The 62,394-nt window shown below is 24.1% G+C and overlaps 10 protein-coding genes and 1 non-coding gene across 11 annotated transcripts in view; 5 read left to right on the top strand and 6 right to left on the bottom strand.

Annotated features, from left to right (window-relative positions):
- The first annotated feature begins 12,171 nt into the window (after positions 1–12,171).
- On the top strand, positions 12,172–12,253 carry Trnal-aag (transfer RNA leucine (anticodon AAG)). Its single transcript has one exon. It is a non-coding gene; the product is annotated as a tRNA-Leu (tRNA).
- Positions 12,254–19,186: 6,933 nt separating this feature from the next.
- LOC128959327 (tenascin-like) lies at positions 19,187–20,408 on the bottom strand. The gene is made up of 6 exons (XM_054305303.1): positions 20,297–20,408; positions 20,106–20,210; positions 19,916–20,005; positions 19,691–19,786; positions 19,501–19,590; positions 19,187–19,406 (listed from the first exon to the last, which is right to left on the bottom strand). Exons 1-6 carry the CDS (start codon positions 20,352–20,354, stop codon positions 19,288–19,290), a joined length of 558 nt encoding a protein of 185 aa, XP_054161278.1. The 5' UTR covers positions 20,355–20,408; the 3' UTR covers positions 19,187–19,287.
- Positions 20,409–20,769: 361 nt separating this feature from the next.
- On the bottom strand, positions 20,770–21,291 carry LOC128959775 (putative potassium channel toxin Ts21). The gene is made up of 2 exons (XM_054305823.1): positions 21,152–21,291; positions 20,770–21,048 (listed from the first exon to the last, which is right to left on the bottom strand). Exons 1-2 carry the CDS (start codon positions 21,207–21,209, stop codon positions 20,876–20,878), a joined length of 231 nt encoding a protein of 76 aa, XP_054161798.1. The 5' UTR covers positions 21,210–21,291; the 3' UTR covers positions 20,770–20,875.
- Positions 21,292–24,592: 3,301 nt separating this feature from the next.
- LOC128965601 (glycerophosphocholine phosphodiesterase GPCPD1-like) lies at positions 24,593–27,528 on the bottom strand. The gene is made up of 11 exons (XM_054312326.1): positions 27,471–27,528; positions 26,894–27,168; positions 26,656–26,806; positions 26,457–26,577; positions 26,290–26,344; positions 26,126–26,218; positions 25,971–26,039; positions 25,672–25,803; positions 25,214–25,344; positions 24,828–25,136; positions 24,593–24,751 (listed from the first exon to the last, which is right to left on the bottom strand). Exons 1-11 carry the CDS (start codon positions 27,526–27,528, stop codon positions 24,709–24,711), a joined length of 1,437 nt encoding a protein of 478 aa, XP_054168301.1. The 3' UTR covers positions 24,593–24,708.
- Positions 27,529–30,055: 2,527 nt separating this feature from the next.
- Positions 30,056–32,082, top strand: LOC128965595 (cholinesterase-like; the record flags this gene model as incomplete). The annotated part of the gene is made up of 5 exons (XM_054312312.1): positions 30,056–30,235; positions 30,326–30,691; positions 30,777–31,179; positions 31,290–31,794; positions 31,926–32,082. Coding segments are annotated over 5 exons (1,611 nt in total), but the record flags the coding sequence as incomplete, so codon positions are not given.
- A 773-nt stretch (positions 32,083–32,855) lies between these two features.
- Positions 32,856–34,587, top strand: LOC128965585 (cholinesterase-like). Its single transcript, XM_054312300.1, has 7 exons — positions 32,856–32,859; positions 32,918–33,042; positions 33,144–33,317; positions 33,349–33,504; positions 33,573–33,975; positions 34,079–34,173; positions 34,291–34,587. Exons 1-7 carry the CDS (start codon positions 32,856–32,858, stop codon positions 34,585–34,587), a joined length of 1,254 nt encoding a protein of 417 aa, XP_054168275.1.
- Positions 34,588–36,917: 2,330 nt separating this feature from the next.
- Positions 36,918–37,489, bottom strand: LOC128965576 (protein cornichon-like). Its single transcript, XM_054312289.1, has 2 exons — positions 37,225–37,489; positions 36,918–37,143 (listed from the first exon to the last, which is right to left on the bottom strand). Exons 1-2 carry the CDS (start codon positions 37,446–37,448, stop codon positions 36,918–36,920), a joined length of 450 nt encoding a protein of 149 aa, XP_054168264.1. The 5' UTR covers positions 37,449–37,489.
- Positions 37,490–37,664: 175 nt separating this feature from the next.
- Positions 37,665–40,679, top strand: LOC128964591 (uncharacterized). Its single transcript, XM_054311562.1, has 3 exons — positions 37,665–39,341; positions 39,428–40,131; positions 40,214–40,679. The coding sequence occupies exons 1-3, from the start codon at positions 37,790–37,792 to the stop codon at positions 40,529–40,531; spliced, it is 2,574 nt and encodes an 857-aa protein (XP_054167537.1). The 5' UTR covers positions 37,665–37,789; the 3' UTR covers positions 40,532–40,679.
- Positions 40,680–44,585: 3,906 nt separating this feature from the next.
- Positions 44,586–50,636, bottom strand: LOC128965568 (ATP-binding cassette sub-family C member 4-like). The gene is made up of 17 exons (XM_054312276.1): positions 50,529–50,636; positions 49,900–50,016; positions 49,707–49,812; positions 49,335–49,574; positions 49,116–49,205; positions 48,872–49,035; positions 48,617–48,742; positions 48,016–48,505; positions 47,656–47,948; positions 47,490–47,576; positions 46,886–47,395; positions 46,559–46,785; positions 46,385–46,464; positions 46,084–46,234; positions 45,792–46,022; positions 44,881–45,725; positions 44,586–44,789 (listed from the first exon to the last, which is right to left on the bottom strand). The coding sequence occupies exons 1-17, from the start codon at positions 50,600–50,602 to the stop codon at positions 44,586–44,588; spliced, it is 4,035 nt and encodes a 1,344-aa protein (XP_054168251.1). The 5' UTR covers positions 50,603–50,636.
- A 7,505-nt stretch (positions 50,637–58,141) lies between these two features.
- On the bottom strand, positions 58,142–60,308 carry LOC128965089 (cytochrome P450 2C31-like). Its single transcript, XM_054311778.1, has 7 exons — positions 60,063–60,308; positions 59,879–60,003; positions 59,351–59,768; positions 59,114–59,229; positions 58,758–59,013; positions 58,463–58,650; positions 58,142–58,352 (listed from the first exon to the last, which is right to left on the bottom strand). The coding sequence occupies exons 1-7, from the start codon at positions 60,287–60,289 to the stop codon at positions 58,171–58,173; spliced, it is 1,512 nt and encodes a 503-aa protein (XP_054167753.1). The 5' UTR covers positions 60,290–60,308; the 3' UTR covers positions 58,142–58,170.
- Positions 60,309–62,186: 1,878 nt separating this feature from the next.
- LOC128965544 (3-oxoacyl-[acyl-carrier-protein] reductase FabG-like) overlaps positions 62,187–62,394 on the top strand; it is a 1,162-nt gene continuing 954 nt past the window's right edge. The window contains exon 1 of the mRNA XM_054312254.1: positions 62,187–62,372. Coding sequence (XP_054168229.1) covers positions 62,187–62,372 — 186 coding nt within the window. The remainder of the gene's footprint in view (positions 62,373–62,394) is intronic.

Below are 62,394 nucleotides of genomic sequence, written 5' to 3'. Positions count from 1 at the left end.
AAATAAATTAAAATATAATCTATAGTATAGAATACATAAAATATTTTCTATGATATTAAATTTTTAGTTTTAATCATAAATTTATTTAAAAACCATACAGTATTTTTTTTTGTTGTTGCTTATAGCTAATTAGTTTAATTGCATGATTAAATTTAACTACATTTGAATAATCTAAACTAGAAATTATTTGTTTATTGCAAATATTTTAAATAATAATAAAATATTATGCTACCATAAAAATATTGTCAATTATAATAACACAAATGATTCAATAATACATTAATATAATAATTATTTGAATTATATATATATAATAATTAAGAATTTATTTGTTATTAATAACACAAAATAATAAATAAATGTTTAAATAATTTATTTGTTTTTATTATATTATATAAATTCATTTGATGTGTATTTTTTTGTCTAATGTTTGTAATTAGCAAATAATAGTACAGTATCTACAATATTATTATTATTAACAACTATTATAGAGAAAACCATAATAAAAAATTAATAATAAATAAACTATTATAATGATTAATATAAATAAACTTCTTTTTTATTTATAATAAAAATATCCCAAAGCTATTACTAATAATAATAATAAAATAACTAAAATTTAGCTAAAAATGGAAACTTTACAAAACAAACAAATACTTAATTCAATATTTTTAAAAATCAAAATAAATTTTAAATCAACAATGTTACTAATATTTATATCAATATTTTATCATGCTAATATTTTAATATTATTTGTTGAATTTTTGGGTCAAAATACTGTAAATGTACATTTAAAAAAAAAAATTTGTTGTTGTTTTAAAAGTATTTGTTCAAAAAATAAAAATGTTTAAAATTGTACATTATTTATAAAATATACAATATATTATCAAAAAAAATAATAAATTTATATAAGTGAATGAATTTATTATTGATAAAATATGATATGAGATTGCAATCAAGAGATAAATAGATAGACAGATAGATAGATAGATAGATAGATAGATAGATAGATAGATAGATAGATAGAGAAAGAGAGAGAGAGAGAGAGATGAAAAATAAAATATATAAAAAGTAATTTGCTTTTTGATTCAAAATAAAAATAAAATTATTATTTTATTTTTTAAAAAGAAATCTATATTGATTATTAATTTCAAATCATATTTTATTTGAGTACATATTAAATATAGCAAATAATGTAGATATGATTTTTCAAAAAAAAATAATATAGCATATGGTTTATACTTTATAAAAAAATAATGATTTTCTTAATTTATATATTTACTGTACATTATTGTATTACATCATTATATGATGAAATACTATGAAATAATATATAAATATATATATATATTTATAAACTGTATTATATTACTGTACACTGTATAATACTATACTTTAATAATTGAATTATGAGAACCGGTAGTTTATTATAAGTATGGCTTTTTAGAAATTATTTGTTTAATAATTTTTATTTGGGTTATACTTATATTATTTATTATATTGGTATAAACAGTATTAAATAAAATAATATTATTATATTACTGTATATAAAATTTACTTTATATATATACATATATATATAATATTGAATCTTTTACTAATAGATTATTGTATAATATTAATGTAACGTTAATTAGTGTAAACTAAAAAACATTAAAACAATAAAAGTGTTTACAAATAATTTGTTTAACATAATTGAATTATTATCACTATTTTGTATTACAAAATAGATATTTATTAATCAATATTATATTTTGTTATATCTTACAAATAATTCTTATTTTAATAATAAAAAGTTTTATATCAATTATAGTTTAAAATTTTGTCTTTGAAAATAAATTATTTTCCCTAAGTTTTTAATTGATAATCTAATTTCTATAAAATTATGTATACTTTTTTTAAAAAAAATATAGTTAAAATATAAATATTCCTAAATATAAGTAATTTTATTTTTTAAATATAAAGTAATACATAAATATTAATCTGTAAATAACAAAAATATATGTTAAAACTAATAAAACTAAAATTAAATAAAAAATGATATTTTATAATGATATTAAATATTACATATACAGTACAATATACTGTATGTGACAATCGTAATATAGTAAGTCATGTAAAAAACATTTTTAAAAATTATTAATGTTTTATTAAATACAGTATATATTTGTATAGGTATTATCGTTTTAAGTCAATAATATTAATATATTGTCATATTATTTACTACTGTAAGATATACATATAATTTTATATTACGTGACACACTATCTATTGATTTTTCATTATAATATATATTATTTACAGTACATTTTTTTGTCTAATTTTCTAATACACGATATACAGTACTGTATAATGAAACACATAAAATATAGAAATTAAAAACTATTTTTAATATTATTACACACACACACACACACACACACACACACATATATATATATATATATATATATATATATATATATATATATATATACATACACACATATATATACACACATACATACATATATATACACACAGATCTTAAAATAAAATTTAATACAATATAATACAAAAATAAAAACAAAACATAAATATTTAAACTAATAAATTTTCTAACATATTTTTGAAGTAGAATTAATTTCACTTATTTGAATATATTTGAATTGTTTTGTTTTTTATCAAAGTTGAATTCAGCTAATATTATTTTTATTTTAAAGATATAATTATAAATTTATTCAATAAGTTATATATTTGGTTTTTATTCAACAAAAAAAATTGTTTCCATTTTAATTTGTTGTAATATATATTTGACTGTACTATTAAAATATATACTTAATTTTCAATATAACTGTAAACTATTTTTGGTTTAAAACTAAAATGATAACAAAATCGGTATCTCCATCACCGTTGTCGTCGTCCTCATCGGTCACTGATCTAGTGTTTGAGGCTAACGGTGCGGCCATACGAGCACTGGACTACTATTCTGTTCACTACGAAATGATACTGATCTTTGCCATCTGTCATGTAATGTACTGCGAGTACAACAATAGCCGCAATAGTGGCCATTGGTTTTGGCAATGGTGTCGACTATTATCTGTTTACTCTGTATTTCTTGAGTGTCAACTACTACTGGGCCTAACATTCAAAGGATTGCGTACTGAACTCATTGATATTGTCATCAATAAAAGCGCACGTATTTAATATATTTAATACATTTATTATTTGCTATTATTATAATTATATTATTATTATTATATTTGCAGTTTAGTATATTTGTATCCAATTATAAATAATAGGTTTTTGTTTTGTTTTAATTTTGTTTTTTTATTACTAAAGCATCAAAAAATTATTATTATTATCTATTATTTTTTTGTTGCAAAATATTTATGTAAATAATTAAATTATAATATTACAGATATACAGTATAAATACAGTATATACTGTATACAGTACTGTATAACAAAAGCTGACAAATCATTATACACTGTTAACATTGTTTGAAAATAATTTTTTATTGCATATTAATTTAGTCTAAAAATATTAAAAACATATTTTTCCTGTATTTAAATTATTATTAGAGTTTATAAATATTTTTATTTATACTGAATTAACTTTTTTTTAAATATAATAATAACAGTTTATGTTTTGTATTGAATGTTCACATTTGCATAATAATAATAATAAAGATATGAATAAAATTTGAATTAATATACCATGTTTATTTTATGCAGCAATAGATAAAAAATAAAATTATAATAAAAAAACAATATTCTAGTATTTGTTTAGCTATTCATAAAATTAAAAAAAAATAAAACAAAATCATTATTTATTTATTAAAAATATTCTACATTAGGTATACAATTATTATCCAGTCAACTCATATATATACATATAAGTTATATATATATATTAATTTTTTTTATTTAATTTATACAAATATTCATTTTTTCAAAGAATAATATATAATGAACTTAAATATATTCCAAATATATTTTTTTTAAATAATTATATTTTTCTGAATTTAAAAAAAAAATTATATTAGTGTATAATAAAATATATAATAGTACAGTATAGTTATCACGTCAATAGGCAGATCTAATAAATAACAAATTTATGTTTTTTTATCAAAAAAATATAAATTATTAAACAAAAATAAAAAAAATTGTTGATTAAAAGTCAATGTTAATATAAATGCTTTTTAAATCTCATAACTGTTTATGTCATTAATACCCAAATTAAACCTTATAAAGTATATCCTGAATTGAAAGTTTGTTATATATTTTGCAATTATATTTGTATTAAATTTAATATTAAATTATAACATAAAATATATAGAAAAATTATATATAAATATATATTTATAGAAACATATTTTTATACTAAAATTTTATTAAATAATATGATCTACAAAAAATATATCTGTTTTTCAATTTAAATTTAATATTCTTACTGTTAATGTTATTATAAATAAACCAAATATAGTTTAATATTTTTAAAAAAGTAAACCATATAAAATCACATATTATAAATGTATAACTGTTAGGAAATTTTATACATCAATTTATACGTTAGAAATATTTATGATTAAATAATAATTATACAGTAATTAATGTAATATATTATTAATTTATAAGATTATTATATACAGTAATTAGATAATTTTTTTAAAAATTAAATGATAAAATTACTAAAAAATTTAATGATTAATGAGAATTATAGAAATAAAAATTGTTTTTCATTAATTTAATTAAGATTTTCCAGGAAACTTTATTTCTAATCCATAATAAATTATTTTAGTCATTTAATTATTTTAGTATAAAGCGTTTATGTTTTATAAATACGGTTTACAACTAATAGTAATTTTAAATTAATTATTATCTATTTGTATATTACATTCAATATAATAAGTATTATTATTATTATGTAAACAAAATAAATATTTTTATTTATTAAATTTTTAATTATAAAAATTAATTAAACTAATGCTAAACAGTATAGTTTTAAAATAGGAATCTGTAATAAAAGTTTGCTATGTTATGCTATGGATATATTATTGCAAATTATTTAATTAAATATTTAATTAATTGCTAATTTGTAATTATTAAGTTATTTTATGCTGTTTTTAATTTATTTACAATAAAAAACAACAATTATTTGATGGCAGTAGTGAAAAAGCCAGTCCTTTATTGGATGCGATACATACAGGCATTCATCTATACGACTGTCATGTTTGGAAAGTTTGGTATTGGGTTTGTATATTTTTTTTTTATTTAGTTAATATAATTATTATGACAAAACATTTATACAGAAAAAAACATATAGAATTTAAATTAATTTTTTTTTTGGTATCATACATAAATGTTATTTAATATATTATATAACATTACATTTATAATAAAATAAATTAAAGTATTAACTTGAGGCAATATACTTTATTACCATGGTAGCTAATATTAATACATAATATTTTAATAGAAATAAAAAATTTGTTTTTTTATATTATGTGAAATCAAGGTTAGAGGCTAAATATCTAGATTCATATATTATTATTATACAGTAAATTAAATGGGTATTTAAGTTATTTCTAACATAAATTTTTATCATAATATTAGTGTTTTAATATATATATATATAACAATATTGTTATTTTTATTATATATAACTATTTTGTAAAATTCAATATATTATAGATATATTTTTAGAAAATAATATTTTAATAAATTTATATTGAATTTAATATTTTAATAACTAAAAGTTATACTATATGTTAATAATTTGTTATATAATATAATGGATATATTTTTTTAATCTACAACTAAATTCATTATTAATGTAAAATTATATAAAATATTTAATTTACTGTGAAATACATTTCCTAGAATACACATTATTGTTATTTTTTTTAATTAACATAAAATAGAAATGTTATATTATATATATATATATGATACTTGATAAATTAAAAAAAAATTCAAATTAATTTATTATATTGAATAGTTTTTTTAATTCTATGTAAATATATTTTTATTTATATTATTTTTTTCTGAGAAATCAAGTGATTTGATCTATTTTTTTAGTATTATTTTTAGTATTATTATTATTACAGTATTATTTTTGGTAACTCATCTAAACATTATCGTATTAGTTATTCATTATATATGCATCACTAAATTGATTTTTGATCACTTTAGATAAGTGGCTTTATATAAATACATTGGTTATATAACTTTATATATAAATTTTATATATATATATATATATATATATATATATATATATAATTTCACACACACTATAAACTAGCACATAATACACAGGATTACTATGTATTGTGTATATTACAAAAAATTATCTAAAAATATGTATAAAAAGTTATACAACTGATGTTTATATAAAAAATAAAACATTTTATTGACTAACCTGGTTAAGGAAGTAAACATTTATTGAATACTAAAGTGAAAAAATTAAATGTCAAAACTTTTTTTTTAAATCATTCTTTAGATATATAAATATATTAAAATACAAATAAAGCATAAAAAACTGATATTTTATTTTATATTTATTATAAATATATTTAGCTAAACAAACAGTTAGATATTAATTTCCGATTGAAATCATGATATATTTTATAACATATACTGTATATAAACCACTTATTTATTTTTGTAAACTCATTTGAATGTACTTTTTTGAGTAAAAAACATATAAATAAAACACTGATTTTAATTTTAAATTACTTATACAATTGTATTAGTTACTAATATATATATATCAAATTAAACAAAAATATTTTCAACAAGTATACACATTAAAAAAATTTATAATGACATTTTTTTTATAAATATAACAAGGTATTTTTTCTACTAAAATTTATTAATATTCAAATATAATTTAGGTCAATTATTTTAAATATTTAAGTGTTTTTATAATTAATTATTTTTTGAGTAAACACATTTTTATTTTTATATTAAAAACAGATTCTCAAATATAATTATAATATACAGTATATGTTATATAAATAATTAAACTTATATTTTACTTTACACTAATGTTATTCATTATTTATATATTTATAATTATAGTATTTAAATTATCTTAAACGTGTAATAAAAATATATTTTTTATTATAGTTTTAAATATTTAAAAGGAAATCATAAATAAAATTTTAATATAAACCATTTGATAATGCTAGAAATTAGTTTCATAGACTCCAACTACCGATAATTGTTTTATTAAATAATCTATAAAAATATTAATTAATTGYTTWATATTTTTTTAATTTTAAAAACATTAAMATTTCATAAAATTAAAAAATCATATCAATTGTCATAAAAGATAYAATAATTGGGTGGTATTGGAAAAAACTTTAATAATAACATTCAGTTTGTAAAATAACATAAATATTAAAACATAAAAATATTTAGTATTTTACAAAAGATTTTTGTRAACAGATTACACGATAAAATAATAGTATATTTAGTATATATATTATATAAAATTTTAACCTTTTGTAAAATGTAATTTTCTTTTAACATATATATATGTATGTATATTAGTATACAAACTTTACATAAGCTTTTAAGTTGTTTTAAAAAAAAAAATAAATTGCATATTACATTTTGACGTTAACTTATTTTTGATGCTTTATTTAAATCTAAAATCAAAATTCCAAATAAATCTGTACGAAATTGACGGACATAAAGAATTCAGTTATATATTTRYTTCAGGAGTTCGTAATATATTTATATAATAATAATAATAATAATAAATTATTATCAAATAGCTTTTATCAATATATTTGTATATATAWAKATATATATAAACTGACATATTTGACAATTTTTTTTCAAGATTTATATAAAAAATGTCTTAAAGTAAATCCATTTACAAACAGAATTTTATTTTGCAAATTCAATATTTGGCTATAAAATAATGTCAACATTACTTTTGAATTATCCAAATCATATAACAATTTTTTTAGATCAAATTGTATTGATAACTATTACAGTATAAATAAAATAAATAYCTCTAATATATCTACATATATATATATATGAAKWTATATATATATATATATATAAAAGCATTATATATACTGTATATATATATTTTATAAAATTTTTATATCCTTATCATTTTACTTTATATTTTACTCAKGATTTCTTAAAAATATTTCAATAAATATTATCAATATATTATGAAAATATATATAGATAGTAGAAAATTGACTTGAATTTTTTTATCATATTATTTTATTTATTTACACTTTTGTTGTTGTTGTTATGATTATTATAATATTATATACTGTATATTTGATATTTATTGAAAAAAAATCATGGAAGATTACATATAAAGTATATTTTGTCACAATTATTCATTTATTTAGGAAAAATACTGAATTTTTATTTGTTTAAAAAAAACTACACATTTTAAAAAATTTAAATTGATGCTAATATATTTTGTATTAYTATCTGCTATAATAAGATAATAATGATATTTGCTGTATATAATGAGTTTTTTAAAAACTTCTAGTCTATTGTATAACATATATGGTTTAACATTACATTATAATCATTGATTTTTTTTTCATAATGCATATTTGCATATTGCATTAAAATTGCATTAAWTWTTTRTCATATATTAACACATAAACAGGAATTATATTTATTATATGACATTGTAAACAAAATTTAATTTATTAATGGTTTTTAATGATAATTACTATACAAAAAAAATATTTAACAAAATGTTTTCATTTGACTTAATACACACACATAAATAATAATTATATTAATATAAATTTATATTTATCTCTGTTTATTATTATTATTATTATTACTAATAATATTATTTATTTTATAGTAAAGTAATTTCCGATTTTATACTATTTGTCGGAATGGAAGTTAGTCTCGAAGTTAGTTTAGAAACAATTAAATTATTAATGAATTATTTCAACTATTATTATATTTTGGAGTCGTATTGGACACACCTAATGGACATTATTCGCYTAATTATACCGATTCCAGTAATTAAATGATAMAAATATGTAATATTAATATAAATAATAATGTTAATTGACTCAAATATGTTATAGTATTTAAATTATTGTTAATACTGTTTTTTTAAACTATATTATGATGTTTAACATTTATTAGAGCTAAAATAATTTTGTTGTCAATTTTTAATTAAAAGTATTTAATTAAAAAATAAAATGATTTGTTTTTTTTAAAAAAAGTTCAATTTTTAATTAAATATATTTTTTTTTACTTTATTTCCACAAAATTTACTTTTTAAAGTACAGTAYTACAAACAGTATGCATGTTAAATATTTTATATATAAATATTTTATTTGATAAAATATTTATGTAAACTAATTTGAATGACAGTAATTGACATTTACAGTAGTTTTTTTTAAAAAAATATTGTTAGCTTATTTGATAAAATTACAAAACAAACAAAAACCAGTTAAGAATGCTAGAAAGCTTTTTCAGAAATAAAACTTGAATAGCATTGAAAACCATTAGTTAGTATAATTATAGCGGCTAAATAATAACATATAAAAATTTAAAAACTGGTCAAATATACATAATATAAATATTGTCATGTATGGTATCAAATGATTAAGTATGACAAAATAAACTTAAATTTAGTCATGTAGGGTATCAAATGACTCAGTATGACTAAATAAACAACTATAGTCATGTGTGGTATCAAATGATTTAGTATAACAAAATAATAATCTATAATTATACTTTTGCCGCTTATACTTATTCTTTTTGTTTCCGTAGATATCAAAATTTTAATGCATATTTTTTATCCTTGTTTTTGATGCTTTATTCAAATCTATACTTAAAAAAATTTCTTAAAATTTTTTATACTTTTGCTGCCATTTTTAAAAAAATTATACTGATATATTATATCATATTTTTGATGCTCTTTACAATTCTAAACGTTAAAATTTTTTTTACTTTGGCCGCCATTTTCTTTATGTTCCCGAAAAGATATCAAAATTTTAATATATATTTTTTTATCCTTGTTTTTGATGCTTTATTCAAATCTATACTTAAAAAAATTTTACTTAATTTTAATTACTTTGGCCGCCATTTTGTCTATGTTCCCGAAGAGATATCAAAATTTTGATGCAACTTTTCAATACATTATTAGTAGTCCTCTAACCGAATCTGAAGTCAGAATTTCAAAATTCGCAAAATGAAATGCTACAGACACACACAGACACACAGACTATATATATATATATAAAACATATACACACATACAGTATATATATATACAGTGATACACTAATTTTTGTATATATACTTAACCTAGATTATATCGTATTAGTTACCAAAAAAAATAGTTGGGATATCATTACTAAGCAATTGATTTTTATTGTTGTTGAGTATTTAAATGTATGAGACAACTCCTAAGTTATAATACATGAAATAAATCAAAAAAAATATTAATTATAATTTTATTAGTCCAGGTATTCCAGGAATTGTTTGATTTATATTTTATGAATTTTTTTATTGTGTCGGAAAAAATAAAAATCAATAATTTCTACCATTTGTTGATAGAAATTGTTGATCAYTATAAAGCATATAACATATAAACTTTTTTTTTGCAAAATCATAACAGTTTAAATATTTTTTTTTTAATAAAATAGTTTACATAAAATATTAAATTAGTAAAAAAATGTAGATTTTTTTWTATATTATAATTTATTTTTTGTTGATTAGAAATCATGTTATTTAATATATATTAAGTGGTTGAGCAGCCTACATTAATTTTAAAAATTAAAATTTTATATAATATTTTATGTTAAAATGAAATGGTATGTTGGGAATTGAGAGACAGTATGTTAGCTGTGTTTTAGATATTAAATTAAAAATTGTTGAATAATTTATTTGCTTTACATATTTTTTTTTTTTAGATTTAATATTAACTTTATTTTTAATTTGATATATAAATTATAAGTTTATTTTATTTTAGCTAAAAATAAGTTTTTTTTTTTAAATCTAAGTTATTAATCTAAAATAATAATTTTCAATAAAAAGTTTAAATAAAATAGAATTTTTTTTAATATATAGAAATAGTAAATATTTAAAAATGTTATCAAATATGAATATTAAAGTATTTTGTTTTAAAAATTGCAAAATCAATTTTATGTGACATTTATTTTAGCAAATATTTAATAACAATATACTAACAGTTTTTAAACTATACAAACAGTTCATAAATTTTTATACAATGTAATTGAGAAAAAAATAAATGACACAAAATATTTAATTAAAAATAAGTTTAATTTTATTTAAATATATTTTATGTACAGTATATATATATATATATATATATATATATATATATAATAGATGTCAACACTTTTATTATTTTCAACATAAAACCCGAAACCGCTACTATAAAGTTAAGATAATAATTTATTTATTTTTAAAAATTTTATACTAACTTAAATATTAKTTAATTACTAAAATTGTGAAATTTAAATTTCATTATTATTGAAATTAATTTAATAAAAAAAAAATTCTATTCATTAACGTTGATATGTATTTTTTAAATAAAAATTTGTATAAATAAATTATTATAGATTAAGATCCAAACCGTATTTTTTAACAATTTGTTTTTTAAAAAATATTATAATACAATACAATTTTGAATAACAAAGTTATTTTAGACTAGTTTGCAGTCAAAACTCCTTAAGGGGTATTTTTAAAAGCTAAACATAAAATAGTTTTATGAAAAATTTTATTATATAAAACATCTGTTATATTAATAATTGAAAAATTGTTGAGAAACTGTTTATAATATATAATATCTATTTTGTTTGCATTAAATTCATTTCTATTTTTTTWTATTCAGCATATATTGAAAATTAATTAATTAAATTGTTAATTAAATATTTTAGACAAAATATTAATACTAATAATTCAGTATAAAGTGTATACAATAAAATACATTATAATGAAGTTAACTTTGATTGACATTTACTGTATATATTAAGTGATTTTTAATTTACTTTATGAAATTGGTTGCAATAAAATTATATATATATTTGCAATAAAATAAAATACAGTAATAATTTTGTTTTAGTCAAATCATAGACAGCATCATAAAACAAAATACAGTTTATCTGATTTAATGACTACTAAGCACTAGGTTTTTAACATTGGTTGGATGGCCGAGCGGTCTAAGGCGCTGGTTTAAGGCACCAGTCTCTTCGGGGGCGTGGGTTCGAATCCCACTCCAGCCACATTTTTTTTTTGATATTTTTTTTAATAAAATATATATTATTATTATTATTATATTATTTAGTACAGTATCTCTATTATATTATTATTATTGAATTATTAATAATAATGCATAACAGTATTACAAATTGATATCATATTATTTTCACTTTTACAATGTAATTATATTTACTAAAACACTATTTAAATATTAATAAATAATCAACAATATTATTATTGTATTATATATATTTTTTTTAAATTATAGTCTATGAAATTTGAAATAATATTAATACCGTATTTTAGTTTAATAGAGATATACAGTAATTATTAGTTTTAATTAGTAATTAGTATTATTAGTAAAAATATTAATTAGTTTATAGTATACTAACTTTAAATAATATATATATATTAAATTATATACTGTTATATAATWCAGTTATACTAACAACTTGTAAGTTATTATGAAAATATTATTAAAAATTTTATGTTGAATATAGAAAAATAAACTACAATTAATTAAACTTAATTAAAACTAAACTATTATCCAATACAATGACATGTTGTACGAGTCAATCCCTCACATATGCCTTTTTTGAAGCCATTTTTACGGCAATTTTTGTCACAATCACTAGTTAAGGGACAGCCAAATGTGGACTTATAGTCTATTAGTGCCGGTGCAGCGCTTACTGTATAATGATTATACAAAAATAAATTATTAAACGCTATAAACTATATAATAGATACAAATTAAATAAATTATTATATTTATGTTATATATATATGTAAAACTAATACCYTATGTGTCACTTACCATTGTTATCCATTATAACTATTATTATTATTATTATTAGCAAATTAATTGCACATAAAATATTTTTCAACTTATTATTCATTATTTAACTTATTTTCCAGTAATAAAAAAATAATACAACAATTATTTGTCAAAATTTATATACCCGTAGATTTAATTTGTCGGATTTTAATTAGATTTTTATAACTAATTATTAATAGATATTAAATAAAAATTAATTTATGTTTATCAGATTAGATTTTTATTATAAAAATACAGTATTTTCTATATCAAACATTACTATTATTATTATTTGATTGATAGATAATAATTTATAACTGTTTATATATATMTGATATCATTTAATAATATATTTTTATTACAAATAGGTTTTGAAATAATAATACTACTATATGTTTAATATATGGTAAAAATCTTATACATATATAATATAATGTATATATTTCAATGCTATATAGTATTGACACAATTTTATCATTACGTAGTCTACAAACGTAAAACAGTATATAATATTTCATTTGATATTTGTAATGAAATCTATTATATGAGTATAATATTATTAAAATATGTATAATGCATAATAATAAAAATGCTTATAATTATGTGATATCTATTACAATACACACAATACTTTCCGAAAAAAAAACTAAAATAAATATATTTATGTAAATCTTATTGATGAAACATGAAAATAAATTTTATAATAGATTTATAATAAGTGTTTTATTGTATATTATTGCTAACTAGAGTTGATTGTCAATTGGTATATCAAACTTAATATAATAGACAATTTTTAAATGTTTTTTTTGTTGATAAATATTTGACTTTCATTTAAAAATAAAACCAAAAAAATAAGTTATAAAATAGATATAAAATTTATGTAATATAAATGTCAAAACTAAATAATATTTATTAGATGACTAATGTATTTTTTTAGTGTAATTGAAATTATTTAGAAAAAAAGGTTTATATACACATATGTATGTAAGTTATTGCTTAATAGTTTATGAAATATTTAATGTATATTTCATGACTATTACTATTTTTATTTATTTATTTTATTTTATACTTTAGAATCGTATAAATATTTCTTTATTTGCTGTTTAATCTTAATTCAAAATATTGTTACTAAATTATTTATTAAATAAATGTTTTWAAAATAAAAATKTTACTYAAAAAAATATTATACTATCTTCATAGATATTTTGAAATTGCTAAATAAATTTTTAGTATAAATATATTTATATAATCATCTTTTATTTATATTAAGAAAATATTTAAAATAAATAGCAAAAAAAATTATTTAGAAAATATACATATTTATTATAGATTTTATAAACTGTATATGACTTATATTGATATTTAAATTTTTATTACTTTTTAAAAAAAATAAATTTATTAATTATATCAATATTTTTTTTATTAGAATTTTAATAATCATAAAAACTAATACACTTTGAACAACATTTTATAATAGTTTACAGTTCAATATATTATACAATAATAATATTAATATTATWTTTTAAATCGACAATCTTGTGTAACACAGCACCTRCAGGTAAAACCGGTAAACCCAAAACAAACACCWGTTTTATAAYCTTTTTGTTTACARTCTTCAACACATTTCTTTGGATTTTTAAGACAATTGGTGCTGTCATYAGAYATGACATTGTCTAYAAAAGAGAGAGAGAGAGAGAGAGAATTTAAAGTTAGAATTTTATTCAACAAAAAWAAAACATATTTTATATACAWTATTAAAAAATATTTAAWATATATCATAAATAATAATAATAATATAATACCCAAAGTCATAGCAATGACAAACAGTACAGACATGAAAACGAAAACAATTTTTACTAATTGTTTATTCATTTTATTTAATTTTGTTTTAATTTAATTGTATTTAATTATATTGCCTTGTTAATAGTTTCTAATCTAAATGAAAAATCAACTAGCAAAAAAAGTTTACATTATTTTTATACTAATATTAAGTATTGTTAATATTGTGAAATAGCAATTAGATGACTCTAGTTTATTATCATAGTATACAGAAACATGTATATGCAAAAAAAATAATAAATTATATTTCCTAATTTGTTTTAATTGTTTAAAATAAATTAAATGTACAAAATATTTTTTTTTAGATTTTTTTATTAATATCATATAACAAATTAAACAATAYCATAACAATGTTGGCTACTATTTTGCATKTTAGGACAACAAACTTTTTTATATTGATTTATTATATTGTAATTTATAATATCTATAATAAAGAAAATAATCTATAATAAGATCACACTATTACTACTGTAGTAAAGTTTATAATAATAATAATTATTATTAATATTATAATAATTAGATTTATTTTTACTAATATTTATATATACTTATTTTTTTGCAATTTTCAACTTTATAATAAAYTATTTATTTTGGTTGTTTAGTTATAATGAATTAATAAACTTATTATCTATAGACTAAAATGTTAATTAACTTAAATTTTAGTATAAATAATAAACATGTAATTTACAAATATAATATTGCATTTTCATATTCAACAGTAATAATTAATAATTGATTGTCATTTAATGTTTATTGTAATATGAGATATTTTGCAACAACAAAAAAATATATTTAGTAAAAAACAATACAAATATTGTTTATAAATGACATTTCAACCGTCAATCAATATGATAWTTGATAGATTATTTTACATATAAAAACAAATTATTTTTTAAAAAAATTATAKTAATTAAAAMATATAWAAGTAATTAAATTAATAATTTTCTATAACAATAATACATGTATACAAATATGATCATCAAATAGATTAACAGCAATTGATTTTTTTAGAAACTAAATTAATATTATTTATTTTAACCAATAGATGCTAACAATCAATAATTATTATTTACTGATATATACTTATTGTAATTAAAATGTCATAAATATTAGTAAATAAATAAAAATAAATAATGTAAACTATACAATTAATTCAAACTAAAAATTATAATGCATTTTTTAAATTACAAAAATAACAAGTTTTAGATATTCTTATATTAAATGCTTAAATCTATAAAACAATTAGAAAAAAAAATAATATTTAATAGTTAAATAAATAAATAAATATCATATAAATTAAGTTTAATATTTTTTTCATTTACGATTAAATTGAATTAATATAAAGTATTGATAAACTGATTTAGTAAATTTAAATGTTTAAGTTTTTTATATTAAAAAATACAAAAAACAAATATCACTTAAATAAAAATATTGTTATTTTTTAATAAATTAATTAAATATAAAACATTGGTTTTTATACTTAAATAGTTATCTTGTAATCTATTTTAACGTGTTATTGAAAATTGGCTTAATTTTTATTTATAAAAATAATCAAAATAAGTTAATTATACTAAAAACAAATAAATAAATTAATTTTTTTAGGTATATTTTATCCGATACAATGACAGGTAGTATGTGTTGGGCCCTCACACTTGCCATCCTTACAGCCTATACTCTTACAATGAGTCTTACATTTGCTAGTTATAGGACAACCCCATGTTGCCAGTGGCTCCGGGTGGTCATCAACGGGTGCCGATTCACATTTATCTATATTATTTCAAAAAATTATTGTTAAACTTTTATTATACTGTAAAATCTAAAATAAAACTTTTGATAATAAATATATTACCTGTATTAAAAAGCACAATTGTCAATACTAGTGCAGTTAGACAAACAATTTTAAGCAAATTTTTATACATTGTTGTGTGTTTTTTGTGTAAATTATATAAATAAATATAATATTATAAAATATTTATTTAATTATTTATATTGTTTTATTTTTTTAAAAAATAATATAACTTTTATTTAATCTGTTACCTGAAACTCTGACATATGTTAAAATATTTTATCATGTTTAATATTATGATAAAAAATTGCATATATATTATGTAATTAATAAAAAAATATCAGTGTATTTTCATGGTTAAAAAAAGTTTCATCAGTTATATTAGTAATTATATTTTACATTTATAAAAACATGTATATGAATTAAATTAAATATTAATCTTGACTATAATAATAATATAGATTAACTTAGTGTGGTGTCTAATAATTTAGTTTATTTCAATAATAATTAGTAATAAAATTTATCTTATATTTTTAATAACTGTTGTATGTTTATAGTTATCTTATTTTTTAAATGTTTAAAATGTTAAAAATAAAATAAATTAAATAATTAATATGCAATAAAACTCAGATAAAAATAATTGGTTTTAAAAATTTTAATTTCAAATAGTATAATAATTATATATAGAATAGTAATTGATAAATAAATAATAATTTATAATACTAATAAGTTACTTATATATTAAAATAAACATTTATGTTTTAGGAAAATTGTTTTTTTGTAAAAAAACAAAAATATATTATCAAAAATAAATTATTATTTTATTGAGTAACAAAAAACAAACAAACTCATAGAAACTTTTTTTTAGGTTTTAGTTGTTTTTATTTATTTATCGTTATTTATTCAATAGGTTGAAGACATTGACACTCGCCATCTATACACCCGGGGTTAGCACATCTCATCGTTAGACATAACTTTATTTTTTCATTGGTACAAACACCAGCATAAATATAACCTACAAATAATATAACAATTATTTTATATAATAAAATTGAGAATTATCATTAATAACATTTTTAAAATTTCAATTTTTAGATATATAATTATGTATTTATATTAGTTAGTACTATACCCATATTCAATGATACAACTATTAACAGGACAACAATTTTTAGCATCATTGTATTAATCATATTTATTTTTTATTAATTATAAAACTTTTACTATTTAATATTTTTATACAAAATATATGTATTTACTAATAAAATCTACTAAATAATAAAATAAATTAATAATCACATTTTATTATTTATTATATATCATTTATTTTAGGTAAAAATGCAATATTAATTACAATAAATTGTTTAGTCAATTGCTTAACACTTGTTTTTTATATAATGTATAAATATTTTTTTCGTAATTACTAAGCAATGAGTTTATAATAATACAATTTTTTTAGTATTATATTTAGTAAAGTTAATAACATCATAATCATTAATAATTTATAAAATATTAAAAAAAATATTTATTTAAAAAAAATAAACTCAAAATATTATGTTAAATAAAATCAATAGACAAAAAATGAACAAATTAATTTTTTATTATTAAATTACGTTTTTTTTAAAAAAATATATATTAAATTTTCTGTTTATTTAAAACAATTTTTACATTAATATTATAGTAAAAACATAATTAAAATTTATTAACAATAAATTAACAATAAATTAACATATTGTTGATTATTTTGGTGGATCGATACTTATAAAACCACAACGACAGTGACCATCGACACAATGGGGATTAAGACATAGTTCCAGTTGACAACGTTTTTCAATTTCAGGGGTACAAACACCAGCGTATAGATGTCCTATAAATACATAATTAAAATAATATATATATAATATATATGTATAAAACTTAATTATATTAAGGAATTTTATATAACAATATAATTTATATATAAATAACATTATATATACCTATATTCATAAATACGACAATTAGGAGGACAACAATTTTTAACAATGAATGAAACATTTTTTTAAAAAATAAAAATTATTATTTTTAATAAAACTTGTTTTTTCTCTTTTTCTTACTAACTAAACATAAAGTGTTAATTTTTCAATATATATATATATATACTAACAATATGTGCCAACTAATCAATTTACTTATAAATTATAATTAAAATATTTGTTATTTAATAATGTGTTAAATCATTTGTTTTGTGTAGAAGAAACTAATTGGAATAATAATAATAATATTGTGTAAAATTAATATTATTATATGAAATAATTTAACATTTAAACTAATATTAACTACTACAGTATTAGTTATCAATGATAATAATATTTATATTAATTAAATATAAAATAAAATAATTATTTGTACTTTAATAATGTATTTTCTCTAAAAACAGTGTAAAAACTAAAATATTATATAAGAAAATGTATCAATTAAAATAATACAAATTAATCTATAAATGCATTCTTAAATTTTATTTTATTTTTAATATAATAAAATTTCTGTTAAAATAATCATTACATTAATATTATAACAAAAAAAAACACATTAAAATTTATCATAAATTATTTTAAAAAATTACAATAATATGTTGCTTATTGTGTTGCTGTGAGATCTACACCACACCTACACTGACCATTGACACACCCGGGGTTAATACATTTCATTAGTTTACATTGAGCTATAAGATCAGCTGTACAAAAACCTAGAGATCCTAAAAATAAAAATATCATTATTATTTTTTTAATAACTATTGTAGAAATTGTTTTTAATAGGATGATTGTTAGCACACACACACACACACACACCTACACCACATCGACATTGGCCATTGACACACCCGGGTCTAAAACAGCGCTGCATTTGACATTTTTTATCCAATTCAAGGGTACAAATACCTAAAATGACAATTTATAAATTATTATATTAGTTATTAATATACAGTATATGTATCTGTACTGTATATAAATAATATGAAATTTTTATGTTTATACAAACCTACACCACAGCGACACTGGCCATCAACACATCCCGGGTTAAAACATTTTAGATGTTGACATTTTGCTTCTATATCAGGGGTACAAACATTATTGCCTACAAATAAAAATATAATTTTATTTAATACTTTATTATTAAATTATTGTTATTAGTTAGTATATAAAATTGTATGAAATAATATAATTTTTTTTTATTTAAAAAAATCAGTAATTGTTATTAACAAACCTACACCACAACGACACTGTCCATTAACACAACCCGGGTTAACACATCTTAAAGTTTTACATTGTTTTTCAAGTTCAGGGGTACAAATACCTACCAAATATTAGATATTTGCATACATTTAAACAGTATATAAATAATTTTGTCATAAAAATTGTTTAATTTATTTTTATAAATTATTGTTAATACAGACCTACACCACAACGACACTTGCCATCAACACATCCCGGGTTAACACAGTATAGACGTTGACATTTTGCTTCAATATCAGGGGTACAAACATCTGCATCTAAATGGCCTACAAATAATATAATGTTTAATTTAATTGACTATATTATAAAAACTATATGTTCCTATATTACTGTATATCAATATATACTATACCCATATTCATTGATACTATAATAAGAAGTAAACTGATATTTAACAATAATTTAATCATTTTATTTTTAATTACAATATTTAATTTAATTATTTTTTAAATGTATTTTTTGAAAGTATCAATACACATAAGCGATTTCTAGGAATATATAGACAAAACAATATATGCCAACTAATCAATATATTTTTTAATTATTATTATTATTATTATTAAAAATATTATTGCTTAAAATAATGTGTTAAATCATTAGTGTTGTGTAAATTACTAAGAAACTAATTGCAATAGTATAAAGTATAAGTATTAATTATGTTAAAAATTAATAATAATAATATTATTATTATTATACATTATAAAATAATTTAACATTTAAACTAATATTTATTTACCTGCTAGATAATAATAATTATTTTTAATAGGAATAATAATAAATTTCAAAAACATATTACACAAAACATTATTTAAGATTTTTATAGAATTATTTATTTTATTTATAAAAAAATAAATAAATACAATTTACAAATTTATATATATATATATATTATTTATGAATAATAATTAAAATTATTGTTGAATTGATTAGTTTATCCAATACAGTGACAGGTTGTATGTGTGGCGCCTTCACACTTGCCATCCTTAAAGCCCAGACTCTGACAGTGAGACTTACATTTGCTGGTTATAGGACAGCCCCACGTGTCCAGTGGCTCCGGGTGGTGGTGGTGGTCATCATCGACGGGTGCCGATTCACATTTATCTACTGTAATATTAAAAAAAATTAATTAGTTTAATATTTTGTCTAATAAATATTAACTAAATCTAATTGCAAAAAATACAATAAATAATAATTTTTAAAAAATTACCTGTATTTACAAGAATAACAGTCACTACAATAGCACTTAAAAATAACAATTTAAACATATTTTTTAAATAGTTTTAGTTAATTTTTTTAGCAATTTATTTATTTTTAAAAGTGAAATGATTGAATTATTTTTTAAAAATTTTAAACAATATTATTCACTTAAACTATGGTTTTTATATGTACTGTATGTGTGTGTTATAAATTTGAGACATTTGTTACTACAGTAGCCAGTGATAAATTATTACAATTAATAAATGTAATTAATTAATTATATATTTTTTGATTATATTTTATTATTTTATTATCTATATTTTTTGTATAATGTTTTCAACAAATAGACTATATATCTTGCAGAACACATGTTTTAAAACACATATTTAAATATAATAAATATATGCCAACCTTGGTGTGTTATAGTGATTAGTTAACATTTAGATATCTATTTTAAAAAAATTAGAAAATAATATTTAATGTTTTATTTATAAAAACTAAGTTTTTATCTCAATGTTATTTTTAAGAACTAATTATATTTAATTCAATTATAATAATATTATAAAAAAATATAAACATTTTTTTTAAAAATAAAATATATACTAAGTTATTAACTTACTTAAAATGTTAAGCAATTTTGAATAATAATAATAATATATCCATAAAATTAATCTAACACTAATGATTAAACATATAATATTATTTTTGTTTCTTACTATTGATTAATTATTTAATGATTATTTAGCACATTTTTTGAAGTATATATATATATATATTACTTCATTAAGATAACTTCAATATACCTGTATGTTTTGTTTATTTGAAAATATAAAAAAATTAAGTTTTAATCAACAAAATATAAAAGAAAATGATTAACTCGTTGTTGAAAATTATTTTTATTTTAACTTTTATTGCATTGATGATGAATATAGGTATTATAAATATTTTTTTTAAAATACTTAAATATATTATAAAAATCAACAGTATTAAATATATTTTTTAAAAATTGACGTTATTAATATTAATTTCCAATTTAATAATCAATGTATAAAAAATAAATTGATTTCTATTGTATAGGAAACATAGATGCAAATGGTTGTACACCTGAAAAAATAAAACAATGTCAAATGTTACGGTGTGCTAGTCCTGGATGTATAAATGGCTACTGTAGTTGTGGTTTATAATATATAATTAATTAATATTTCTAAGCAATTTCCTATAAAAATAAAACTAAATAGGAATCTGTTATATACTGATTTTTTTTATATTAAAAGATTAACTTATTTTAAAACATTTTTTTAAAAAATAAAATAGTAGTTAATTATCTTACTTGTACTTATTAATTAATAAAAATAAAATATTTATTTAATGTAATTGCTATTTTTTGTTACTAAAAATAATATTGTATTTTTATGTTAATATTTTTTTAATGAATAAATTATACTTAGCTATTATTATATTTTTTACTTCAATTGATAACTAAAATTTGTTTTGATAATAAAATTTATTGTTTTATTTATAAAAACTAAGTTTTATCTCAATGTTATTTTTAATAACTAATTGTATTTTATTCAATTATAATAATATTATAAAAAATATAAACATTTTTTAAACATAAAATATATACTTAGTTATTAACTCACTTAAAATGTTAAGCAATTTTTGAATAATAATAATATATGCATAAAATTAATCTAACACTAATGATTAAACATATAATATTATTTAGTTTCTTACTATTGATTAATTATTTAACAATTATTTAGCACATTTTTTCAGTATATATATAACTTCATTAAGATTTCAATATATGTTTTGTTTATTTAGAAATTAAAAAAAATAAAGTTTTAATCAACAAAATATTATAAAAGAAAATGATTAACTCGTTATTGAAAATTATTATCCTTTTAACTATCATCGTATTGATGATGAATATAGGTATTATAAATATTATAAATCTTAAATATATATATCAACAGTATTCAAAAATAGAAAGAAAAATTGTTGATTAATATTAATTTATAATTTAATATTCAATGTATTAATATAACAAATAATTGATTTCTATTGTGTAGAAAACATAGATGCAAGTGGTTGTACACCTGAAAAAATAAAACAATGTCAAATGTTAAGGTGTACTAGTCCTAGATGTATAGATGGTTACTGTACTTGTAGTTTATTTAATTATTTAATTATTTAATTAATATTATTAATCAATATCTGTTATATATTAATTTAATATTTTATAATTAACTTATAAACTTAAAAACATTAATTTTTTTTGTTTATTAATATTTTTTTTATGAATATATTATTGTATTTTTATGTTGATATTCTTTTAAATAAATTATATTTAACTATTATTATATTTTTTACTTTAATTGATACCTAAAATTTGTTTTGATAATGATAATTTTTTCAAGTTTATATTTTTAATACATTTGAGTTTTAAATATTTTAATTTGCATAGATTTAGTAAAAATATTATAGTTATTATTCTTTTTTAAAATATTGATATATAAAATCTAAAAAACAATAAAAACATTAATAATACAATTTAGAAAAAATGATTTAATAATAGCTGTAAAGTATGGTAAAATAAATTTAATAACAAATATAATTTTTTAATATTAATTAATAATTTAAATAAAATAAATACATGACAGTTAACTTAAATGTTTTAGCATTTATTGTATATTATATTTTTAAAAGATTTTAACTAACAAATGTTAATAATTTATTATTATATAAAAATGTGTTTTAATTGAGTAACAAGAAAATTAATTATTTTTAAAAATTTCTAAAATTAGCTTTTTAATAAAAATTAATATATTTAACTATTGATCAATATTATGAATAATCATGTTATTTATATTAATAAAACAGTGTATTTTAAAGTTTAAGTATAAAAAACTATATTTAAGTATTTCTATCATATTAAAATATACAGTTAATTTCAATTCAATGAAAACAAATTATTTAATATTTTACAATTTAAATTATTAGTATGTAATTATTATATTATCGATATGTTAATTATAGTTTAACTAATATTTTAACTACAAAAGTAATTTAAATTTATACTACCTTATAATTAGCAATATAATATATTAATTTTTAAAAAAAAATATTTTATAACTGTATTAATTAATTTATAATTAACTTTTGATAAATAAAATTTAAAAATTTCTAAACTCACAAAATAAAACAAATTAATTATTATTACTTAAGTAATCTAATATATGTTAGTTAACACATATTGTCCAATATTTTTTATAAATTATAATATTAAAGTTTGTTTGGTATTATTTTGCCCGCACGAAAATTTTTGTCAAATATTTCATAAAATAAACATAAAAATAAAATTTAATATTAAATATTAATAATAAAACAAATAATCAATTTATTAAATTTATTATAAACTTAAACTTATTATACATTGTTTTTGTGTGTGTTTTTTTCTTTATCATTACAGAAGCTCTAAATATTAGTAGAAATTTTGTTTCATAATTTTGTTTTTTAATTTATAAACTAATGGTAAATAAAAATTTTTAAACAAACAATTTATTAATCAGAATCGTCAAGAATTTGTGCCAGAATTTTGTCAATTCTATCAAAAAAAACAACAAATTTATTTCAAAAAAATTATTATTATATAAATTTTTGTATTTTGTTATTAATATTACTTATCAAATATGAGTCCATCAGCGCCTTGAGCTTTCAATTTGTTGATGACATCCAAATTGTTTAGCTGACCGCCCCATATATACACTTTTCGTTTGTGTGACTTAACAAACGGTATGAGCGTCGGATCGGCTAATAGATCTTTAGCCTGAATGGACAGACCGCTTAGATTCATGCCTTCGGCAAAATACGTGCCCAACGGTATTGTCGTAGCTCTCGGGTCCCAATAGGGTATGTCTTTTGGGTCCCAGTGCTCTACGTCGCCCGATGTCAATAGTGATACATCCAATAGGTTTTGTTTCAGATGAATCCTATAGATTAGGTTAGAATTAGTTATCATTTTTTTTAAGTTAACTGAGCGCTCAATTACGTCAACATTATTACATACATTGCACACAAATCGGGATGAAATGATGTAATAATACCGGTTCTGTTACCCAAATGTTTGTATAATGTTTTAACAATAATATCAATGTATTCATTCAATTCAATGCCTTTAATTCCATCCCATTTGCCTTTCTATTCAGTCAATCAATTGAATTAATTACACAAAAAAAATTATGAATATTTATTTAAATTATTAAAAATAAAAATAATTTTTTTTTTAAATTAAATATAATTCAGTATTAAATATTAAATATTAAATTTATTATATATAATAATTATTTATAATAATATTTATATATAATATAAAATTAAATATAAATATAAATCAGTAAAACAGAAAATATATATATAATGATACAATATTATTATATTAAATTAATATGCTGTAGACTTTTATGTTTATTTTTTTTAAATAATTACTAAAATATTAATAATGAATAAATATATTTGATTACATACTGTATTAATCTGTGGATATTTAATCTCAAAATTGATACCACAGTTGGGCTCCATATTGTTTAAGACTTTCTCCAGTGTCTCGAAGGGCTGATTGTCGGCATAATCATAGACTTTGCTCTCAACAGTACTTATCTATTAATAAAATGGAAAAAACAAACAGTTAATTCAATTACTAACTTAGATATGATTTTGTTTTTAATCATAAATAATCAAAAATAATAATAATTCAGGTGTTATTAATTAAATAATTTTTCCACTACTAGTCTCCAGTATAACACAAACATATATACTATACATACCTTTGTTGTATCATTTAATTTGAGATCTTTGACGGCAATATGTTGTCTCACTAGATCTGTGCCACGATTCTTGATAGTTGATATTAATTAATTAATTTTATATTAGTAAAAATTATTTTTAAAAAAATTAAAAAACAAAATCAATTAAAAAAAACCTCTTGAATATAGACTTCGGTATCAAAATTGTGATGAACTATTGGCACCTTATCTTTGGTCAATTGTATGTCCAGTTCAATCATATCGGCTTTCTATAAGAAATTAATTTAATTAATTAATTAATTAAAATTATCTAGATAAATTTTTATAATGATAACCATACATGATGACAGGCATAATTGAATGCTTCAATAGTATTTTCCAGAATATTTTCTTTACTATAAATTTTTTTAAAATTAATAATTGTATTGACAATTAAATACAGAATATTTACTACAAAAAAAACTAATAATTTTTTTAAGTTTACTAAATAAACAAAAAATTACTAACAGATCAGTTCGTCTGCCAACTCCCGTTCCTCTGTGACCCATCATTGCGGCCGGTTTTATGGTTACCGTATGGTCTGAGTAGGCATCGAAACCGTGTATCGGATGAATAACCAAATAGTTTACTAATTAATTTTTTTTAGGAAACAAAAACATAAAAATCAAATAGTTTTCAACACAATTTTGTACATTAAAACATATACCATTAATACTGCCGACCACAGCATCGTTGTCTTTTTGTACGACAGGTACGGTAACCGTGCCGTCAGTACTGGTAAGTGGCAGTACATGACTTACGGCAAATGATTTCCAGTTAGTATTGTCACTGGACTTTAAAAAATCTATTACATAGATCTATAAATAAAAAATTAGTTAACAATTTTAATATGTTTTGTCACCAAAAAAAAAATTGTTTATATCATATAAGACCAAATTAAGTACCGAAGTGTCCACTTTGTTGGTCACATTAGCGCTGAATAAGACAAACTCTTTTGCTTTGTATGGATGTCCTAAAACGTCTTGATTGATAAAACGGTTGTCTTTGTCGTCGAGGACAAAGATGCGGACATTGTTGTCGGTTACTGTCCTACTGTTCACATCCAATACTGATAAACGATATCTGATTTTAGCGTCTCTTAAGTTACCATAAAATGTGAGACAATTGTCAAATAGTTTCAAATGAACTAATGTCTCGTCTTTCAGTATTTGACGATTGCCTTCAATACAAACATTCAATTGTGTTATTAGATTAATAATTACTATTATTATAGCTAATGTTTATAATATTAATGAATAAAATACTGATTTGTTTTTAAATTTCATAACATTACAAATAGAAATATATTAATAAATATTATATAAAAAATATATATTAAACTTTTAAATAACATATTTAAATTTTATTTATTTTACTGTATTAAAAATGCAAACGTAGACGACTATTGTAATTAATAAATAATAAATTATATTACAATTATATAATATATAATTATGATGTTATACAGTATTATAGACTTACATTCAATATGAAATACTTGATCTAAACACAGAAACACAATAATTAATTTTAAATACATTATTTGAAATTATTTATAATAAAATAGTTTTAATTTTAAATTAATTTTTAAATTGCAGTTATTATAATTATTTTATTAATATAGTAGTTATATACAGTACAGCAACAACACCAACAAAATTATATAACAGTATTATTAATATAAATTAATAAATTTTGATGACTTTTAGTTATACTTAGATAATCCAGTGGTAACTTAATGCCATTAATGTTTGATTAAGAAAATAAATAGTGGAAATATTTTTTATTTTTTTTAAACTATTAACAAAAAATACTTGAAGTATTATTATACACTTGAAAAAAGTCATCTTATATTATAAATTTACGCAATATATGATATTAAAAAATTCAGTATTTTATTTATCTTATGATTATACATATAGTTACTGGTAATGTTATACTGTATTACAGATAAATATAAAATAACAATGAAAAATCAATTATTAATATTAATTTGTGATTAAGTTATGGAAAAGTAAGTTAAACAGTGAGACATAAATAGAAATTAATGATAATTAATCTTAATATCAAAACTAAATAATACAATATTTATCAATCATTGTGAATTATTTTATTAAATTTATAATAACAATATTTTTAATTAATAAGATTTAAATATTTATAAGTTATAAATTAAGAAAATTAATTTGTACTAATAATTTATTATAAACGTAAAATGTTAAACTATTAATTTATTTTAGATAATTTGCTCAGAAATAATAATGATAAACTAAATTAGATAAATATTTTATCAATAAATGTTCAAATATTATTAGTGGGTTTAAAGTACAACAACAACAACAAAAATTAAATTTCAGATAATAAATTTACTAGATACAAATTATAATATATAATTTAAAAAAACATTTATTTTATTCAAAATAATAATATTTAGTTATTATATTATCTATAATTTTTTTTATGTTGAAGTGTTATTGAAATTATTCAGATTTTCGGTGACCTGCGATACAATTGACACACAGTATAAACTTTTCCCGATCTCCGTACGAGACATTCGGTCAGTGGGACATTTTGGTCGGTGGTCACCAAAAAAAGCCGTCGACGCGCATCCAATTGTCACCTAACTGGCCGACAATGTCTCGGCTATTCGGGTGTCATATATTTAGATACAGAGAGAGAGAGAGAGAGAGAGAGAGAGAGAGAGAGAGAGAGAGAGAGAGAGAGAGAGAGAGAGAGAGAGAGAGATTGGTTGCAATTTGTTGACCGGTTTATGAAAGCCAATCAAATTGAAATACCAGTCGTCGACATTACGGCCCGTATGTGTCGACAGACAACAGGAGGTGTTTTGATCGCCAAATTCATATCATTTATCTTTGCTATCATTTTATCGAGAGATCTATGTTTTAAAAACAACTAACTTATAAATTATTAATTTTCTTATTTTATTAATTTATGTTATTAAATAAATTATTAATTGTCATCTACTTGGCCACTATAGTGACAAATAATTGGCATATTTTACAATTACAATTTACAGTACTTTTAATTAATTAGTAATTTGATAATAGTACATGTCATATGTTTCATATAGTTTACTAAATATAATTAATTAATTAATTAATAATATAAGTAATAATAATAAATAATTTTTTTTTTAAATTATTGTTTATAATTTATTTATGAAAAGGTTTTTTTTGTTAGTTTACATAATAAATGAAAATATTTTATTACTTATACGAAAAATAAGTGCTAACTGTTATGACGTAAAGTAAATTTAGTTTTTTCATTAAATCTAAAGTTTTTAAATATTTTATAATGTTATTATGATATTTTAATAATGAGTATAGAAAAAATTATTAAATAATTAATGCTTATATAATTAATATCTATGCAATTATACATTTGTATATACTATAGTTTTAACGATTAATAATGAACTAATTAAATAATTTTAATAATATAAATTTAAATGATTTTATTTAAACGATAATTTATTTCCCGGAAAATCAAAGCAACAAATTTTATTTTTATTAAATTTCAGAAAAAATAGTGTCTACAAAATTAATTACAATTTTTTTTAATAAATTATAATAACTAAATAAAATTATAATTACAAATAAAATAATGATTAACATAAAGATTAGGCAACTACTCTAATTATTACTGCAATAATTTTGTTAATTAGTGATGTATATAAATTATATATATAAATTAAAATTTAATCGATAATTACTGGATGTTTTTTAAACAAAATAAAATTTCAATGTAATAAATTTTATTTTGTTTAAAAAATAATATAGCTAATATAATGATTAAGTTAATGTGATTAATGTAATGTAATGTATCGTTATTTGCAATTACTATATAAATGAAAATCAATTTATTTTATTAGTCCAACTAGTTTTCAAATAACAATTTACATCTATATTAAAATAATGAATTATAATTAAATATAAATAGTTGAGTTTTGTTATATCATAAAATAATAAGAAAAGAAAATTTTTAATATTATATTAGAAATAAAAATGTTTTATAAACTATTAACAATTTTATTTATAAAATGTGTATTAATTAGTTTAACTAAATCTAATTTTGTTGACATTAAAACCACTTCGGGAACAGTTAGAGGACATACTATATCAGTGTTTAATCATACGGTTAACGAATTTCTAGCCATACCTTATGCTAAGCCACCAGTGGGTGAACTCAGGTTTGACAAACCAAAGCCTATTGATAAGCCATTAAAAGTAATGTAAAAATTATAATATATTTATTGTATTAAAATTCAAAATTCAATTAACTTATGTCTGAGCAAAAATTATTTTAATTTAATTTAGACAATAATAAATGCAACTGTTCAGGGTTATGCATGTATGCAACCTAAACTATTTAATACTTATACCAATAACGTTAGTGAGGACTGTTTGGTTTTGAACATATGGGCACCGGTAGTTTCAAGTGGTGTACAATTTAGCACTAATACTAAAACTATTAAACCCGTAATGGTATGGTTTTATGGTGGAGGTTTTATAGGCGGATCTATATTTATGCTACCACTACATAACGGATCAATTTTGGCCACAAATGATATGGTTATAGTAACAGTTAATTATAGACTCGACGTATTTGGTTTTCTCTATACTAACGATCCATCAGCACCGGGAAATGTTGGCATTTATGATCAACAATTGGCACTGAAATGGGTATTCAAAAAAAACATAATTTTTCACAATCATCATTGAAAACATTAAATTAAAAATAAGTAATGTATTAACAAAATATTAAAAGGTTAAACACAATATACATAAATTTGGTGGTAATAGTAATCAGATAACTATATTCGGTCAAAGTGTCGGTAGTTGGTCGGTATCATTACACATACTGTCCCCACTGTCAAAGGGCCTCTTTCATAGGGGTATAATGCAAAGTGGGGCCCAACTGTTTAGTAAAAAGATACAAATGGTCACCAAAAACGATGCGCTCAGAGATACTCTAGAATTGGCTAAACATTTCAATTGTGGTAATGATAGCAAACAAAGGTTAAAATGTTTGCGACAATTGGATGCAAATGTTTTATTTAGTTTTAGAAACTATTCAACAAAAAATCTGTTTCATTGGAATGCTATCTATGATACTCATATTTTTCCACATACAGCTCAGGTAGCTTTTAGAAAACGACTGTTTAATAAAGGTATATTTTAAATATACAAAACGATTTGAGAGTTATTAATTAAAATATTAAAATAATAAAATTATATTCATTTTCTTAATCATATTTAAGTATATATTTTTACGATTTAGACATTCAATTGCTCGCCGGAGACACAACACTGGAAGGTTCAGAGCTGGCCTACAATGGCTATCCTATATTACATACGAATAACGTTACTAAAGATGTTTTTATTGATTTGGTTAAAATAACTAAATATTTTTTTCATTCAGTAAATATCAATAAAATCACAGATTATTATCTGTCAAATGTCGACCTAAATAACTCCAGTGCTGTCAGACAGGCATTCTTCCAGTATTTCGGTGACGTTGGCATCACTTGTCCCACATATCTGTTCGCCAAAACGTTTGCCGAAAAGGCACCAAAACATAGCAATGTTTATCTCTATCAATGGAATTATGGCAAATCTGACGGTGCTTTGGGACAGATAATAGGTGTATCCCATCAGTATGACGTTCCCTTTGTCTTTGGTGTACCACTGGTTAGCAAAAAATTTTTATCCAAAACTTTCAATGAAGAAGACAAGAAATTTAGTTTATATATTATGAAAGTTTGGACTGATTTTGCAAAATATGGGTAAATATTGTATAAGTTATAGTTAAATACTATATATATTTATAATATATTGAATTAATCAATAAAAAAAATTAGATATATAAATACAAATTATATTTTTATTTTTTATTTTCCAACAATAAATTTGATAGTAAACCTGATTTATCAAACAAATGGTCGCCAATTAATAACATTAAAGATTACAATTTGAAAGTTAAAGACTTTGATCCGCTGATTGATTCTCCGATTCTTAACTACAATCCGTTTAACAAAATTTGTGACAAGTTTTGGAAAAATTATTATTTTTAAAAATATTCTGTATTAATAGTGAATATCTTTTAATAAGTTATTATTTTAGTAATGATTACTATAAATTTATCCATTAAATATAATTTATTATTTTTTTGCATTTTATTTTTCCATTTAAATATATATATTATATTATACTATTAGTGTATTATTGTATTGTATTACATCATATCAATGTATAGTTAACAAGATTTATTAGTTCAATGTATCATTATTTGCAAATTTAGTTGTTATTAAAAAATTTATTATGCTCAAATAAACTATTAATAATTAATATATTTATTACTCATTATAAATTATAATTTTTTATAAATTGACTTTAATTATAAATTAATTATAAATTATAATAGATTTGTCATTAAATTTAATAGTTTTCTTAATTTTATTATATATTTATAATTAAAAAGTTTGGATTAAGTAATAGAAAATTCAAAAAAAAAATTAAAGGATTACATTGCACCTTTTTTAAATGTTTTTTTAATTTTACACCTATTCGTTGGTTATCCCGGTCAAATATTCTAATTAGATTTTTTTTTAAATTGCAAGGTAAAAATAAGTTAATATTTAATATGATTGACCTGGTTATATAATACTATTTTTAGCGTATTAGTGTATTGTATATCGTTAACTTGATTTATTAGTTCAATGTATCGTTATTTGCAAATTTAATAAAATAAATTATAGTTTAATAATTGAAAGTTGTTTTTCAACTCTTATAATAAAAAAAAACAAATAAAAATGTTGTATAAACTATCAATAATTTTATTTATAAAATGTGTATTAATTCATTTAACTAAATCTAATTTTGTTGACATTAAAACCACTTCGGGAACAGTTAGAGGACATACTATATCAGTGTTTAATAATACTGTTAACGAATTTCTAGCCATACCTTATGCTAAGCCACCAGTGGGTGAACTCAGGTTTGACAAACCGAAACCTATTGATAAGCCATTAAAAGTAATGTATAAATTATAATATATTTATTGTATTAAAATTCAAAATACTAAAGATTAAAATGTTTTTATAAAATAATTAAAATAATTAATTAAATGTTTTAGACATTAATTAATGCAACGATTCAGGGTTATGCATGTATACAGCCTAAAGATTTTAGTTTTAATACCCATAACGTTAGTGAGGACTGTTTAGTTTTGAACATATGGGCACCGGTAGTATCAAGTGGTGGACAATTTAGCACTAATACTAAAAATCTTAAACCAGTAATGGTTCTATGGTGGAGGGTTTAAAGGCGGTTCTATATTTATGTTACCAATTTATAACGGATCAATTTTGGCCACACATGATGTGATTATAGTAACAGTTAATTCTAGGGTCGATGTGTTTGGTTTTCTCTATACTAACGATCCATCGGCACCGGGAAATGTTGGCATTTATGATCAACAATTGGCACTGAAATGGGTATACATGAAAAAAATTTATAATCACAATTAAACATTAATTTATAACGTTTACTATTTAAAAAACAGGTTAAACAAAATATACATAACTTTGGTGGTAATAATAATCAGATAACAATATTTGGTGAAAGTTCTGGAAGTTGGTCGGTATCACTGCACATACTGTCCCCACTGTCAAAGGGTCTCTTTCATAGGGCTATACTTCAAAGTGGAGCCCATCTGTTTAGTAAAAAGAGACCAATGGTTAACAAAAACGATGCGTTAAGAGATACTCTAAAATTGGCTAAACATTTCAATTGTGGTAATGATAGCAAAAAATGGTTAAAATGTTTGCGACAATTGGATGCAAATGTTTTATTTAATTTTAGAAACTATTCAACAAAAAATCTGTTTCATTGGAATGCTATCTATGATACTCATATTTTTCCACATACAGCTCAGGTAGCTTTTAGAAAACGACAGCTTAATAAAGGTATTCGTTATAATATTATTTTAGATATAATTAGATTATATTGAATTTTTTTAATTTTCAAATTTACCAATTGATATGCTGTACAATTTTTTTAATGATTTAGACATTCAATTGCTCGCCGGTTATACAACACTGGAAGGTTCAAGTTTGGCGTATCCTTTGTATCCTATATTACATACGGATAACGTTACTAAAGATGTATTTATTAATTTGGTTAAAATATCTAAATTTTCGTATCATTCAATTAATGTTAAAAAAATAACTGATTATTATCTGTCAAATGTCGACATAAATAACTCCTGTGCTGTCAGACAGGCATTCTTCCAGTATTTCGGTGACGTTGGCATCACTTGTCCCACATATCTGTTCGCCAAAATGTTTGCCAAAATAGCACCAAAACATAGCAATGTCTATCTCTATCAATGGAGTTATGGTCAACCTGACGGTGCTTTAGGACAAATGATAGGTGTAAGCCATGGTTATGACGTTCCCTATGTGTTTGGTTTACCACTGGTTAGCAATTATTTTGTATTCAAAACTTTCACTGAAGAAGACAAGAAATTTAGTTTATATGTTATGAAAGTTTGGACTGATTTTGCAAAATATGGGTAAATATAAGTCACTATTAAATACTATATAGATTTATAATATACCGGTAATTATCGGTAATCAGAAAACAATATCGTTATACTCTCAATAAATACAAATTATTTTTCATTTTAACAATAACTTTAATAGTAAACCTGATTTATCAAACAAATGGTCGCCAATTAATAACATTAAAGATTACAATTTGAAAGTTAAAAACTTTGATCCGCTGATTGATTATCCGATTATTAACTACAGTTCATTTAACAAAATTTGTGATCATTTTTGGAAAAATTATTATTTTAAAAAATATTCTGTATTATATAAATTTTAATTTAATAGTGAATATCTTTTTTATCAACAATTTTTTTATTTGAATTTAAATATTAAACAAAACGAAAATTATTTTATCATAATTAATATATAATTAAACTATTAATTTTGTGAATTAATTTTGTATATAAATTTTAATTTAATAGTGAATATCTTTTTTATCAACTTTTTTTATTTGAATTTAAATATTAAACATAACGAAAATTATTTTTCTTGTAATGATTACTATAAAAGCTATTAAAAATTTAATTATCATTAAGTTTTTACTATATTTTTTCTATTAATATATAATTAATTTTATTGTTTTTCTAATTTGTTTAATCTTTAAATATACTGTATATTGTATTATCAATTATATAAACCGGTATATTGTAAACATATGCAGTGTTTTTGAGATACATTTTTTCTAAAAATTAATAATAAATTATTCAGTTATTTAGATATCACAATATATTTGTTGAAAATATGACTAATTTTTATACAATTTTTTTTTAAATAATGAATAACAACAACAATAACATAATTAATGAATCAATTGATAATATCAACGATTACTGTATTTTTCAATCGTTTGCTAATAATCTCAATGTGTTTGCCATCGATTGTTGTCTTAACTGACAACAAATCAAAGGCCAATTGTTTTAGAAAATCTGTTTCCTGTTTGGCAGTCATCCGATCGACCACTAGTAAGACGGGAACAGTTATTACTGTCGACGCTATCAATTGGTTAATACTGTCGGCAGTCGATTCTGGATTCAATCCGATGACTGATGTACTATAGATGACCACTAATTTCAACCGATGATTGAACGCCATATGCAGTGACAGATGTCTGGTAATGTGACACAACATTTCTGAACCGTTTGACGCCTCATAGATTGAGACGGGTTTCAATTGAAGCCGATTTGTCAACAACTGGCCAAAGTGTTGGACATTGAACTGATTCAAGTGATCAAAGATAACAATCGATGCATTCATAATCTCTTTATCGTCTTCATCGCTATCAACTGATGATCCGTTCGGCTCAATGCTGTCCAACGACAGTACCATATCATCCATATTCATGTCGTCGTCGTCGTCCTCGACGTCGGACACTTCATCGCCGGCGGACGTGTTGTTACTGTCATCGGTGGCCAACACATCTGGTTCATCACCACAATCAGTATTAGTCTTGTCTAAGACATGTTTGGCCACAAAATGAATAAACCGATTGATGTCTCGCAATGTGTTGTCCACGGAGTTCATTACAAACACCTTCCGATCGTCCGAAATAATTTCGGGCCAAACAGGAACCGATTCGGTACGCAATCGGGAATACATGTCCACACCGTCTTCGGAAAACAGTGTCATCGTGTTGTGTGTATGTGTGTGATCAGTGATCACCAAACAGATCCACACAAACAAACAAAAAACAAGTCAGTCGTGTAAAAGACTTTTTAAAATTTTGTTTCAAAATTTCAAATAAAGTGTAAACAAAAGTTTGTATTTACAGTATATTGATATCAAAACTTAAGTTCATTAACCATAAATAGTACCAAAATGTTACCTTAAATATGCATTATATTTAAAGCCTATTTCATGTTATTTCATGCTGCAGTTTTTTAATATTAATAAGTGATATCTATCGGTATATTAGTTAAGTATCAAAATTACATGTTATCTAACTATTATCAAACAATTAACAATTTAATCATTACTGTATATTATTACTTAATTTTTTTTTAAATATTAGATTAATTGTAAAGTCTATTATATCTTAAACAAACATAAATATATTTTTATATTTTCAATTATAATTTTTATTTAATTTAGCATAAATTATATTTATACCGATTTTTAAAATTTTTTTAAAACATTATATTTAATTGATAATAATTATATGTAATACAATTTAATACCTATAGCTAGAAAATTAGTAACTCATTTTTTTGTTGTTGATAATTTAGTCTAATATAATAATTTTTTTAAAAAGTCATACAAAAATTGGTTAATTTAAAAAAAAAATTTAGTTGAAAAAAATATTACTCTATATATTGAACCAAAGTGTAGATCATTGCAAACAAATAGTAGAAGAATGTCATCAAATAGAAGACCAGTTTAGTCCAGCCCTCGACAGTCGCCCGACGCAAATGCTGGCCATTCAAAATACAGGTCGGATCGTAGATACCCGGTTCGGACATTACCGGTCGGCCATCGTATCGATAGACGTGATATACAATAACAGGAATATTAATCAGTAGTGAAAACCTTTGATAGATATTGTTATTTATTTATCTGTTTTTTTATTGGATAATAAATTATAATAAATCAGTTTCGGTTATGACTGACCACTGGTTAGACATCAGAAAGCCGATAGTAAAGACCAAATGAATGACATATTCGGGTAAAACCAGTGGATTGAGTCGCTGGCAGACGTCTATTGGATTTTTGTAGTCAGACTTGAGATCGTCAATAGTAATGATGTGATTCAACGACATAAACACAAGAACGGGATCCAAACATACGGCCAAACCATAGGCCAGAAACGGCACAATCGATGCACTGCTGGACATTAGTTCTGGAGATATGTTGTATAATATTACGGTACGGTTTGGATATTATTTTTTAAAATTAGTTTAGAGTAAATAACATATCAATCGCGTGCTGACAACAATTATATAAAACAGTTATAATTATTGTTAACTATTAATAATAATAAATATTAATAATAATAATATTAATAATTGCTTCAAAAAGATTATAAATTATTTTTATTATTATTTGATTATTTTAAACGGTTTTTTTCATCTCATAAATTGATTTTTGTTTTCAATTGATTTTCAAAGAGTTTATTATCTTTTAGTTGATATTTTAATATAAAAAAACAGACATTTAAAAAATATACCGAAACCCAATGTCGGACAATGACAAGTCGTCCGATGATAAAATTGAGCGAAAAAAATCAAGCGACGGAAATGGCGGCGAAGAAAAGATTACAAAAGTCAAGTCGTCCGCATCGGTTGAGTCGCAGTCGTCGAAACGCAGTCTCGGAATGGGACCGTCGCTGCGGATGGCGTCCACCGATATCCGCGAGATTACCAAAGAAAGTCAAAGTGTGAGCCAAGCGGGTCGACTGACAGCAGAGGGCGGTTCGCCGCCCGGCGAAGCCGTCTTCGACACTCTTGCCTACATTATCTACTGTCCCGACCATCAAAAAATAGCGATCAGCCGTTCGGATAAAGATAAGCCCTCGTGGCTGCCGTTCATTGCCTGTCCCAACAACAAGACCTGGAAGGATGCCTCAATTGACGGCGTGTCCATCATATTTAACCGACAGGACGCCGAGTTGGACGCCAAATTGGGCACAAAAATACCGACAAAAGACGAGCGCTGTTTGCAAGTGTTTCGCACCCAAATGCCGGACAAACGATTCAAAACATTAGTCGTTTGGTTTGTCGCTCTCGGCAATGAAGACAAAGGCAAGAAGGATAAATCCGGTGGCCGCCACAGAAGCGGTACCAAAAGCAACAAAGAGGTCAAATCGGAACCATTCAAGTGCTGTCAACCAACCAAACGTATTCATTGGATTCCCGTTAGCGAAGCCATTGCCGGCAAAATAGATAAAGTCTGGGGACCAGAGGTCCAGAACTTTGCCAAAATTGCCAAACAGGATAAGCCGACCGATCTATCGGAAGAAAGTCTGGACAGAGCCATGTTCTATGTGCCCAAAGATCAGCCCCGTAACGTTGAACAGGCTCTGGTCAAGGGTGCCGGCATCGGCAACAAAGAGGCTCAAGTGATCTACGAAGACTTCATCCAACACTGTTTTCCTTCGCTGTCCATGTCGTTTGATTCGTTCAAAGACTATATGATCAAATATCTTGAAGACTATACCGCCGATGACGATCGCTTTCCATTGCTGTACAATGCGTTCAATTACAACAAAAACAATTGTCTCGACTTTCACGAAATGTTGTTGGGTGTGGCCTCGATGGAGCCGTCGGCGCCCAATGCCGAAGCGCGGCTTAAGTTTGTCTTTCGTTACTACGACACCAACAACGACGGCAAACTGTCGTCAGACGAGTTCAAAAAGTTAGTCAAAGCCATGAGCGTTGGCTCCGACGAGAACTCTATCAACAACAAAGTTCGCGAGGCGTGGACAGCGATGGGCGCAACCGATACGGTCGATGTGGTCGCCTTTTGCAAAGCAGTTAGCGAACAAAAATTTCGCGGAACCTCTGCCCTGTGTCGGGTAACAAAACCGATTGTACCGCAGATTACTCAGTCGCAGACCACTCTGGTCGAGAAGAAGGCAACCGTCAAGAAGAAGGCCGGCTTTCTGATGCAGAACCGACGCAATCGTGGTGTCTGTTTTGCCTGCAGAGGCAAAAAATACGACTACGGCTTGCATTCAATCAAATTGGACACAACCGGCAGTTGCGTTGAACCGCGAAGAATATTTGAACGTAAGATATTATTTGATAAAAAAAATCAGAAATTTGTGAACCAATTAATTGATTTGTTTTTGTTTTTTTTAATAATCTTTCCACAGCTGAGGCCAGTGATAATAAAGTGATTTCCGAACAAAGATATTCAATTGATTTTACATTCAATACGCGCTCCATTGCCAACATCTTTGTGGATCTAATGCGCGACTTTAGCCGCAAAAAAGACAAAGACAAAGGTTTCTTGTTTAACGACAGGGAAACACTCATCAACTATTTGGAAGCGCTTAGCTCTGATCTGATCGGTTTGTTTGGCTCAGAGGACAGGTGTATTAAATTGAATTCGCCGGCCTTTGTTTTCGGCAACATTTTCGGCAGTCTTGACGATCTGTTGACATTTGAGAACGACTTGTGGCAATCGTTTCCAGTTATTTCGGCTCACTATCTGTTTCTCGGCAATGTTGTCGACAAAGGCAAATGGAGTCTCGAGTGCGCCATATATTTGTTTGCACTGAAAATGCTGGCGCCGACCAAATTCATACTATTACGGGGCAAACATGAAAGCCGAGAGTATCAGCAAAAGAGAGGCACTTTCCTCAAGGACTGTACCACCAAATATGGCGACAAAGCCGGCCAAAAGATCTGGGAACTGATGAACTCGATGTTCGATAGGATGCCGTTGTGTACAATAATAGACGAATCCATATTCTGCGCGCCGAGCGGTGTGTCGCCGAAAGTGACCAAATTGGACAACATTAACAGCGTGACCAACGATCTCAAGAATCCGGCCACCGATGAGATCGCATGGGGTGTAAGTCATAAACGGAGGATTTATTTTTTAAAAAATTGATATTATTTTTCATTAAATTGTTTCAAACTTTTTGTTTTTATAGCTAATGGCCGGCGAAGTCAAAGAAGACGTTATCAAAGGTTTTCTCGCAAAGTTCGAGTTCTCGCATATGATTCGGTCGAATAAATTGTCAGATAATCGGACAAAACTCGGCTATGAAATCCAATTTGGCGGCAAATGTCTGTCCATTACATCAAACAGCAATATGGGTACCGAATCGGTGGCCGTTTTTGTCGACAGCGATAAGATTCGCATCATATGTCTCGAGACGACCAATGCCAAAGGTAACGGTAGCGGTGCCGCCGCCGCCGACAATGCGAACCTCAAAAAACAATCGTCCAAAAAGACAGCCACCAAATGATTGTCTCAACATTTTCATTGATAGACAGACAACAACTGATTGAATACATTTTGTTTTTATTGAAAAAAAACTAATAATAATTAACCACAAAATAGACTATTAATTTATTGTAGTTTTTCAATATTATTTATTTTACAAAAATAACAAAAAAAATAAATTAATAAATTGTGTTATTTATTTAATTATTAATATTTTAGTAGTTTTTTTAACTAGTTTTTATTTACTATAAAATCTCAAAAAAACGTTGAATAATAATTAATTTTATATGATTTTTTTAAATAATTTGTTTAATTGTGTTTATTTACGGATAGTTGAAAATATAAATTTTTTACTATTTATAATTAATAATTTCATGTATATTTTAAAATATTCAAAATATAATAAGAAATTAATTTAATTATAATGGCTTTAAAAAATAAAATAAAGCCTATTTGATAAAAAATTATACAAATTTTTAAATTAAGTTATTCAACTATTAATATTAATATATACTTGGGTACTTTAGCTGAAAAAAATCTAAAATATTAATAAATACATTTGCATTGATAAAATGTATTCAAATAACATTTTTCTAAAAAAACTAATTTTATTTAAAATATATCCTAAAATAATTTTATAAAACTAAATATACAAATAATTAAGATTTTTTCTAATGAATTATATATTTTGTTGTCTAAGTAATCGTGAATTGTTAGTCTTATTCTTATTATTCAATGATTTCCGAGAGCTTTGTAGAGCCGATTCTTGTAGACGACTGGCCATCGATCGACCCATTTGTCGGACCAAATGTACAAAATAGCTGTCTTTTTTGTTCAAGTAATAGATATGGACTGTTGTCGTGTCGACAATCTTATCATTTTTCATGACATAACAATATTAATCGTAAAATTCAAAACTTATTTCTATGGCTAATCACAAATGTATAGACAAATGTATAAAAATTGTGAATAGAAATAGAAATAGAAATACATTTAGATTTTATTATCTTAATTATATATTTTTTAATTGATATAATATTATTTACTAAATTTATTTTATTAAAAACTGCATTGATATAATAAAATAAATATTTTTTTGAATACAATCTACATTTATTTATCTAAATAATAATTGTTTAATAAATAAATGCTTAATATCTAAACAATAATTAAATTAAAATTGTATATTCATTTAATAAACATAGTTATTTACATTAGTTATTTTTTTAYAAAAGTATGGTGTAATTAAAAATTTAAAAACTAAATTTTATTGCAACTGTAATTTTAAATATCATTGATTACAAAATTATTAAAATAAAATTCACATTAAAACTAACTTAACAAACGAATAACATTAATAATCAGTTATTGAAAAAAAGTATAAATACTAAACAAAATAATAAGTTTTTAGTGTAAAAGTTGTTATTCAAATTATTATATCAAATCAAATATTCAAAATGAAAAACTTTTTAATGAAATTTATTTTCACTGTCAATRTGATTATACTTTTGTTGATAATGAATACGGGTTAGTATATGTTATAATATTCACAAAACTATTAAATTATAAATATTAATTAAATATTAATTAAATCTTTTTATATTAGACTATAGTAGTGCTGGTTTTGGATGTCCTGGTAATGACTATTCATGTGATGAGCACTGTAAGGATGTTAAGAGATCGGGCGGTCATTGTGAAGGGTTTCTATGGGGTGTCTGTACCTGTTATTAATGGAAAATAATTTCTTTATTACTTAATAATATTTTAATAAAAWATATTAATATTAAAATTTAATTTATGTAACATTTATTTATTTTGAATATTTTTCAATTTTAAAATAAAACAAATGTTTTAATTGATTTTTATTTAAATTACTTGTTTATGCTATAGAATAAACTGATAAAAAATTATCATTTTAAAGATATGTGAAAATAATAAACTTGGATGATTAATACTTGTATTTGTGTTTTTATATATGAAATGTAAAAAACAAAAGAAAGATAGAGAGAGAGAGAGAGAGAGAGAGAGAGAGAGAGAGAGAGAGAGAGAGAGAGAGAGAGAGAGAGAGAGAGAGAGAGAGAGAGAGAGAGAGAGAGAGAGAGAGAGAAGAGAGAGAGAGAGAGAGAGAGAGAGAGAGAGAGAGAGAGAGAGAGAGAGAGAGAGAGAGAGAGAGAGAGAGAGAGAGAGAGAGAGAGAGAGAGAGAGAGAGAGAGAGAGAGAGAGAGAAGAGAGAGAGAGAGAGAGAGAGAGAGAGAGAGAGAGAGAGAGTAAGAGAGAGAGAGAGAGAGAGAGAGAGAGAGAGAGAGAGAGAGAGAGAGAGAGAGAGAGAGAGAGAGAGAGAGAGAGAGAGAGAGAGAGAGAGAGAGTAAGAGAGAGAGAGAGCGTTTTTATTATTTTTTTTAGTTCTGGTAAAATATAATCTTTTTTATCTGCTTTTGATGTAATAAACTAATTGAAAATTTTAATTAATTTAAACGTTTGGAATTGATATTAAATGTAAAACTAAAAAATACATTGAAAAAAAGAAAAACACAATTTTATATAAATATAATTAACAACAACAAAATATTTTTATTATAACTATCAACTTAATAATTAATTTTATATATTATAACAATTTTTAAAAAATAATTTACAAAATTTAATATAATAGAATAAGATATTTCACAATGGTTATTTTGTATTTTTAATGTCTAGATCATAAATTAAGTTAAACTTGTTAATTCATACTGTTTACCGTCAATTAAAATGATATTAATTTTTAATTTTTATAATTACTAGGTATAAATAGAGCAGAAAATTTATTGTTAATAAATACTATAATTATATTTATTTTTTTCAAAAGTTTTCAAAAAATAACTAGGTTATAATTTTTTAATCTAAAATATAAATATTATATATAATCATCAAAAATAATGCAAACTGTATTATTGAAACTGATTTTTACAATCAATACACTGGCCATTGTATTGCTAATGAATTTAAGTTAGTATATATGTGTGTTATTTTTAAATGTTATTTAATTAAACAAAATTATTATTATTATTATTATTTAAGATTACATTAGTGGTGATTTTGGTTGTTCCGGTAATGCATATGAATGTAGTGAACATTGTAAGGGCGATGGAAAGTCGGGTGGCTATTGTGGGGGCGGTTGGTTTATATATCATCCCGACTGTATTTGTTTTGATTAAAAAAAACAGACCGTAATTTTTTTTAATAGTCTAAATGATATTAAATTAATAGATATATTGTTTAATGATTATTAATTTACGGTTAATGTTGTAAAAATAAAATATTTAATATGTAAGAATTATATAATTTTGTTGCTAAATAAATCATTATTAATAAATTACACAAAAAAAGTATTAATGAAATTTATTTTAATATCTCATTAAATATTATTTGATTTTTATAAAATAAAAATCAAATATTAAATTATTATTTAACTAATAATGATTTATTTAAAATAAAATTCAATTAATGTATCATATGTTGAAAAAAACTGTAAAAATGATTTTATTCTAAAATATTCTAAAATCATTATATATATTGTTTTAGTAAAATTATTATCATTAATATATTTTCTTTTTTTCTGAGAATCGAATTATAAGTTTTATTATTATTTATTATTTATTACCGAAATTTTTTTAAAGTAAATTTTTGTTTTTTTAGAAAATAAAATAATAAATATTTTTAAAAAGCTTACAAAAAAATTTGTAATAATATGACATTTTTATTGACGACTAATTGAAAATATAAATATTTTACAATTTTTAGTTACCGGTAATAATTTAATGTATATTTTTTTTGAATATAAAAATATAAATAACAAATTAATTGACTGATCATCTCTAATGATTACACAATAAAATAGTCTATTTAATAAAGTATTAAAAAWWTTTAATTAAGTTATTATTTAACTATTAAAATATACTTGGTCATTTTTAACAGAAAAAAATTCTAAAATAAATACATGTATTAATAAAATAAATTTAAATAAAATATCCTAAAATAATTTTATAAAGTTAAATATAATGTACAAATAATTAATTTCATTTAAAAAAATAAATGATTTATATATTTCGTTGTCTAAGAACTGAATCGTTAGTCTTATTCTTATTATTCAATGATTTCCGAGAGCTTTGTAGAGCCGATTCTTGTAGACGACTGGCCATCGATCGACCCATTTGTCGGACCAGATGTGCAAAATARCTGTCTTTTTGTTCAAGCAATAGATATGGACTGTTGTCGTCGACAATCTCACCATTTTTCATGACCTAACAGAATACAGATAACAAAAAATAWAACACAATTAATAAAAGTCTTTTTTTATATTAAAATAAATTATTCAAATTATCAGTTAATTACCAAAACTCTGTCGCAATCAATGATAGTCTCGATTCTGTGGGCGACAGTTATGACAGTACAGTCGTTGAACTTTGTTTTGATAGTCTTCTGTATCAACGCATCGGTCTGATGGTCGACATTGGCTGTTGCCTCGTCTAAGATCAATATCCGATTCTTTCTCAGCAAAGCTCTGCACAAACAGATCAACTGTTTTTGGCCGACACTCAGTCCAAGTGATTCTTCCGATATAATTGTGTCCAATTTGTGCGGCTGTTGTTCGACCAGTGACTTGAGCTGTACCTCATCGAGTGCTGTCCAYAAGTCGTTTTCGGAGTACTCGCGAAATGGATCCAAATTACAGCGAATAGAGGCCTTAAAAACAGTCGGTTCTTGCGGTATAATCGATATCTTTTGGCGCAGATCTCGAAGACCGATATTCTGTATACTAATACCATCGATTGCTATGTGACCGTCGCTGGCAATCAATCGGAACAATGCATTGATGAGAGTTGTCTTACCACTGCCAGTACGGCCAACGACACCAATTTTCTGACCGTTCAGTATCTTCAGGTCGATGTTCTTCAGTATCTGTTCACTCTTGTTGTTGGGATGACTGACCCGCAGATTTCGGATTGTTATCTGTCCACTTCGGGGCCACTCTTCGGGTACACAAAAACGTCGTCGCCTTTGTCCGTCACTATCGTCGAGTTCGATGTTCTCTTCGGGTAAATCCATATAACGGTTCAAACGTACCAATGATGTCATCCAAGAGCCCACTTCTACTGTACGTTTGACACCCCACTGAACCAAACCCATCATTGCCATTATCGACGAGAACACCAGTCCGGCACTYGAATCGGACAACTCTATGGATTAAATGGTGTAAAACTAATTATTTCTTAAAATACAACCAAAAAATAAACATTAAATACCAGATTTAAATATTATGATTAATGTAATGATTGTTGCAATGAATAAAAAGCCGATATAATCGAGACAAATGCCAAAAAATCTTAAAACAGATATCTGTAAGAACCAGGTGCTCGTGTGATCGTTTTGGTAGCTATTGTATTGTCTGGTAAACAACTCCTGTGCCCTAAAAGCCCGTATTGTGGTCAGACCCTCGATGGTTGTGCTTACGTGCGAGTATATAGGACTACGGGCTGGAAAAAAGTGAATAATACATAATTTTATTTTTTAAATAATTTTTTTTATATAATTTACTTATTGCTTCATATTTTCGTACGACTAGCGATGGATTAATATTATAGTTTCTCAAATGATATAAAACAAAACAATATATGAAAACAGGTATTATAAAATATAGATTGGTTGATATGATCACAAATAATAGACCAAATACTTGTATCATTGCCTATTGGAAATAATTGAATAATATTTACAGGTATCAAAAAAATGATATTTAAAAATTATCTCATACTAGAGACTGTAAATATTATTAGTATATTAAATATGATTAATATATCTAAATAAATATAATTAAAATAAAACAATAATTGCAAACCAAATTGAGATCAAACAGTTTCCAGGGAAGTGTGTCGTCTAGTATTCCGACATCACGGGTAAAATTGTTGAGTATTTGACCTAAAAATTGATTGTTTTTGTTGTTATTATTATTATTTCAAAAGTTTAAATTCTTTGCTATAGATTGGAAAAAATTGATTAATAAATGTTATACCAATTGGCAGATAATCAAAGACAGTCATCGATGTACGCAAAAGACGCTTAAAAACTCGATTGTGACACTCGAGCGATGACTTCAGACACATCCAGAAGAATGTCGTGGATCTGAGTAATGCAAATCCAAAGAGACAACAACTCAGAAGACTATAGACTAAGATATTCTTATAGTTTATATGCGATCCGCTATTGTCTACTGATTCATCTGTACTTCCTTTGCCGTCCCTTTTTAGTAAAAAATTTAAAAAAAACATTTTTAAAGTCATACTGTAATACAGTATAAATAATATAATCAAAATTTATAAAACTTTTTTCTAATATTTACCAAAATGTCAGCCAATAGTCGGTTAAATGAAATAAACACTGAGTAATAATTGCGGAAAGTATAGTAATGATCACCAGTGGCCACCCGGAGCCCGATATAAAGTATTTACAATACATGCTTGAAGTAATCTGATCGGTATTATTATTATTATTATTATCACTGATAACGTTAGACCCGTTTGCGACTAAATGATTGCCATTTATTGAATGGCCATTAGTTTGACTGTTAGTCTTCTTATTCGTCCTCTTTTTCTTGTTATTCATTTTTTCTGTAGATTTAATGTCTTCTTTAGAGTCACTATCACTTTCACCGACACTTTCCTGACTAACATTAGACGACTCGTTGAGCTCCGACACTAAATTTATACCCAATTTCTGTAGTGTATCAAAATCGCCTAATCCCTGGCACTGACCGTCTTTCATATATAATATGTTTGTACTTTTCTTTAGGAAATGTCTCTGATTTGTCACAAAAATAACACATTTGTCTTTCAGATGATCCAATATACAGCTGAAATTAAATTTTTTTAAAAACAAAATACATATTAATGCGATAATTAAACTACCGGTGCTTAAAATAGACAGAAGTAAGTGTATGTTTATACTTCTCAAATATATGTTTGGCCACTGAAGCGTCTACAGCACTGAGCGGATCATCCAATAGATAGATATCACAGTCCAAGTAAAGTGATCTAAAAAACATTAATAGTTAATTAATTGTATTAAAAACACAAATATTTGTTAAGATATATAGCTATTAAATGGCTAAACCTGGCTAAATTAATACGAGCCCGTTGGCCACCACTCAATGTAGTTCCCCGTTCGCCAGTAACAGTCTGGTCACCGGCGCTCATATGTTTGAGATCCTCTTCCAGTGCACACAAATAGAGTATTTTATTATACCGTTTACCATCGTATGGTTGTCCAAACAATATATTGTCGCGAATGGTTCCGTTAAAGCAAAACGATTTTTGACTTACATAAGCCACGGAACCGTTGACAGACAGCTGACTGTCTGCGCTTATGTCGTCTAATTCGCCCAAAATTGATAACAATAACGATGTCTTTGTAAATATAGATATCGAAAAAAACATTTAACCTATAATACACTGTTAACAACATATGACATACCTTTCCCGAACCAACCGGTCCAACAATGGTAAGCAATTGACCACATTTTACGTCAAACGTTATGTCATTAATTAATAGTTTTGTCAGCTCTTTATTTTGAGAATCTTTAATAACGACTTTCGATGTCAGCCTATTAGCTGAGATTCCTATATCATCGACAACAACAACACCGCTGTTTTTATCATTGTTTTTGCTGTTCAAAGTATCGGTGCTCTTAATCTCGTGACTCAAAAGGAAATCCTGAATCCGTTTACACGACACAAACAGTTCAGCAGTTCCGGCGATCGCTTGCGGCAACTGCCATGTCATCGAATACCGGAGCCGTTCAAACACCGAAATCGTTACGAAAACTATTTCGGCATTCAAATGRCCACCAGTGAGGACATGGGTTATGATCGATAGGAACAGTAGTAGTCGGGCAGATATGAATGAAAACGATAAAGTCATGGCATTTACTGATGAGGCAGTTCTTAGTTGATTAACTTCACGTCTAGTTTAGTTGAATAGGAAATAATATATATTATTACCGGTAATACAATTATAATATTATTATGAATCAGGTGTTGGGAAACGGTATGTTATTTTATTGTATGGCACTAACTCACGAGCGTCCAGAAGACAGTTCTGGAAATATTGTTCCCAACCATACATTTTGATGACACGAATGCCACGTATAATATCAGTTGTCAAACAGATTCGGTCATCAGTTAATTGTGATGTTTTAGATCTGTTTGTAAAAAACAAAAACAATTAGCAAAAAACATATCAATATTTAAATTTATTTTTTTTAATATTTCCAAATTTGTTAATTCAAAATATACCGGTAATAATAATAATAATAAAATTAGTTTTGTACCTAATTTCTGTGACTTTGGTACTAATCCATGAGAGAAGTGGTATAAATAATAATAGTCCGGCAAATGTGGCCAAACAGGCGGMGCCAATGTATTGCCAGGCAATCCATAGAAAGATTAGTGTCTGAATTGGTACTATAAATAGAAAATGAACTACAATTGCCAACTAAATTAAATTAATTGAAAAAAAATTATTTATTAATAATTATTTCAAATAACAATAATTCAATTCAATCGATAGATTACTTCATCAAAGCGTTTGCTGTCATTTGTCATCAAATTGATTATATGGGCGGCAGATGTGTTGGCCAACGAAGTGCGGCTTAGTTTAAGACACTATGAAAATAATTTTTTTTTTTAAAAAAGGTTTTAATTTATCTAATATAATGGACAGGTGTTTTATAATTCACTAAATATATGTGCTATTATACAATACTTATATATATATATATATTATTAGCTAACCTTTCTATAGATGATAGCATTCCAGCCGACTCTGGCCCTCATAGCCAACTGTGAGCCGAAGTTGAAGGCCCACTGATGTGCGGTTATTGTCAACAAAAATATAACGATTAGAGTACCGGCTGTCAGGCCAATGGGCTGAACACTATTGATATCACAAGTGGTATCACAATTAGCAGCGGTAGAAAAATAGCGTACAATTATGCCCAATAGGATTGGATGCAATGTCCTTAAAATACACTCCTATTTATTTTAACAATAAATGAACAAAAATAATAATAAACAATAATAAAACATGATATACTAATAGCATAATTCTGTAAATTTATAAAACAATTATTAACTTTTAAAATTACATATTTTTAAATGACTTACTTCTAATGTAAATAAAATTAATGGCAGTATAAGACTAGTGGCAAATGTCTGGCAAAATGCACGACAAAAGTTTGGTTTTGTTTGCTTTAATTGCAAACTCCAGTTACTAATTAAATTGAAATTATTTTTAAAAAATTAGTTTTTTTCCAATTAAATAACTAATTTAAATATATTTTTCAATGTATTAACTTACTTTTCTAACCGTTTTACCACATGACTGGYCTCGTCATCGTGGGAACACCTCATGAGATCCTCCAGTTCCACATTTGTCGCCGGTCGATGACATAACCGATAAAAAGGTAGTACCCATCTATAATAGTCGTTAACAATAATTGTATTTGTTTTTAATGATTAATATTACAATTATCTCAAATTAACTTATTAAATTTTTATTTAATTAAAATAAAATAAATAATTAAAATGTACTTCAAAATATGCAATTAAATACTTAAAATAGGTATAAATACAATATAATTATCAAATTTTTAAAAAATGCATTAACAAGGTTATTTTTATTGTAAATACAATAGTAAATTTTTTTTAATGTATCTAATTAAATTGAAATTTTTATGAATTCATTATAAATTAATTATTAAATTACATTTTTTAAATATTTTTTTATTTTCTTTAATAAAATGGTAATTATCAAAATAATTGTATTATTCATTAAAAAATATCTTATAATATGACAAATAAAATAACTTAACTTTATATAAATTATAAAATAACTTCTAATACATCATTTAATCTAATTGTAAATTTATAAAACTTATAAAAACTAAATAATATGTTTTTTTGTTGAAATTTTTTTTTTGAAAATACCTGCAAAAAGCTTTGCCAATAAAGTGATCGCAATCATAGGTCGACACTCGTGTTATGCGTTCCCCTTTAAACATCACTATTAATAATATTATGTAACGATCGTTAAATTGTTTTATATTTTTAATATTAGGTGGTATTGTATTGAGTGATATATATATATATATATATAAATTATTTTTATATAATGATAAATATTTTTATTTATGTCACAAATATATATCAGACATTGTTGTTATTGTTATTATTATTATTATTATTATTATTATTATTGAATCGATAATTATTTTTATACCAGAATATTTTTTATTATTATACTATATATTAATGTCAATTATTTATTTAAAATCTAATAAATTAATTTATTAGGTTGATTTATTACAACTTATTAATTAATTAAATCAACTGTTAAACATTCAACAGTTAAAATTTGAAAATAAATTTCCAAATAATAAATAAATAAGTTTACAATGAAAATATTAAATCAGATAATTTAATAAAAATAATTTATCTAATGTGTAAATTTTAACATATGTTGATAATCACTCATTTTTATATTTATTTTTATAAATATAATAGACATATAATGCAGTTAAACATTGAATTATTTATATTAAAAAAAACATAATAAAACTAGAAATAATAAAAATTATTTCTATTGCAAACATACATTATTTATTTAATAAAAAAATTTTTGTTATTATTAAATTAAAAATAGATATTCACTTATAATAAAATCGCTATAGCGATGATTAGCGAAAAATAATACATTAAACAAAATAAATAATTTTTTATATATAAAAAATAAATTCATAGCATACAAGTTTCATATATAAATATTATATATAATTTATATATAAAATCAACCAAAACATATAATAATAATAATGTGTTGATAAAATTAAATTCAAATTAATAAACTAAACCATATGTCTGTACAGTATATATAAATTATTTAAACATTTGTCAAAATGTTTTACATTTCACATAACATCATAAAATAAAATCTAATGATAACTTTAAATAGTTGGCACTTTTTATTGTAAATAATCAGTTCATTATCAATGATATTATTTTCTTGTTATTTTTTAAAAATAAATTTATAGTTAAAATTTTATAATCAATAATACAAATAATATATTAAATTATTAAATCACACACAGATTTAACTTTTTAAAAAACTTAGTTTCATATAAACAAATAGACATAAATTGTTTCATAGTTTAGATTATTATTATTTATTTATTTATTTTCAAGAAAAAATATGTTTCACGTGTACTGACCTTAAAAACCTGTACAATACATACACAAACACACACTTACAGTACAGTCAGTCAGGTTAGGTGAGAGCAGTGCACAGGTATGTAGTAGTGTTAGCCTATTAGACTAGTATTCAAGGTTTTCAGTGCTTCTCTCAATGTCTCAGCAAAACAGCAGTAAAATAAAAACATAATGAAATAATACTAAATAAATAAATATTATTAATAATACTGTAAATACTAGTACTTTAAACTAGTTTTATGAAAGAGAGAGAGAGAGTCTGTATAATAGAGAGATGTATGTCAAATAAAAACAGTTATGAAAACACACTTATACTTAACACTAATACAGTATTAGCAATATTACTACTGTTAACTAATTGCTGTATTTATTTGCTATTTGTTTTTTGACATAAAAAAATATGATTTTGTCATTACAAATGTATGTTACAAATATTAACAGACAATAATTGTTATCATAGAAAAACAAATAAAATAAAAATTATATGCATTTTATCTATAAAAACCATATATTACTTATAAATTATATAATACAGTTATAATACAGTATAATGTTATAAACGGAAATCAGTGTTTATAATAGTAGACTTTTATCTATTTATATTATGATAAACAGAGACTAACTAATGTCATAACTATTAGTATACAGTAGAAAATAAAATTATCTAATTTATTAATAGTTTATACAATAAATATTAAATAATTTGTTTAAGTAAGGACTTGTGTGTGAACTTACTTTAGTTTGAAGATAACAGTTTGTAATGACTTACGGGTCGATAATCGGGTGTAAGGATATTGATATGGTTTGGTTGATTGACAGCACTTTGTGTCGATAGCAGGCGCTCGACACTACAATTCAGTCGCAAGCGTGGTATATAACAACTACTCTACCGGTTCCGCACCAGTAGTTGTCTCTTAGCTCTCACACCGACATGTCGTATATATTTTAATAACTAAATAAAACCGTTTTTTACTTAACGCGTGTATTTACGTTAATTACTTTTACCGCCGATTCCCAGATATTGAGTTGACTTTCCGCTCGCTATGCGATAGTCATCTCAATTGGCGCAGTCGCCGAGATCGAATTTACGCGAAAATTCACCGAAACCCCCGATTTTAACGACTAGCCGTTCGAATTCAAAACTCAACGGTTTTAGACGCCTTTATTTTAACGACATTTTTATCGACTCAACGTATTTACCGTCGACTTTTAGCGTATTTCAAGAAACGAATAGACCGAAGAAGGTATCGATGTCTCTCCGATCCGGAAATAACCTATTAGCGTCTTTTCCGACCGCCGCCGACGATGTCACCGAAGACATAAAGACATTAGCCGATGATATCGAAGCGATAGCTCAAAGAATCACTGCCGATATGGATATCTATGAGTTGGCCGAACGCATGGCCACATTGACTACTGCTGCCCGCGCCGCTGCGGCAGCCCGCGAACAAGCCATTCAAGATGGACACGCCGCCAGACGATTGACAAATGCAAACACAATGAGACGTTTGGACTTTACCGATAGCCGTAGCACCAGACCACTACCGACACCACAACACGCCAGGACTTCATCGAAAATGTGTGAATCGTTTAGTGGCGACAAATCGATTGTACCAATAGACGAATGGATAGACGGTTTCAATTCGTTGGTATATGATTTAACCGACAGCGAGAAGATTACATCACTGGCTAAACACGTAACCGGCGAGGCATACAGTTGGTATTGCCGTGAGGTCGCACGCAAACGACCTGATATCACGTGGGACACGTGTAGAACGAAGATGATCGCCCGTTTCGGCCGTATGGTAGGCCACGGGATAGTCGAAGCATCTGACCGTCGACTACGAGGAAACGAATCCGTATTATCCTATTATAACGATATGCGCCGGCTTTTGGATGAAGCCGAGGCCACGGATAAGCAGGCGGTCGGGCTACTCACAAAAGGTATGCCCGACTGGTACAAACCACATCTGGCCTCCCAGAAGCCGAAGTCACCCGAAGATTGGTTTAGTATCGCCGTAGCGATAGAAGAGACACGAATGCGACAGCGATATCCGAATATCGACTCTATTAACGATTGCGATGACAATGACAGGCCTTACGATTCGAGAAAACAACGTAACAACGACTTACCTACAAAACCCTGTCCTCGATGTAAGCGATTTGGAGCTACAGAATACCACTGGATGCGACTTTGCCACCGCCCGGACACTAGATTACAGTCAGCTCCGCGACCAGCCTTTAGTAATGAATCGACAGCCGCTGTCAACGCGATAGTTATCAATGACGACCGCCATTACGATGTGAAGATTAACGACAAGCCGGTTAAAGCATTCATGGATCACGGATCCGAGTTGACGATACTATCAAAAGAAATGGCCGATGTTTTGCGATTACGACCCGTTGGACGTGGAATTAAAGTAAAAACCGTCGCCGGCTTCAAGACTACTCTCGGTGAAGTCCAAGTCGATATACAACTTGACCGACAAAACGCAAGAGTATCCATGCATGTCATGGACATCTCTTACGATGTTATCGTTGGCATCGACATAGTGACATGGAAACGAAAGTACGTTTGAAAACCCAACGAAATTTCGAAAGCTATTCGATAAAAGTCGCAAATGAACCGACAATTGGTTTAATCACAGTCGTTGGTCCCGCGTTGCCAAACGAACAAATACTTCTTAAACCTGCCGTTAGCCCGATAGCTCAACAGCCGAAACCTGTGCCCACCGAAAAGCTGACCATTAAAAAGACCGACGACCAGATAGTAAATAAACTCATCCGACCGTCGTTTACTCAATTGACATCAGCTGCCGACGAACACCGAAATCTCAACGCTAATAACAGCTTTTACGACAATCAACACGAAATCAAAGCGTATAAAATACGAAAACCAAAGATAATCGACGGACTCATACACGTAGCATATCGTGGTGTCACTAAATTAGTTGTACCGCCATCGATGGTAGCTAACGTAATAAAAGAGTCTCATAACGACGCCAAACATCACCTTTTAGATCATACCATTCGATTGGTTTCATCGAAACATTGGTGGCCAACGCTGAGAACCGATATCTCCAACTTTATTAAGAGATGCCACCGATGCCGACAAAACGTTACTAAACGATATCGTAAACCGCCGATCATACGCAATGTCAGACACGACGATAAGCATCGCTCATCTGATTTACGTATCGGTGATGTCGTTAAGTATCACATACCAGACCTTCACTCTACGCAAAACGATCAGTACATACACGGACCCTACCGTATAGTTGGTCAGATCGGTGCCGAACTCTTTCGTATAAAACAATTGAACGTAAGAGATGTTAATGTCACGAAAACGTTTGTTTCTCATTCATCGCATCTCTTACGCTATCATCGCTATCATAATTCGCTGATCACCGAAAACATATCCAACGCCAACGATCCTGACATCGATTACTGCCCGCCGAAACACAAGCATCGCATTGGTCATCCGTTCCGACCTATGGCCGGAATCTCGCGGCCGGGGAGTGTGTCGATAGCAGGCGCTCGACACTACAATTCAGTCGCAAGCGTGGTATATAACAACTACTCTACCGGTTCCGCACCAGTAGTTGTCTCTTAGCTCTCACACCGACATGTCGTATATATTTTAATAACTAAATAAAACCGTTTTTTACTTAACGCGTGTATTTACGTTAATTACTTTTACCGCCGATTCCCCGATATTGAGTTGACTTTCCGCTCGCTATGCGATAGTCATCTCAACTTTTATAGTTTTTTTTATAGACAATGAGACCATTAGTGTATAAACAATATTTGTATGAATATAACTTATATTATATAAGCACAAAATCATTTACAAACAAACAAAAAATGTATTAATTTTTTGTTTGTTTGTAAATGATTTTGTGCTTATATTGAATTTGATGTATTTTTTAAGTTAAAAAGTGTATAACTATTACTTTATTATAAAATATATACTGTATATACAGTTATAAGTTATAAATTTAAAAATAATATTAATTATTAGTATTAGTAGTATTACATAGTTTTAAAAATTTCCACAATTCTCGGTTATTATTATTACCGTTCAAATTATCTAAATAAAAGTGCATTAAATTGTAATGTAATGTGTGTGTGTGTGTGTGTGTGTGTGTGTGTGTGTGTGTGTGTGTGTGTGTGTGTGTGTGTGTGTGTGTGTGTGTGTGTGTGTGTGTGTGTGTGTGTGTGTGTGTGTGTGTGTGTGTGTGTGTGTTAGTCATCTAAAACATATAATTTCTAACATATGATAAAATCAAAGATACCAATATTATTATCTAATAAATTTTATATATATATATATATAGATTTGATTGGGTTTTTTAAATTTTAATTAATTTTTAAATAGATTTTTGGATATACTGTACTATACTTTTATTTTTTTCTGATTTTTGGGTCCAATGTTCAGGAAGTGATTGGTCTAAATGTTGTTATGTTTTTTGTGCTTAAATTACTGTTAAATAACAATTATTCAATTGATAATTATTGATTAAAATTAATTACATGTTTTTAACTGGCTGTCTAGAAAACTAGAAAACTAATCTTAGGTTTATAATTATAATTTTATTGTTAATTTTTCCAACTTTTAAAACAACAACAACAACCTTAAAAGTATTGCAAAAATATATAATAAAGTATTTATTAGAAAATTCATTATTAACATACTGTACATTAATATAATAAAAGTTGAAAATGAATTGTAATAAAAATTACAATTTATTGAATCTCGTGAACAAACAAAAAAAAATTAAAGAATTTAATTTTTCAAAAAAATAAAACATAATTATCATAATTATAACGATAATAATAATTGTAATCATTAACAGAATTACTGGTCAGTCATTCAGTTTTGCCAAACAAACTGTTTGTTAGTATTTTTTTTCGGTTGTATTTCTCTTGTATTCAATTGACACAAAACACTGGATATCTCTGAATGGGTTTTGATCTGTTGCTAATCACTACCGGTGCCAATGGTCTACGGGTGCCGTTCGACGCCAAATGCTGTTTCTGTCGTTTACTGCTGGACGACGGCGTCTCACTGTCCGGTTGTGGTCACAGTGCCTGCTATGCATGTATGACAGCCAGAGCTCAGCACTCGTCTACCTGTCCAGTGGATGGCTGCAAGTTTGATATGAAACAGTGTCGATACCTTCAACGAGATATCCATAACTGGCTGATGAATATACGACTCAAGTGTCGATTCTTTGATGGCACCCGATGTACGGCCACTGGTATTGCCTTACGTAATGTTCGCCGACATGAAGAGGTCTGTCCTAATGTTCCCAACAAAAGGTCGTTAGCCACAGAAAACTACACTAAACCGGGAACCGGTATCCGAAACGGTGGTAGTACTGGTCAACGACATCAGCAACAACAGAAGCGGCCAGTTATGCGCATCGGCTCATCCACTGACCGTAGCGGTCGTACACTGAATAAGATGTCCAGTAGTGGTCGCAGTAAACCTGTTACCTGTGCTGTTGGTATCGACAGTGGTAGACAACAGTCACAGCGTGCGACGGAAATGAAGGCCACAACAACTACTAATACTACTGCTCTCAAGTTTGACACATCGATGATAGAGAAGTGGATCAAAGATTTGGCGGTCAAAACACAGCCCAACTCGTTGTCGTCGACCGATAAGCTAAAGGAGGCGATGATGTCGGCCATTGCCAGCGATATAGAGCACTGTTAAGACGCGAAACACTCATCTTTTTTTTTGACTGACTCACTGGTCAGCTACCGGTGCCGTCGCTATTATTTCCATTATTTTTCTTAATATGATTTCTTTTTGTTTTGTTATTTTTTATATTTTAAATGTGATTGCATTCAAAATTGTTATCTTTTTTATGTTTGTTAAACCATAGTTATTAGTATTATTTATTTTATTTATTTATTGATTTTTTGTTTGTTTTATTTTATGTAAATTTAAATACAGTATTATTTACTTAAATATGTAATTTTATTTTATTTAATTATTACTAAGACATTGTATTATAAATTATTTGCAATTTATTTTATTAGTCTTTATGTTTGTAATCTTTAATTTAAAAACTAATTTTTAATATTAATAATATTGGGTTATCAAAAAAAATCATTAAAATAGGACCTAGGTTTTAAATACATTAATTTATTTTGTAGAAACGATAAATACATTTATTTTTAAATATTTATATTAATTATCAATTTAATTATCAATTCTAAATATTTTTTTTTAAAATTAATAGCTATATGATATATAATTGGTATGTTTACAGTATATTAAAATAAATTTTTGACAACAAATAAAATAATGATTACGAATATATTATTATTATTATTATTATTATTATTACTCCTAAACACGTTTATTAAAGCAAACAACGGGTTCAGCCTTAGGTATAACCGAAAACTGAATCTTATAATCAAGTGTTGTGTCCGTATTTTTGGTGGGTTTGATATCATATTTTTGTAGCAATGATACGATGTAGAGGAATATCTCTGCCAATCCTAATACCTCTCCCGGACACGACCTCTTGCCTAATAATTAAATATTATTTATAATGTTTTTATTAATTTTTTTTTAGTTAACTAAAATCGTATAATTAAATATAGAAATTAAAAACAAAAAATGAAATCAAATGAAATACCATAAGAAAATGGTATGAAATGGTCGGGTCTGAAGAAAGTTGTTCCGTTATCTTTGAGAAACCTTTCGGGTTTAAACACTTGCGGATTGTCCCATAGTTTCGGATCGTTATCGATGGCCCAAAAGTTGGCCAATATTTGTGTACCTTTCGGTATTTTATGTCCACCGATTATAGTGTCTTCACTTGTACTGAAATAAATGTTGAGATAAAAATAAATTTTATTTATTTTTATTTTTTTTATTCAAAATAATTTTAATTTATACGGAATTTTAAAAATTGATCAATTGGTTGGTACCTTCGGGGCAAATCAATTGGTACGATTGATCTGTATCTCAACACTTCATAGATGAATGCCTGAAGATATGGCATCTGATTTCTATAGCCATACTTTGGTATCTCATATCTGCCGATAATGTCGTCAATTTCTTTCTGGATTTTCAGCTGAACCTCCGGGTGTGTGGCCAACACTAGTAGTGACCATTCAAGTGTCTGTGTTGTTGTAGCAGTTCCTGCACCGTATAAATTCATGCTGTTTGCTACTAACATTTGATCTGATTTATTTTATTTTAATAAAAACATATACACATAAATTATTTTGTGTTTTAATTAGTTTTTGTTTATATAAATATATTTATTAATTATTATACTAACTATTAAATGATGTTTTAGAGTCGTTAGCATTTTTTTGAGATTCAGTGATAAACGCGTCCATATAATCGCGAAAATTATTTGAATCCAATGTTTTTTCGTGTGATTTGATTTCATTTCTAAATATAGTAATAAAAAAAGTAATTATTATTTTTTAGTATTGTTATTATTACTAAATTACTTTTGGTATGAAATTTTTTTATATATAAAATAAATAAATAATTTTTTGTTTTTAATTACTTCATTATATTACAAATATTGTCAAATAGTTTTTGTAAATCATTATTAGATTGTGGTAACAAAAAGCTTAGTTTATTGACGACAAATCTGGAAACTGCCGGGAATTGGGCGAAAGCACTGGTCAAAGATAGGCTGGGATTAGGTTTAACCAATTCGTCGATGACTTTCTTATTATTATCCAAATAGTCGAGTCGTCGGCCAAATATAAAAGAGCTGACATTATTGGATACACTAATACCGAACAGTTCTCTTGTATTTGTTTCGGTGTCCAATGTTTTGTCAATTAGTTCAGATAAATGGTTAATCTCGTCGATGATATGGTCTTCCATCGATGTCTTTCCAAAACCCAGATCTCTAAACTTATGCAACAAAAATCTTCTCTGCTCTCTCCATACCTGTCCACTCATTGATCCAAAACCTATTATACAATATTTAGTATATACAGTATATATATATTATATATAATATTGTTTAAATAATCAAATAGCTAAAGTTTACACACAATAATCTACAGGTATTTTAGCTAACCTTCGGGTCCTATTATTGAAAATATATTATCTTTCGGTCGGGCAAGTGTTGTGTCCTGAGAAAAGGCATCCTTAATGGACGGCCAGTCATTGAGTATTATAGTTGGAGATGAACCCATTTGTAAACTAAATAAAATAAAATAAGTTATTTTTTTTAAATGGAAATTTAATGGCCATCAATATACCCAATGACTGGTCCATATTTTTTAGACCACTCGACAAACGTTTTTGAAGTGGCACCCGAAATCGACTCCAAGTTGCCAATAAGTGGCCAATTTCGTGGACCGGGAGGCAATTTGGCACGAATCTGGTAATCACTATAGATTTTGGTTATCACAAAATATACAGTTATAACTGACAGTAGAGTAATAGCATTTGAAAAAATCAAATAAATTATTGCCAATAAAAACATTGCTAACAAATTTTTTTTTTTGTTAAATTCTAATAAAATATTGTTTAAAATTTAGTTTTCATTTAGTTAACTAATTATATTATTTTGAATTAAATAACATTTTATTCGTGTGTTTTGTTTATATAGTCAGCAAAAAAAAATGCTTCAAACAAATAATTGACTCGTTTTTAAGTACGTTTGGGTCAAAATTATGTTTACAATAATATATTGATATTTGATGTTTTTCTGTAATGTACATGTATGTAATTTAGCTATTTGTAAAAATAAAGTTTTTTTTATATATATATTTAATGATATAAATGTGTACATTTTGATAATGCAAATTGCAGTACATACATTATCAAAATGTACACATTTATATCTTATAATATAAATATAAAATAAACTTTATTTTATTATTATTATTATTAAAAGCTATGAAATAATTGACAAGTTATCCTTGACAAGTTATCTTAATTTAACTTGATAATAGTGTAAAAAATAGAAAACATAGGTTTTATTAACTAATTTAAAATTTTTAATATACGAATATACGAATATATACATTAGTGAATATATTTTAGTAAAATAGTGGAATTTTTTTAATGATTAATTATGTTTACGATTATTATTAAAATTAAAACTTGTTTTTTATAGTGTATTTTTTAGATATGAAATTTTATAAATATATTATGTAGTAATAGTAATAACGTAACTATAGTAAACTTACATTTTAATATGCTAACTTGTATTTAGTATATTTATTAATTAACTTTTATCAGTGCATTAAAATTTACATGTAAATTATTAGATAATTTTTGATAATTTATATTATGTAATTTACAATAAAAAGATTACTGAATATATAGGTATACAAATTAAGCATCAAAATGATAAATATAATATATTATATAATATAATATAAAGATATATACTGTATATTCAAAGTTATGATTAAAAATTAATCAATTTTATAATTTAAGTTTTATAATTATTATTATTAATTAAGTTTTAAGTTAAGTTTATGTTAAGATAAACTAAGTTTACTAACTAACTAGTAAACTAACTAAATTAAGTTAAGATTATGAAATTTCTATTTTCTAAAATGTATTAATTGATAATAATACTATAATAAGAATCATTGATAACCATAAGTACTGTATAATAATTAAAAATATTTATATTAATAAAAACTACTGTACTGTAGTATATCAATTGTAATGTTAAATTAATTTTAATTATCATACTATTAAATATAAAACAAAATTTAAAAAAAACATATTTTATATGGCATTTTATAGTAAAAGTATTTTATTGAAATTTTTTATCTGTAAATATATAATAACATTATATAATATAGACAATTTTATAAAGTATAAAATAATTACACTTTAAAAGGTCAATGTTAAACTCTTAAAATTATTTAATTTGTATAACAGTAAAAACAAACAAAAACAAACATAAAAATTATTTATATTCTTTATTTAATGAGTTGAAATAAAAATACACTTTTATATATTATGATATTATTGAAAGTTATGTTTTAAATATTGTAAAAATATAAAATCACTAATATTGAACTAACTATTATAGTACATAGCACCTAAATTGCACTAGTAACAATATTGTAGATATGTCCAAGGTCGAGTGAATATTAAAATAATAATCAAGTGCTATGTACTAACCTAGTACTACTAAATATAGTATAATATAATTAACTTATATAATATTATATAGTCGTAATAATTATTGATTTTTTACAGTGGGATATATATAAATAGACTGAAATGATAAAAAAAATTATTTATTAATAAAAAAGTTTTATTAAACAAAAATATTCTAAATTATATTATTATATTTGTTATTCACTGATAATAATTTTATAAAGTATTGGATTCTCAACAAACAATAACAAAAAATGAATGATCCGCGAAATTTTAAGGGAAAAGTAGTTTTGACTACCGGTTCAAGCAGTGGTATTGGTGCCGGTATTGCCAAACTTTTTGCACAACTGGGCGCTCATGTGGTGATCACCGGTAGAAAAGAGACCGAAATCCTGAAAGTGGCCAATGAATGCCAACAGTTATCACCGGAAAAGTTAAAGGTTTGTTAATAAAGAAAATAAT

The sequence above is a fragment of the Oppia nitens genome, unplaced genomic scaffold (genome assembly GCF_028296485.1).
Source record: "Oppia nitens isolate AA-2021 unplaced genomic scaffold, nextdenovo-longstitch-racon4-pilon3 scaffold10_pilon_pilon_pilon, whole genome shotgun sequence".
In the NCBI taxonomy this organism is placed as follows: domain Eukaryota; kingdom Metazoa; phylum Arthropoda; class Arachnida; order Sarcoptiformes; family Oppiidae; genus Oppia; species Oppia nitens.
Note: the sequence above shows the minus strand (reverse complement) of the source record. Positions and strands in the feature narration are given on the sequence as shown.

Coding starts and splice junctions, on each gene's coding strand:
- LOC128959775 (XM_054305823.1), bottom strand. CDS start 21,209: ATGTTTAAATTGTTATTTTTAAGTGCTATTGTAGTGACTGTTATTCTT. Junction 21,049..21,151: donor TGTTATTCTTGTAAATACAG/GTAATTTTTTAA, acceptor TTAATATTACAG/TAGATAAATGTGAATCGGCA.
- LOC128965576 (XM_054312289.1), bottom strand. CDS start 37,448: ATGTCCAGCAGTGCATCGATTGTGCCGTTTCTGGCCTATGGTTTGGCC. Junction 37,144..37,224: donor TTTCTGATGTCTAACCAGTG/GTCAGTCATAAC, acceptor TATCTATCAAAG/GTTTTCACTACTGATTAATA.
- LOC128965585 (XM_054312300.1), top strand. Junction 33,043..33,143: donor CTATTGATAAGCCATTAAAA/GTAATGTATAAA, acceptor TAAATGTTTTAG/ACATTAATTAATGCAACGAT. Junction 33,505..33,572: donor AACAATTGGCACTGAAATGG/GTATACATGAAA, acceptor TTTAAAAAACAG/GTTAAACAAAATATACATAA.
- LOC128965089 (XM_054311778.1), bottom strand. CDS start 60,289: ATGTTTTTATTGGCAATAATTTATTTGATTTTTTCAAATGCTATTACT. Junction 59,014..59,113: donor CTCTAAAACATCATTTAATA/GTTAGTATAATA, acceptor AAAATAAATCAG/ATCAAATGTTAGTAGCAAAC. Junction 58,353..58,462: donor TTTCATACCATTTTCTTATG/GTATTTCATTTG, acceptor TTTAATTATTAG/GCAAGAGGTCGTGTCCGGGA.
- LOC128965601 (XM_054312326.1), bottom strand. CDS start 27,528: ATGTATTTAAAATTAATTATTGTGTTTCTGTGTTTAGATCAAGTATTT. Junction 26,578..26,655: donor TGTGGTCGGCAGTATTAATG/GTATATGTTTTA, acceptor AAAATTAATTAG/TAAACTATTTGGTTATTCAT. Junction 24,752..24,827: donor GATGGACTCATATTTGATAA/GTAATATTAATA, acceptor TTTTTTTGATAG/AATTGACAAAATTCTGGCAC.
- LOC128959327 (XM_054305303.1), bottom strand. CDS start 20,354: ATGATTAAATTATTGTTAAATATCAGTTTACTTCTTATTATAGTATCA. Junction 19,787..19,915: donor ACAGTGTCGTTGTGGTGTAG/GTTTGTTAATAA, acceptor TTTTATTTGTAG/GCAATAATGTTTGTACCCCT. Junction 19,407..19,500: donor CCAATGTCGATGTGGTGTAG/GTGTGTGTGTGT, acceptor TTTTATTTTTAG/GATCTCTAGGTTTTTGTACA.
- LOC128964591 (XM_054311562.1), top strand. CDS start 37,790: ATGTCGGACAATGACAAGTCGTCCGATGATAAAATTGAGCGAAAAAAA. Junction 39,342..39,427: donor ACCGCGAAGAATATTTGAAC/GTAAGATATTAT, acceptor ATCTTTCCACAG/CTGAGGCCAGTGATAATAAA. Junction 40,132..40,213: donor CCGATGAGATCGCATGGGGT/GTAAGTCATAAA, acceptor TTGTTTTTATAG/CTAATGGCCGGCGAAGTCAA.